At 30.7% G+C, this 72,089-nt stretch overlaps 1 protein-coding gene across 1 annotated transcript; it reads right to left on the reverse strand.

Annotated features, from left to right (window-relative positions):
- Nucleotides 1–9,115: 9,115 nt before the first annotated feature.
- On the reverse strand, nucleotides 9,116–31,160 carry LOC129921513 (zinc finger protein 180-like). The gene is made up of 7 exons (XM_056003375.1): nucleotides 30,497–31,160; nucleotides 16,706–16,988; nucleotides 16,230–16,592; nucleotides 15,776–15,945; nucleotides 10,022–10,187; nucleotides 9,821–9,904; nucleotides 9,116–9,711 (listed from the first exon to the last, which is right to left on the reverse strand). The coding sequence occupies exons 1-7, from the start codon at nucleotides 30,686–30,688 to the stop codon at nucleotides 9,515–9,517; spliced, it is 1,455 nt and encodes a 484-aa protein (XP_055859350.1). The 5' UTR covers nucleotides 30,689–31,160; the 3' UTR covers nucleotides 9,116–9,514.
- Nucleotides 31,161–72,089: the final 40,929 nt, after the last annotated feature.

Consider the following 72,089-nt stretch of genomic DNA (forward strand, 5'->3'; position numbering starts at 1 on the left):
TCAGATACAAATTTTTTTTAAATACCAAACGAAAGTCAAAATATTAAAAAAAAAAAATAATAAAATAATATAAAAAACGTAACCCTACAAATGTGGCAACCCCATTCAAATGAAAACAACACTGACAAAAATCTTCTTTAAACAAAACAGTATAACTTTTTATGCACTAGAGAGCTAAACTTTGCACCATATTTTAGTACTTTCTATGTAAAAAATGTCGGGTGCCACCTCGCAAATGCAGACAAGTACTCGGCAACCCTGTCCAAATGCTAAAAAACGCAAAAATCACTTGTTTTTTGGCCAAAGTGTATCATATTTCATAGAGTTAAAGGCTATAAAATACATCATGTTTAGCTAAGACTCTCTTCTATCTAAAAAATGTCAGGTGCCACCTCGCAAATGCAGACAAGTACTCGGCAACCCTATCCAAATGCTAAAAAAACAAGTGATTTTTGGCAGGGTTGCCCAATTTTAACCTCTAACCTTATGAGCTAAGTTACTCGACGGTCGCCTCTCGAAAAACAGATTTCAAATTTTTTTTAAGGAAAATGTGCAATAGCTATGAAATTTTTAAAGTGTTTATGTACTCATCCAATTATTGTAGAAAATTATAAAAAAAAAGAGTGTGTGTACACAATGTGTACTACACATGTACACGCGACTGAAGTTATACTTCTCATTCAGTATATGTAAATGAATTTCATTTGATATTTTTAACTTCTATTATTAAATTAATTAATCCACAATTCGTTTTTTTACATTTTTATCTAGTGAACAATAAATTAATTCTTTCATCCTCCTTGCGTCCATGTAGTTTTCAATTTATTCTGTGAAATTTACTCATGTTGTGCGGTTCAGAACGTACGGTATATGGTTAACGAAAGTAAATGAATTGCTCATAAAATGTGCGATATCGTCGCCCGAGAGTTGTTTTGTCGTAAACGCCAAAATGGACTTTTTTTAACTGGATATGTAGTAATAGGTTTTAGAACGTTCTCTTTTCATTTCTGTTATCAGATTTGTCCTATCGTTTACCGTTACTGAGATAATTAGTGTGCATTTTGTCGTATATCCACAAAATCAGCATTGGATTAGCGTTGGTTTGTCGTAAGCGCCAACTTTTGGCGTTTACGACAGAAATTCTATGTATTTTTCAGCTTTTTTTTCTTCAGTATTGTTTTGTCGTACGTCGTACAAAACCGATACGGTAGAAAATTTCGAATGAAATTTTAAAATTGTTTTTTCTTACATGTTTGTATATATCCGAAATAGAATATAAACAGATATAATATACCTACTAGAAAAGTATTTATTGAAAATAAGGACTTCATGTGCTATAGGGACAACGACTTTAAAAACTATGGGCTGCATTAAGCTCTGCGCTACTAGAGGTTTTGCTTTATTCCTAGAGGTGCAAGGAAGAAAAAAGTGCATTTCAGAGACATCTCAAATGTTGTGTTTAATTAATGGTTCTTGTCGTTTGTTCCTGCCGCAAGTATCTTGACCTCATCCTCGGTCGCAAGAACCGATCTGACACAATATGGAAGTGGGTGTGGCTCATAAATATGTACACTTGTTGATCTTCTATCAAAAACCCAAGATCAACAAGTCGACCGTCGGTCGCGGGCGCCACTTCGTTCAAGCGCGCTGTCTTGAAAGAAGTGAAAAAAGGTTGCGGTTTTATTGTTTTATTTTTGTACACTTATTGATCTTGTCGCTTCGTTCACGAGCGCTGTCTTCAACGAAGTGAAGTGTAAAAAAGGTCGCTGTTTTATTGTTTTATTGCTCTTGTATCGATCACACAAAATCAACAAGTCGACTGTAGTCATGGGCGCCTCGCCGTGGCGCCTCTTTGTTCACGCGCGCTGTCGTGAACGAAGCGAAAAAGGGTTGCTGTGAGTTTTGTTATTGCACCCGCTCGCAAAAACACCTGCTGGTCGAAAATTATTTTTTTAAGGCGCCATTGTTCTTCGCGAAAAAAAGGTCGCTGTTTTATTGTTTTATTGCTGTACACTTATTGATCTTGTATCGAGCACAAAAGAACAACAAGTCGACCGTCGGTCGCGGGCGGCGCTTCGTTCTAGCGCGCTGTCTTGAAGTGAAAAAAGGTCGCGGTTTTATTGTTTTATTTGTTGTTTCTTTCATGTTTCATAGTCATAGAATGGCTTTTAGTTTTTGTTAAAAAAATTGTTTTTACATTTTTTTTTTCCATGTTTATGGTCATATTTATTGTTTTATTCTTTGTTTTTAATCTATTTATTTTACTACTATGTAATAAGAAACTATTTTTTAAATGTTTAATTAATAAATAAAAACGAACTGTGAAATTTGAAAATTTACTTTTTTATTTGTTTTGGTACTGGAATGTCGTACGTGCGCCTACTTTGTCGTACGTGTATGGGATGGAAAAAAAGTTGATTTTGGTGGCGTTTACGACAAACTGATTTTGGGTAAAAACCCCGATAATTTGAAAGCCAAACTAGATGTGACAATTTTGACAACATAAATATAAAGAAGATATCGCACAAAATATTCTATTAAAAATTGAAAAAAATCTATCGGCCAGTTTTTTTTTTATAGAAGCTCAAACCTTAAAATGCGATTTCCCAAAATTCCAAAATTGGCGTATACGACAAAACAATTCTCAGGCGACGATATGGTAATTTTATGAGAATTGTGTGTGCTTCAGCACTAGTAGTAGCAATATGGAACTTGCAGGGTTGCTACAAAGCTCAAAAGTGAGCTGAGCTCAGCTCACAGCTCAACTCAAATTTTGAGCTAGCTCACTTTTGAGCTATGTACCATAGCTCAGCTCATTTGAGCTGAGCTGATGGTTGAGCTGAGCTGTTGGGTGAGCTGAACTGTCGGTGAGCTGAGCTGAGCTGTTGGGTGAGCTAAGGTAAAGTGAGCTGAGCTGAGCTGTGATGGGTGAGAGGATACATTGATTTTTATTTGGAAAGTATAATGAAATATGAAGATATTTTAAACTTTTATAAAACACCATAGCTTAAGATGTTTGGTTCTAGTTATTAATGGAATTATTTTAACACATGGATATTTTTATAAATAAGACAGATAATTTTTCGTGATCTTTTCTCTTGGTTGTTTTAATAGTAAATATATTTCTATTTTTTTAGTAAAATATTTCTTTTTTTATCATAAAAAAAAATTCCGGTACAATCCGGTTTTTCGATTTTTTTCAAAATTCCGAGAAAATCGCGTTTAAAAGTTGGGGTAAAATTTTTTTTCGAAAAATCCCCGTATCTTTGAACGCTCCTGGAAGCTAAACCGCTTCAGAGAAATTTTTAGGAGTGATGCTAAATGATAGCTTGTGTCATGGGCCTACGCTTTGCACATTGTCAGATTTTTAAAAAATCGCCTTCCATGTTAAACCGCCACATCATGCCTATTTTTTCAGAATCGTGCCTATTTTTTTTTACTTTTAAGTTCTCCCGGTTTGAGAACGCGTGGACATACAGGGATGGGAGTTGTACCCAAATGTAGGTTAGAGTCCCCGCTACCTTTTGGCATCAAAAATTTAATTTTCATTTTCTTCAAAATTCCGTGATATAGGCGCTGGAACGCTTTGATCTAGAGACAGGGGAGTGGTGCCATATGAAAGGTTATATTCTCAGCTACCCGATAGTGGTATAATCCGGTTTTTCGATTTTTTTCAAAATTCCGAGAAAATCGCGTTTGAAAGTTGGGGTAAAATTTTTTTTCGAAAAATCCCCGAATCTTTGAACGCTCCTGGAAGCTAAACCGCTTGAGAGCAATTTTTGGGAGTGATGCCAAATGATAGCTTTTGCCATGGGCCTACGCTTTGCACATTTTCAGATTTTTAAAAAATTGCCTTCCATGTTAAACCGCCACATCATGCCTATTTTTTCAGAATCGTGCCTATTTTTTTTTTACTTTTAAGTTCTCCCGGTTTGAGAACGCGTGGACCTACAGGGATGGGAGTTGTACCCAAATGTAGGTTTGAGTCCCCGCTACCTTTTGGCATCAAAAATTTAATTTTCATTTTCTTCAAAATTTCGCGATATAGGCGTTGGAAGTTGGGGGCGCGAAAAAACTTCTGGGAGCTGAACGCTTTTATCTAGAGACAGGGGAGTGGTGCCATATGAAAGCTTATATTCTCAGCTAGCCGATAGTGGTATAATCCGGTTTTTCGATTTTTTTCAAAATTCCGAGAAAATCGCGTTTGAAAGTTGGGGTAAAATTTTTTTTCGAAAAATCCCCGAATCTTTGAACGCTCCTGGAAGCTAAACCGCTTGAGAGCAATTTTTGGGAGTGATGCCAAATGATAGCTTTTGCCATGGGCCTACGCTTTGCACATTTTCAGATTTTTAAAAAATTGCCTTCCATGTTAAACCGCCACATCATGCCTATTTTTTCAGAATCGTGCCTATTTTTTTTTTACTTTTAAGTTCTCCCGGTTTAAGAACGCGTGGACCTACAGGGATGGGAGTTGTACCCAAATGTAGGTTTGAGTCCCCGCTACCTTTTGGCATCAAAAATTTAATTTTCATTTTCTTCAAAATTCCGCGATATAGGCGCTGGAACGCTTTGATCTAGAGACAGGGGAGTGGTGCCATATGAAAGGTTATATTCTCAGCTACCCGATAGTGGTATAATCCGGTTTTTCGATTTTTTTCAAAATTCCGAGAAAATCGCGTTTGAAAGTTGGGGTAAAATTTTTTTTCGAAAAATCCCCGAATCTTTGAAAACTCCTGGAAGCTAAACCTCTTGAGAGCAATTTTTGGGAGTGATGCCAAATGATAGCTTTTGTCATGGGCCTACGCTTTGTACATTTTCAGATTTTTAAAAAATCGCCTTCCATGTTAAACCGTTACATCATGCCTATTTTTTCAGAATCGTGCCTATTTTTTTTTTACTTTTAAGTTCTCCCGGTTTGAGAACGCGTGGACCTACAGGGATGGGAGTTGTACCCAAATGTAGGTTTGAGTCCCCGCTACCTTTTGGCATCAAAAATTTAATTTTCATTTTCTTCAAAATTCCGCGATATAGGCGCTGGAACGCTTTGATCTAGAGACAGGGGAGTGGTGCCATATGAAAGGTTATATTCTCAGCTACCCGATAGTGGTATAATCCGGTTTTTCGATTTTTTTCAAAATTCCGAGAAAATCGCGTTTGAAAGTTGGGGTAAAATTTTTTTTCGAAAAATCCCCGAATCTTTGAAAACTCCTGGAAGCTAAACCTCTTGAGAGCAATTTTTGGGAGTGATGCTTAATGATAGCTTTTGCCATGGGCCTACGCTTTGCACATTTTCAGATTTTTAAAAATTCGCCTTCCATGTTAAACCGCCACATCATGCCTATTTTTTCAGAATCGTGCCTATTTTTTTTTTACTTTTAAGTTCTCCCGGTTTGAGAACGCGTGGACCTACAGGGATGGGAGTTGTACCCAAATGTAGGTTAGAGTCCCCGCTACCTTTTGGCGTCAAAATTTTTTTTTCATTTGTACATGCAACTTGCCACAGGCAACTTGCCACAGGCAACTTGCCACAGGCAACTTGCCACATACAACTTGCCACATGCAACTTGCCACATGCAACTTGCCACATACAACTTGCCACATGCAACTTGCCACATGAAACATGTTACTTGCAACGTGTTGTGTGTTTTATGTTTGCCGTACTGCGGCGTACTGCATTTTTAAATACTAAAGTACTGCCTACTCTTAAGGTGAAACGACAGCCCTGCTACCCAGGGTGATCGCGTCATAATCCCTTTGACATTCTTGTCAAAAAGTAAATTTTCATACCCACCCTCCCATAAGAAGTATAACTTCAAAAAAATAGAAATAAATAAAATTCATTCATTCGTAGTTGTAGTGAACGAAAACATAAGATGATAAAATTTAAAATACACTGAACGAAAAAAAGCCAATAAATTTATGAACTGGTTGCGATAGAACTTTTTTCTATCTGTTTTTAGAACAGTCATAAGTGTAGCTATCAGCCATTTTAGGGTTGCCGATTCTCTATCGGACACCCTGTATTATATTCGGACCTATTTTAAATAAAAATTACCAGGGAAATGGTTTCGGGAAAAGGGCCCCAATCGGAAAAATGGTGAAAATTTCCATTTTGTTTTTTACTTTCCCCGTATTCTTAACCATAGAAGAACGAAATTCGAGCTAAAAACATAATGAAACTTCAAGAAATTTTCAGTTGGGAGTTTTAAAACCCAGTTTTTGTGACCTTCGACCCCAAGTAAATTTTTTTCCAGGTCTGGGATCGATGAGGACTTTTTAGATATAATTTATTATGGTGTTTCCAAAAATCCTACCAATTTTCTGCTTTCTGGGAATTTATGTATTTTACCCTCTTATTTTAGCCTAATTTTACCGGACTATTAATTTAATACGCTTTTTTTTTTAATTCGCTTGTAACTAACTAACTAACAATGTACTTAATAAAATCTTGGAACTAAATTTTGACCCACTTCCATTTATCGTATCGAACTGAAACTTTGTACATATATGTAGTTCGGGTGACAACACAATATTTTGGCTGTCCGGACCTTGGGAGGGGCGTTCGGGGTTTCGAAAGACCCCACATCAATTATCAATTTAAGCTTACATGGCTAATACAACCCAAGTCGATTTGAACCTACTATCAATCGTGGTACGACTAAAAAGTAAAAATTAAAATATATAGTTTAAAAAACTAAAGAAACACGCTTTTATCACGCACTAAAAACTATAAAATAATTTAACTGACTTAATATAGGAAATGGTTTAGATCAAAAAGCGTAGAGCGCATTTTTGTTGCGTGTACTTTTAAAAAGTTTGAACAAAGAGCTTTACGCTTTTTGATCTTAACCATTTCCAATACCTAAGTCAATTAAACTATTTTATAGTTTTTAGTGCGTGTAAACGCGTATTTTTAGTTTTTTAAACTATATATTAGAGTGGAGCGTTTTTGGACTTTTCTTTCAGATCACTGCGTGCAACTTATGGTTTATGCCTTGTGCTCTTCTGAACATATTCTGATACTTTTTTTTTATTCGACAATGGAAAAATAAAAATCGCGAAGCCTCTGGAGATTGCTCGTTTTTCACGAAAATCGATATTTTATGAGGCGTTAGAACCCATCTGAATTGACTTAATCTTTTTCATTTCACTACCAACTGCTCATAACTTATGCTGAGTGGTCTCTAGAACCAGATCTGATCCCCTATTTTGAGTCGTTAATATAAAAATGGAAAAAACGAAATCGGGAAGGCTTCGAAAAATGCACATTTTTGCAAAAATTCAGATTTTTTAAACTGTATAAAATCCCACCTAGAACAAATTTCTTTCTCGTGTGGGTCGTAGAGAGCAAATTTTTTTAAATTGTAGATAATTTAAAGGACTACAATAGTATTTTATTTTGTTAGCCAATACTTGCACCGTATACAAAATAATAAGGCAAGAAAAAAACGTCTTTGACTTAATATTACTTATTTTTTATTTGTTTTAACAAAAAGAATGTGCACTAAATCGATAGAAAATGTTGTAACGAACAATTAATAGCTTTATTTTTTGTCGTAGGACATTCTGAAGTTATTCCCAAAAAACTATATTTTTGGGTGTTTTCGCACCGGTTTTTCGTGCGTTCATTTATCAATTGGTCTGTCATCTTTGGTGATAAAGATTTGATTTTTTCTGTAAAATGCAGGAAATTATAAGGACTAAAAAATAGGATAGAAAAATGTTAACCATAAAATAAGCTTTTTTCGAAATAAAAACGAAAATGTGTTTTTTAACAACTAGAATTTGACTTTAACTGGCTGCCATTTTGTAGCAACTCATTTTAATTCAATGAAATTACATACAACGATAGAAAATATTATAAGGAAGAGAATGTATGTTCATTTTTTGGTCTACGACATACTGGAGCAAAGATATTAGCTTGGAAGTAAAATATAAAAAAAAATGCATTTTTGTGAATAACTCCGCTAAAACGAATGATCAGGTGGTGAGATATTGGAATTAAGCCTTTTAAATATACCCTTTTCGATCCATGAAATAAAAACTGACAGTGCCTCTGTGCGCAAGGTTAGGCACTTTTTTCCGACGCTTTGACTGGAGTAATAGCTATGGACATTTAAAAGTTATCATTCCAATATTTTTTAAAACCTCTAAGACTCGCGGTATAAGCAAACGCGCGTTGTCAAAATACTTAATAAATGAACTTTAAAGCGGGGTAACCCCATGACTTCATGTGCAAACTGTCTGTTATACATCAGTTTGCCTCATTATTTTATTTATAATTATATGATTCTTCTCTAAATGATCTCCCGTGTGGCCCTGGCATCCGTCGTCGGAGGCCCCGGGGTAACGCAAAATATTGTATCATTTAAAGGTTCCTGGTGCCCACCCTCTCGTAAGTAAGTACAACCCTGTAAAATTCTCCTTTTATATACGAAACATTATTCAGCGTAATGTGTAATATAGAAAGTGTAATCTTTTCAAATAGGGCCAAGTTTACTCCCTACTTTTTGCAAACAGTTTAGTACTTACTTTTTGTTTAAAATCACGATGAACAATAGTTATCTCTCGAAAATTTCTTTCATAATCCAGTACTAAAAAAAAAACTTCAATTTTTTTTATATATTGATCAAATAATTTTGTATTTTGTTGTTTATATTTATTACAAACTTATTTATACATAAATTTTGACTAGAATAAATAATAATAATAATTATAATATTTAAACATTTTTCATATATTCATGTTAGACTATTATTTTTTTTTTTTTATTTTTTTTTTTACTTTATTTTGTTTTGTTCTTAAACAATAATATTACTAAAAGTCAGATAATCTCATTAATTTATTATTTTATTTTGTGATATTCTTATAAATGTTTTTTTTTTTTTTAATATTTTTAAATGTTGTCTTTTATTTTAACTTTAAAAAAAAATATTTATTTTTTTTTTTTCAAACAAAAAGAAAAACTTAAAAAAACATATATTTTATTAAAAAAAAAAAAACATGATTTGGTGTTATTTACAAAAGACACAAAAAACGTAATAATTTTTATTAAAATATAAAATAATAATATGTAATAAAAAAAAACTTTGCGTAAAATTCTTTTTTTGTTATAAAAGTATTTTTAAAAAATAATAATAATATTTAACTTTGGACAATTGCTATAAGAAATAAAAAGTGAAAATAATAAAACATAAAAAAAAATACACACACAGACAACATGAGTGGAACAGAAGGGGTATAATAATATTATTGGGTGCACACAAAACAATTATTTATCGATAAAAATAGAACAAAGTATAAAATTAACCTTAAAATTTGTTAAAAAAAAAATCATATAAAATGAGGATTAATACAAACAAAAATCATTTCAAAGACGAGATCGTTTAAAAAAATAAAAATTAATAATAAAGTTAAAAAAAAAAAAACACGACGAGAGAAAAAAAAATATACAATGGCTCAGAAGTATATTTACACAAAAAACGGGAGGTCTAAGATTTCACTGCAATTTAATTCACTTGTCACTATATTCAGTTTCACCATTTGATGATTCATCTTCGGTGGTCGTTTCACCCGCCGAACGGAAACCAGTCTTAACAGTTTCAGTCGTCGCTGGATCTTTTGAGCATTTTGTGCAAACACCTTGATTTAAGCCATTTGCTGATGTAAGGAAAACTTTTCCACAACGTACACATTCATCTTGTGGATCACCTAAAATACAAATAGAAGAAGGATAAAGAAAAAAAGTTAGTTTACTGACTTCTGAACGCATTTTTTCTTTTCTAATAAATAAGAGAAAAAAAGAAAGAAGAATTCTCACCTTCATGAGTCTTCATGTGCGCCCTTAAATTACATGCCAAAGCGAATTTCTTATTACACAGCTCACAACCATGTGGTTTATCACCTGTAAGCACAAAGACAAGACATCAAAGAGTTAGTTAGTGTCTTGAAACCAAAGATAAATATACAAATCAGCTACAGAGTAAATTAACTATGATTGATTAAAAATCTTATTACTTACCAGTATGCAAGAAGAGATGATTCTTTAGATTTGTATGCTTTGAGAATCCTCGAGAGCAGATGTGACACTTGAAGGGCCATGAACCACTGTGAACATACATATGAGACTTTAGATCACCTGGTGTTGGGAATGACTTGGCGCACAAGTTGCATTTGTGTGGTTTTTCCTAAAAACAAAAGAAAGAAAAAAAATATTAAATAAAAGTTAACTTTTGAAGGTTTATAAGGTCTTAAAAGCTTTAAAACTTGACAAAAAACTAGCTACCTATCCAATTCTGTAAGACCTCGTAAAAAGCTATTATCTGAACCCCCTTCTTCCATCCTAGACAATGACATGAAATCATCATCAACAACAACAATTGTCTGCCTCTACTCTATACACACCATGTCAGCTGGTATGTCAGACATTTAGCAACATCCAAAATACAAAGGGTAACCCTTTTTATGCCGGCCAATTGTACCCAGGTGAAACAAATTAGTGACATTACCCGCATGATTTCAATGCACCTTCCATCTAAAAAAAAAAGACACTATACTCGTGTGTATAATTTCCTTTCGTCGAAAGGAAGCTACCGCAAAACAAAAGAGCTGAACACCAAACCTTCTGGAAACAAAAGGAATCCCGCGCACCGAACAGAGCAGAGTGAAAGAGCAACCATGTGAAGAATTTCCACGTATGCAATGCGGTATCCTTTTGTCAGCGGCCGCTGCCAAAGCATATTTCACTAATAGCTGAATATCTTTTGATACGGATTTCCCAGCCGTACTGATTTCGAGTTTTCTGACGGTATTGGTGGAAGAGTAACGCGGCTTAATGCGCGTAACGAACTCATGTAAAAATGTCCCAGCCACTGGTTCGGAAGCAGCAATCATTTTGCTACGTTCGTTTTTTATTTTTTTTTAATTTTCAAAAGAGGTGCGAGAGGGGGTTTTAACTACCCGTGACCAGAGAGCACACATATCTGCACTTTAAGCTTTGCGTTACAGAGTGCAACTATACTTTGAAGCCAGTTTTAGGATACTTCGAGTGTTTGGGTGCAATTTTTTGTATGTGTGTGTTGTTGTTTTTTTTTTTTTTATGTGTGTATATGTATAAGATGGCAAACAAGTGGCTGGAATGGAAGCTGCATCTAATTGCCTGAACCGATAAATTAGTTCTGTTTTGTCGTTTTGTCTCTTCATCGAGACGAGAAATGAGTTGATTCATTTACTTGTTGTTGTTATATAGTTTGGTTTTTGGTCTTTCCGGTCTTCTTATACATTCGTGAATATATACAAGTCTGGTCTCTTGGGGCAGTTTTAGTGTGGCAAATGCAGACGTCAAGTAATGTCAGGTATTTGTTGATGGGCGGATTGGTATTTGTTGCAGTGACTTTCAATTTTAATTTTTTTTTTGTTTTTTATTCATTTTTCCTGAAACTTTTTGTTACTTTTGTGTCTGTTTTTCGAGGACTTTACTCGTTTTATACTCGAATTCAATGCAAACACACACACGGTAATATGAGAGAGTCAATAAAATGCTACATATCAGTTTGGCGGTTTTGTAACCAGAATTAATTTTAACAAAAAAAAAAAAAAAAACTGGAAATTTGAGTTTTTTTTGTATTACGCTCGTGAGTTATAGTGGTATATCACCGAAACTATACTTTTTTTTTTGCGTGTTATTGGATATTGTTGTTTGAGGTTGTGACATTATCTGTACTTGCGGTTTTTGATTTTTTCGGACTACACTATGGTTATTTGGTGTGGGTTTTTTATTGTTGTGGGAAAATTTAAAATTTAACTGAGAAATGATATTAAATCAGTTTGACTCTTTAAAGGGGTGAGATATACCTACATAATTTCATTTAAGGTTAGTTTGACAGTTGTTTGCTTAAGTTAACGTTACGTGAATAGCAAAAAACAAAATTGATATTTTGGTATTATTATGATTCTAGGGGGAAAGATTGAATATCTACTTACGATTTAATGTCATATTCAGTTCAGAATATATAAAATTTAAGTAACTCACCTAACGTTACCATATGTTACTGAGCAATATGTAACGATTTTGGCATAAGAATTTGAGTTTAAAGCATTAATACATAAGCTTAGATAAGATAACAAAAAAAAAAAAAACAAATATGGATGTGGCTGATGGAAAGATATATTTTTTTGCGTTACGTAACGTTAATGTTTTAACGAACGTTTAACATTATGCCTTGAAATAAAAAAGTTTAATTTATCTAAATGATGCTAAGAAAATAATATTTTTTTTATATAACCGTATATGGAGGTTAATGTAACGTATAATCTTTTGCACGGGTTGGGGTCGAAATTCTGTACGTTGCAAAATTCTGTATTCAAAATACTGTATGCCAAAATACTGTATGTCAAAATTCTGTATGTGCAAAATGCTGTAGGAACAAAATTCTGAAAGTCAAAATTCTGTATAGCAAAATTCTGGTTGGTCAAAATACTGTATTTCAAAATTCTGTACATCAAAATTCTGTAAATCAAAATTCTGTAAAAATGCTGTAAAAAAATATCGTTTTGATAATGTAAAAAAGTGCGCGCGCACTTTTTTACATTATCAAAACGATATTTTTTTACAGCATTTTTACAGAATTTTGATATACAGTATTTTGCCGTACAGAATTTTACAAAACAGAATTTTGCATGTCAGTATTTTGTTGATACAGTATTTTGACGTACAGAATTTTGTATTTACAGTATAATGACGTACAGAATTATGGTATTACAGTATTTTGACCCCACAGAATTTTGTCGTACAGAATTTTGACAAGCAGAATTATGACCCGCTCCCCTTTTGCACAACGCACCGTAACGTGATGTCACGGTTAAGATTTAATTTTACTAAAACGGAAATTTCTGCTAGTAGCTGATTTAGTAGTAGGTAACTGGTTTCTAAGATCTCTAAACCAAAACGAACAAAAAGGAGATATTCTTAGAAAAATTAGGTGCGAGAGGGTGGGAAATAATCTTAGGACCCCCCAAAGTTTAGAACACACAATTGACTGATTTAATTTACATTATTTGGTTATACATTTTTCATTATTGAAAAATTTATCTAATGGATTACTCCATGAATAAAATAAAGTTTTAAGGTTATGAAATTAAAAAAAATAAAATGCACGACTGGGTCGCACGAACTTGCTCTTAGAGTTAAAGTTGCTTAAATTTTTAAGACTTTTTGTATAGAAATTTGGAAAAAAAAAATAAAATTCGTTTTTTTAAAAAATAAAATAAAATCTGAAATCAAATTGCCCTCCAAAACAAGTATGCAGTTTTGCTTGATATGTTAAGATGCATTTTTAGAAAAAAAAATTTTAAAATCGTTAGAGCCGTTTTTTAAAAAACTAATTTTTTATAAAGAATTTTTTGGAAAAAAAAAAAATTTAAAATAAAATTGGTATGCCATTTTGTAGAAATCACTAATCAACATCTAAAAAACGAAATTTCAAAAAAATTCAATGTCCCGTTTTCGAAAATTAGATTTTTCAAAAAAAAATTTTCAAAATTTTTTTAAAAATCCAAAAATTGTATTTTTTGGAAATTTTATTTTTGGTTTATATTTAAATTATATAAATGCTTTTTTCACAAAAAGTTTCGTTGAAATCGAATAAGCAGTTTCGGAGATAATCGGATTTGAAAAAAACCGTTCGATGGCAGGTACCGTTAATAAATGATTTTCAAAAAAAAAATTTTCATTGAAAAATAGACCTTAGCTTAAAACTAACATTTGAATTTTTTGAACAAAATCGTTTGAGCCGTTTTCAAGATATTTCAATTTTACTTAAATCGGTATATGACAAGTACCGTTATTTTTGGTCCAAAAAAATTAATTCCAAAAGCCCCTCTGGAGAGTCGCCAAATAACGCTACATACCAAGTTTGACATTAATCGGTCCATCCGTTTAGGCTGTAGCTTCTTATACAGACAGACAGACAGACGGACTTCCGGGACCCACTTTTTTGGCATTGTCTACCATCGTAATGTCATGGAAAAATGTTATCTCAATTTTTTTTTTTTGTACGAATGTATAACTTGATATGTATATAGTACCTATATCGCAAGTAAAAATTTAGAAGCTACATTATTCAAATTTGTATTAGTCACGGTACTGACTTTGTTTTGTTTTTTTTTTTTTGCTTTTTTTACACTTTTTTTGCTCAAAGCTCTGATTTTATAACTCTAAGCTTATTTTCCAATCGAAATGTATTGAAAAGCATCGATAGCAAGATAAACAATTCATTTTGTACCATGGAACTGACATTTTCGGTACTGACGATTGGTCTTACAACCTTTTTTCATACAATTAATGAAACTTGCTGACGTTTGAGATTAATAGATGATTTTTTCTAATAGATGATTTGTACGCTTTTCGTAGAAATATAAATAAATATGATAAAATAGTTCAAGAATCAACTGAGTCGATATAAACTTACGATATCATGGTACTGACAACAAATTTTTTGATATTGTTTAGGTATTGAAATCAAAATGAATGTAAAAACACTGGAAACTAACATAAATAAGTTTCATAAGCTATAAAACAACAAAAAAATATTATTGAGGTAAACAATTTTGAAAATGTTTTTGAACCATGTTGAATTTGAGTTTCATTTCGATATGATTTTTGATGGCAATTGATATGGAAACTATTATTAATTTTGTTCAATTGTTTTAACCAACTTGAAAGATCCGAAACATTTACTGTAAAAATGCTGCAAATAGCTTAAAGGCTTCTTGAAAGTTGCTGGAAAAGGCGACATTAATACAAGATAATTTATGTTTTGAAGGATCTAAGGTTATGCATTAACATCAGAATCAGTACCAGCAAATTAAGCTGTATAATCAATTTCACATTCGTGTAGTGCGGCTAAAGAAAAATTCACTGAAATTCTCTATTTGAGCTACCGCACTTCTTTAAATCATTGCTTAGAATTACGCTTATAACAAATGAGTACCGTAGTCATCATAATTGTTTTTAACAAATATGGAAAAAACTTAATATGAAGACTATGAAGACCTTCCTAAACTCTGTTGATGTTCGGTTTTAATTTTAATTTAAGGTTTGAATTATTCAAAATATTTGTAATCCTTGCCAATCTTCTGAGAAATGATTGAAAGAGGCTGTCTAACTATTTTTGTATTTTTAAGTGCACATTTTCTGAACCTTAAAATCAAGTCTGCTATAGTACCTACCAGAGTCTATTTAAGTGATTTTCAAAGTAATTGATAATGTTTGTGTGTGATTTCTCCAAAATTTCTCTATCAAAAAAATTGATACCAATAGTACCAGCATAGTAAAGAAATAAAAAAAAAAAAATAATAAAATCATTGACATCAATAAAATTTTCACTTTCCACCTTATAAATCCCCACAAAATCACACATCAATATGATTACCACTATCACTCATCAAATTACACACCATCATCATCATTTCACTTGACATTCACAACCTGTGAACAATTGATAGCTTCTATATAAATAATTTAACCCTCATCATGGCCCTCTCTTAACATTAAAACACATTGCATATATCAATATCTCCCCACACAAAATTACAAAAAAAAAGTATCAATGACAATCGAATGCAAATATCACCACATATCAATTTTTATTATATTTTTATTTTTAATTCTTCAATCAACACATTATGATACCCATTCTCCAATTTTTTAAAAATATCATATCAATCCCCCATATCCCCACAATACTCGTATTAATACTCGTGTATATTCACTCACCTTAATATGTGTCATTCGATGGTAATATAAATTCGAGCTGGCCGTAAAACGTTTCCCACAAACTTGACATTGATGAGGTTTCTCACCAGAATGTATCCGCCGATGTGTATTTAATGAGCTCGACGTACTGAAGCCCTTGCCGCACACCATACACACATGAGGTTTTTCTCCTATAACACATTCAAAAGAAAACAAAAAAATACAAAATTTCAATCAATAAATTTGTTGTTGTTGGAATGGCAATTTATAGAAGATAAACAACAATATAGTTTGAGAGAGACAAATTTTAATCGTTATGATCTTTTCTCATCTTCGTCGTCTCGCCAGATCGACCATCAAAGATCAATCTTCAAGATGACGACGAAGAAGATACATTTGTGAATAAACATCTCTCGCAGAAAGATGATCTTCACATCTTTCGAGTGTGACAATAATAAAAATATACAAAACTCACCTGTATGCGTGCGCATATGACGTTTCAGCAGACTGGGACGATCGAATGCCTTACCACAAACTTCGCATGGTAAAAGTGAACGCTCACCACGGCCACTGCGGGCCCGTTGCGGTGTCCGCTGATGATGATTATGATGATGACTGTGATGCGAATGATGGTGAATGCCATTGTTGAGATCACGTTCCAGCTGATGAGCCGTTGCCGTACTGATCAAATGATCGCTGGTGTTCTCGTTCAGCGACGATATCGATCCCGCTGATGAATCACTCGAAATTGATTTATGCTCGTCTTCACTGCTGGATGACGGTGAGATTGGCAGGATCACACGATTTAGCAAGGACATTGAAAGATCCAATGGTGAACCTGTTTAAAAAAAAAAAACACATGAAATCATAGTAAATATCTTGATTGTATGATCGTTGCATGATCGATGATGATGATCAAGAAAACAACAACAACAACAACAAGAAACTTACCTTCAAGTATCGAATCCATAGTCTGACGATAGAGTGAAGCTCGCATTTGCATAAATAGCAATTCTTCAGGACGTTCGGGTAAAAAATATACAACAAGCTCCTGATGGGTTGTAATCGGTTTGACAACTTCATAGATCGGTTCACCCTTAACCTTGGTGCAGACCATGTTAACTTGAGATCCATACGATTCAGATACCCGTAAGAAACGAATCCAATTACAATGGCGTACACGTTTGCCGAATGTGTATGAGATTTCATCGTACAAACCGAAACGGTAGCGAACCTTGAATAAAAAAATAAAGAAACGATTAATAAAAAAAAAAACTATAGCTACTGGTAATACAGTGTATCTAGATATTTTTGTTTTTGTATCTATATGACTTTTTTGACTTTTGATTGATCGATAATGTGTATCTTTCGAGTGTTTCATTTATAAGACAGAGAGACACATTTTTATGCAAATGAATTTTATATATTATCTAAATATCCTAAAGATACATTTTGTGAAATTCATGACTTTTGATTGATTGATAATGAATAAGTTGTTTTTTTTTTTTTTTTATTTTTGTAGATAGTTTAAGTATCTTTTAAACAAGAGAATGAATTTTTTTTTACAAAATAGTTAAGATCGCCTACATCCATGATGGTGAATTTAATGACTCGTGATTGATAGATATTGTATCTCGGTTCACTTTGCTCCCACCAGATAACTTCTTTTTTTTCGTTTTAGTTCATTTGGTATATTGGAATATATCTTTTGTGGTTACACTCATGGATACCAGGTCAATTAGATATATCTATTAGTTGATTTGGTTAAAATATACAAATTTTGATAAATAGATATTGTATCTAAAACCTTGTTTAGATTTGTTTTTGTTTAATGATTTAATGATTCAAATTGACTTATTCTTTAAGGTAATTTTTTAGACTGATATGTTGATAGTTATAGATATTGTATCTTAGAGTATCGACGCCTCCATATGGTCAAGAATTTATATACAAAATTTTTATTTTCTTGTTATCGTTTCCTGTTTTTTGATTGATAAATATTGTATCTTTTTTTGAAGGCATATTTATGAAGACAATTTTGAATTATTCAATAAGAATTTTTTACCATTTTGATAATTTTTTGCAACTTTTTTTGAATTATTCAGAAACATGTTGCAATCACCTTGTTGCAACAAGTATTTTCTTTTAAAATTTTTTAGTACTAAGCAAGTTACAAAATGTGGTAATTCCCGTAGTAAATTCACTATTTGGAATGCTTCAGCTAAATTTAATACATACATTTTGGAAATAAAATAGAAATAACAAAAGTTGCTGCAACATGTTGCCATCTACTTAGTTAGAATCTACCCAAAAATTACAAAGTTCAGCATCTAAAAAACAGTCTTTAAAATCTTAAAAGTTGGCCAGAATATAAAATAAAGGTATTTAAATTAATTTTTTTTTTTGCTTCTTTTTTCGTTGTTATCTTCTTCAACTGCCCCTCTTGAACAGTATTATTTTTTATTAGTCAATCGCTCAAAAAGTTAGCCATTCACCTTAAATTTATTTCGCAGAAGTTTTTTATTTTCTCCTAATTTTGTTAAAAAGCAAACAAAAGAGTTGAGTTACGAACTTGTTTTTGGAAACATATTGTGTTTTAGAGCACACAAAATCATTTTTTCTTGTCTTTTTCTTGGGATTCAAAATTAAAGACATTTGAAATAATAAAATTTCTAGTCTAGTTCACGACAATTATCTATTGAACTGAGTTATGGCTTATTCAATTGGTCAAGAACTCAGTGCATTGTTTTAAAATAAAATTTCATAGAAAGTTTCATGCTTTTTTTTCTTTTCCTTCTTTTCTAGTTGATATCTTTAAATCCTTCTTTTTGAAAACAATTTTCTTGTTAGAAGAATGCAGTATTAATAGAACTATCTTGTCAACTGTATAGTTAAAACTCTTCCTGTACTTTCAACCTGTTAAACCAATTACTTGTTTTTCTATGTTTAAACATTTCCCTATTACCATATTAATCTTACCGCGTGTACACACTTTTACTATAATCTACTAGTTTAATAGTCCAATTCAAATCTACGCCTCATTTTCAATTAAATAGTAAAACTAATTAATTACTTATAAACACTTTTTGTCCCCTATACACACTTTACAACTATTTTCCATATATTATAAATTTATACAAAAACTTGATCTCAATTATTTTCATAAAGATTGCAAATTCACAATAATTGTCACCTCACACATTGATTGCATCAATCATTATATTGAAACTAGAAAAAATAAAATAAAAAATAAATCACACATTTAACCGGATTGTAAAGTAAGTCTAACTATAAACTAAATATCTGAGAGAACGTTTATTTATTTTAGTTTTTTTTTTTTTTTAAGAGATCACCTATCTCTCAAATTCAAGTTCTTGTAGTTAATTATGAAAAAGTACAAACAATTTACATGAGATAAATATATACCTATATAAACAAAGGTGGTAACACTTGTTTCTAGACAACACCCTGTATAAAATAAAATAAATAAAAAACAAGTAAAATACAAATAAATTTAAAATAACTTTTGTGCGATTTTATAAATTTATACAAATTGCAAAATAATAATCCTAATACCCGCGATATGTATAAAATGTGGAATGCGTTCAATTTACACTTTACCTACTTCTGCGTCGTGCTGATCGTCGTTTCGCACACGCGCATATCTAATTTAATGTCGTAAATAAACAAATTACATGCGAATATAAATTCCAGAACTAAGACTGCAATATAGTTTGTAGTAGGTTGGTAGATTCATAAAATCACTATAATGGGGATTATAGAGAGAAAAAAAAGTGCAACTGATTTATGATCATTGTAAGAACTTACCGTTTCACATACTTAAGTGATAAAATCTAAAAAATTATGGTTTTAAACTATCATTTGAAAGATATTTAATTTATTATCAAAGAACTATTTTTGTAGATTATTGAAATAAACTTGAATTAAAAGTTGAATGGATAGGAATTTATTGGTATATCATTTAATCAAAATGGGATAACGTAAGTTTATGTTATTTGAGATCTAGAGTGACCCCAAATCCTTACTGAAGTTGCAAAATATTTTTATAAAATATAATAATCTCATAAATCATGATTTAACAAAGTTAAAATTAGTTAGTTCTATTTTTTTTTTTATTTTAATTGATTTTTTTTTTTTTAATAAAACAAAAGAGTTGAGCACCGAACTTGTTTTTGAGAAGAAAATTTTTGTATATAAATATGCACTTCTTTATCCCCTACAAAAGTGTGCAATTTGTTGTTCGTGAACAAAATAAAAATTGGAAAGGTGTTTAAATTGGTTTCAAATAATAAATACATGTTTTTTTTGTTTAGGTTTTCTTACTCCAAAAAAAAAATGAGATTTACTATATTTTTTTGTCTATAACTTAGTTTGGCACGACCAGTTTTTCTTAAGATAGAAGATAAAGTGTTCAAATTTAGCAAGAAAAAATTATTTGTATCACTCTGGATTTTTTAAAATATGAAAATGTAAAAATAGGCTTGATGTAATCGATCACTCTGATCGCATTTTTCTACCCTAACAAAAAAATCAATCTAAATAAAAGTGTGTATTATAATGAAAGTAATATAATTATGCATCAATTAGTTAAATGGATATTGTTAAGGATTTTTTTTTGCATTTAATTATTAGCCATTAAAACTAATTTATTTTAATTTAATTATAATTCAATAATGAGTTTTATTCAACAGGTATTTAAATATAGATCAAATTAAATAATGAAAAAAAGCTATATACTTTAAAATGCTCAGTCAATTATATAAATAAACAAAAAAAAAAAACATTTAAGTCAGCATCATTTAGAAGCAATTTTTTCCTGGTTTTGTAATATATGCGCCTATGACCTGGAATTTCTATATACTAAACAAGTAGTTAAATGTGTAGCGTATAAATTGCTTCTTTAAACAGTAATTATTAATTTTTTTTAACTACCACTTCTGAATAACTTGGTATAAAAAAAAGTCTTAACTTTCATTTGAATAAAAGCATTTTCTTGAATGCACAACTCAGACAATGTATTAAAGGGATTTTCCATTACTTTGCCAGATATATTTCTTGGTTCTGGTATACATTCAATTGACTTGCAAATATTTTCCCTTTGGCCCTTGCAAGTGTTTATGGGTTTTTCTTCACTTTATCGTTCTTATATTTTCTTAAAAAATTAATTAAAAGCAGAAAAAGAACACTGTATAAATGTAATCAGGTTATAAGAATATCAATTTTTTCTATACTAGATTTCTTTATAATTCTGGTTTTTCTTTCAATTTCTATCAGATCTTATAATTCAAAAATTAATAACAAAATAATTAAAATATTTCAACAACTTTTTGTTTTACCTGAGTACCGATGTCCACTTTTACATAAAAAAAACAAAAACCACAAAAAACGATTAAAATAATAAAAACAAATCTTCCGATATCATCACTCTATTTACCAACACCCACATCATATTATCTAAAATCTAATAAACTATACCCATAAATATAAAATCAATAAAAAAATCAAATAAAAATCAATTTTATTAGCTCTAAAACAAATTGTTTTCCCAAAAACGAGTTTGCTACTCAACTCTTTTGTTTAAGTTCAACCAAATTATCATACAAATTATTAAAAAGCACACTTCCAATTTTAAATTGAAAAATTAGTATATTTCATTATTATTACTATTTCAAATGATCTCGATGACAATGGAAATCACCACAAAGATGAGATAACAGTAATTATTTGAAATTTATCGAGGTAGTTAATTTTGTCTGCAATAGGTTGATTGTGTTTCGAATGCAGATAATAATTAATTAGGAAGTGAATGTCTTATTGCAATAATTTTATTATTAACTTTTTTAGGCCTTCATCCATATTATAGGTACAAATGTCTGCCTACAAAACATGTATGCATACATTGGGGTGACCCTGCTGTGATCTGATAAGCAACAACAGACAAAAAAAAAACAGAAAAACTAAATTAGGTTAATTGATTGCTACAAGAATATTTGTTTTGGTCATCTTTTTTTAAGTTTTTTTTTTTTTTTTTGTTCCCATCATCATCATCAACCACCTTAAGACAATCAAACTGAATCAAGAAACAAGAGAAAAAAAAAAACAAAAGACCAAAAAAAAAAAAAAAGATATGTGACATCCATTAGTATTTTTTTTTTGTCTGTCCATTTTTATTTTTGCTCCCCTTTTTTGGGTTGTTTTCTTATCACGATGATCATGATCCAAATTTGGTACACATCGTTCAAAAAAATTAAAGACCAAAGGAAATGAAAAACAATAAACACTCAGCATGATACACTCCACAGTATAATTTGATTGATGCTACTTTTGCAGCTTCTGCTGTGTGATAGATTTGTAAAAGAGTGTCGTTTTGTAGTTTTTTTCTGTTTTTTTTTTTTTTTTTTTTTTTTTTTTTTGTGGAGGATGTTCAAAGCGAGATGTTAAATGGAAGCGATGATAATTACGGTGGCTATAACCGTCGCGTCGTCTAAACGGAAATGCGTAGTGTCTGTGACACGTCGTTTTTTAATATATTTGTGGCGCTGTAATAAATCCCCCCACGACGGAAATAACACAAAATAAAAAAAATTAAAATTCATGATGATGATGATTTTTATTTTTATTTTTTTAGAATTTAAGTATGCTGGAGTGCGAATCAATTTAGAAACTTGAAGCTTGTTTTTGCCTCTATTAAAAGACAATCAAAGAATATTTTTTGTTCTTTTATATCCACACAAGCAGCACAAAATGAAAGAACCATAACCAATTTAGAACTCAAAAATAAATAAAAAATGAAGATTGGAATGATGATGAGATGATTATGAGCATCAAGTTTTTTTTTTTGGGATAAAAGGAAATCACTTTAGTCATGCGATTTAAATGACCGAAAATCTTCATGGTGCCGCTTAATTTCGATTCAGCCACCCTGTAGCGTCGTCTTCAAGAACACACACAAAGTGTTAGGTAAAGATTAAGTCTCCAAATCGGATTCGGTGAATGGGATTACACCATCATGAGTATTGTTATGCTTTTGGACCTGGATTAAGGGATTTAGACCTCTTTTTTTTTTATTTTTCTTGAGTGTTTGCACATGAGTTTTAGTTGTTTTTTTTTCTTGTCTCTCTTTTCTCTTTAGATCAAAAATGTTGAACTTGATTTTTGTGGTACTTGAGTATGGTTAACAGCCAAGACCTTGCTGCTGGGTTAGACTGGTTTCTTTTGATGGTATTGGTGGTAGTTTAAGAGTTTTTAATTTGAATGCAACAAGTGTACACAAAGTAACCTGATGCAATGTTTACCTAAGTCAAAACAACAACAACAACAACAACAAAATATTCATGGACAGCATAGTTTCCGCTCTGTTTGCAGTCAATGAATCAAATGATTTTTGACATCCAGAAACAAGTGGAACTTAAAAACTGCGACATACTACACAAGTTTCAAGTCGCTTTTAAGTGGATACTCGACTCGTATATAATTCAAAAATTTACCAAAAAAGGCAGGTGTTCATTTTATATTTTGTTTTATTTTATTATTTTGTTATATGTAGTAGGTATATTAGACTTGTTATTAAATTATTATAGAAACACCTTCCTATTGCCAATGCTACTTTATAACAAAATCTATATAAAAATCAGGTTTTTTTCATTTCAATTTTCATAAATCATTTATATGGTTTAACAACAATTTTTGCAGACAAGTTTCATAAAAGAAACTTACAAAAATTCAATAGAAGTAGCAAAAAAAAACTATGTATTGCAAGTGTATATTAAATTAAGGTAAAAATCTAAAGCTTGATTACCAATCATAAATAATTTTTGATAATATTTTTTTTTGTAGAGATTTTTTTAAGAAAAGATAAACTAGACAAGTTGTAGTTGTTTGACAGATGCTAGATTCCTAATTGATAGAAGTTTGGAAGTTGAGGTGAAACTTTTAATTTGTCATTCAAAAAATTAAATGTAATAAATTTATTAGTGACATATGGAATTTATTTTGGGAGGTTTGTAAAAGAGTTTAGTGTTGAAATGAAAAATTGGACAAATTGAAATGAAATAAATCATAAGAGGCTTGTAAATAAAAATTGATTTAAAACAACATGCTGACTTATTGTTTTTATTGGTTGTTCTACAAACTAGTCAATTATCTACTTAAGGAATTGTTCTAACAGTAGTTCAACGCGTTTTAGTTTGATTTAATATCTGTTCCTCAACAAACCAGGTTGAAATGTCCGAACAAAAAAAAAAAAAAAAACAAAATGTGACAGCTTGTTAACTATCTATTGTCAGTTAATTTTATTTATTGAGTTTATTTATACTGTTCCACACTCCATGTGAAAGTTCAAAAAGATTAATAAAAGCAATTATCTCTAAATTGATAAGTGAGTACATTTATCCTCAGAAGTTCTTCATCAAAACGAAGTTTTTGAGACCTTTTACAGTAAAAAAAAAAACAAAACGGGTTTTAATGAGAAAATTATGACTTACTTTTTAATTTGCAGATACATTTTGTTGCTCTACCAATAAATTCAAATACCCTTCTTTTGTCCTGATAGATCCCGAAAAGTAATATTCAAATATTAAAGTAAGATCATAATAAGAAATTAAAATGATTTGATATTTTAAAGTGCATCCCTTTTGGGTAATGTGGTTGAATTATAAATACATTTTATGTTATTAATCATTTAAAATATTGAAAAAATTATTGAAACTCGATTCTGCAGTTTTCGGAAATAAAAATGATAACACATCAATGAATAGAAGGATAAAATATTTCACCTCAACTTAATGTGTTTGATTCATCAAATTGTTTGTCCATATTTTAGATATTTCATCAATAAATTTCTATTACAATAAATGTTCAACTGTTAGCAAGAGATCACTAGAATAGACCTAAATATGAACTGTGTTAAAGAAAAATGCTTAATGTTAAATATCAGGAAACAACAGTTTTTTACAGTATATTGTCATTCAATGTGATACAATTTAACAAAATACAAAACCCAAAAAACCTCTTCCAATCACATCAAAACAAATTACAAGATCAATATAAAACATGCAAATAAGGAAGCAACATCCTAAATTGGATTATAACTCACACCAAACTTTCTACCAAAACGCATGATCACGCACTATTCAGGAAATTAAATTTATAAATTACAGTTCTTATTTTTTGTTACCATTTCTTTTGCACATAAACAAAAATCTTCCTTCCTCGTAACTATAACTAAGTCAACATTCAATAACACCTTTAAACAAAAAATTTCCGTCATTTAAAGTAATAGCCAAAACAAAAAAAAACACATTTATAACATTTGCCCTCGATTTCTATAATCTTTAACTAAAAACGAAAGAGTTGAGTTACAAACTCGAAATCAGGTAGTAAATTAGTTGTTTAAAAAAAAAAAGTCTTATCAGGAAATGCCATACCTACTACCGCCATACTAAAAACAACTAACACCCAAATAAAATATTGATTTTTATTTAGTATTTTTTCATTTGAGTGTGCAGTGCACATATTAACACTATAAACCCAACCCAATAAAGTAAATTTACTTCCCCAAACCCCATATCATCAATATTAACCTGTTGATACAACATTTTTTTCTCCATTTTTCTTTGAAAATAGAGGCGATTCAAATAAACTAATCAGTTTTTTTTTTTTTTCATTTTCTTAAAGTGTAACTTCCACATTACACAATAAAAAAAAAAAACAAAACACAAAACAAAAATAACTGCAAACTAAAAGATAAATAAATATCATTACCTCACGCAATTTTTTTCTTTTTACGTCTTCGGCATCTCAATCCAATCAATTGAAAGAAGTTGAAGAAATACGAAAAAAAAAAAACAAATACACTTGACTTTAACTTTCGTTTCAGTTTAATTTTTTTTTTACCACACCAAGCTCTATATTGACGTGATATTGGTAACAACCTTACACAAGTGTTATGGTAAAGGCCATCCACAGAGCTATTCACCGCATGCAGCTAGCTCAGCGCAAACTTGCAATTTTTCATAAAAATCACAAAAATAGATGAAAAAAAATTCATTTTATGGAGCAAAGTGAAAGCGAAAGCAACTAAAACTGCAGTCGTTTGTAAAAATTGAAAAAAAAAAAATAACTAACAAGTACAGATCTCCAGAGAGTATCTCCGCATCTAATTTGGATCACAAACATGAATCCAAAGTGGCATCTCGTGCCGGGTTGACTGACTAGACTCTATCTATGGACCAAACATGGTTGTTGTTGATGGAAATAAATACAAAAAAAAACATCCTCATCTAGTTCAATGTTCGCACAGATCTGACTTCAAATGCACATCACGCGCATTGCAATCATTTTCAAATAATCCACCACACAATTCCACCGATCGTTTGTTTGCTTCCATGTCTATATCGTCTCTACATCGCGTCGGTCGTTGTCGTCCATTATGGGAAAAAGTCTTCACTTTTGGACTTATCATATCATATGAAGTTTTTTTTTTTTTTTCTATTCGCAAGCGTAATCCAATTAAATCACCCAAGACAGTCAGATGGACATTTTACTTATACAGAGCAGACTTAGAGATGAAATCGAAAGTTTATATCGCCAATGATGCCATGAAAATGCGGAAAAACAAATATCAATTCGACTTATTTTTCTTCTTAAAAAAAGACCTGATTTTTTTTGTTGTCCATTCCACCTGTCTGCATCCGCCTTTGATCTTCTTATAACATAGTTTATGTCTTCTCTACTCTTTTAACCTATCTATCTGAGATAAGTGCTTTAGATATCCTTTTTTGTTGTTGTTCTTTCTGCACTTTATAAGGATGGCAATAAAAATGAATCAAATTTATGGGATCATTAATTATTTTGTATCGGTATTGCACAAACGCAGTATTTTTTTTTGTATCTATTGGATGTGCTGATGACTTTTATTGGGATGTAGGAAAAAAAAAAAACAGGCGGACACACAAGACAATAGTTTACCTGTTTTTGAGACTGACTGAGAAAAAGAGGATATATAAGAGGTTTATAAAAAAGGACATTTGCCAGACACAAGGGCGAAACCTTGGCGACTTATAGAAAATCTGATAAATCAGATTACATATTTTGAGTCTTCCTTTTTTTCTATTTTTTTGCTTTTGTACCTGTGTTTTTTTGGTCTTATACAGCCTCCCATAATGTACTGCAAATTGAGCTGCAACAAAGTCAATTGGAATCTCATATCAGAGAGTCAGAGAGAAAGATTCTTCAAGGATTTATGAAAAAAAGAAAGAACTAAATTCTTTAATAGGATTATAATAGAGAGGTCTTTCATCGCTTGCTGATGTCATTTTTTTTTTTTTTTGTGTTAACGATTTAAATGATCGCACTAACTTTGTTAATTATGGCAATTTTTTTCATTCTTCTTCTTTTAATTTGTATACAATTCCCCTCTCTTTGTGCTTTTAACAATTATTCTAAAGCGTGAGAAAATTCCCACGCTCAACAGGTATACAAACAACACCCTCAAATCGAAAGAGGGGGGGAATAAAAAAATTATAAAGATGAGTTAAAAAAGTTAACGTGTGGTTTCACGGTCTCGTAAGCACCGTATAACAATGTTTGTTGCTTGCTATTGCCACCACCCTCATGTGACTCAAACACGTACCTAGTTCGTTGTTCCGTTCGTTTATATTGTCGTGTGTGCAACAAGTGTAGAAAATTAGGCCCTCTTTTGCAGTTAAAAAACAGCCACAATATGTTAATTTAATGAATTTTTTTCTTATATCAAAAAGGGGAATGGAGTATTTAAGTATTTTATATTTTTTTTTTTTGTATCATCTTGAAGATGTTATGGGAATTATTTGAAAATTTTCCCACCGTTATGGGAGAATGAACTTGAAAAAATTTAATTAATGAAGGTAGAGTTTGCAATATTATTTAAGAAAAAAATAACAACAAAAATAGTTATCATATTCTAAGTCAGGAAGTCATAAGTTTTTTTATTTTTCTACTTAATATCATTATAATCTGACTATTAAATCTGTTTGTATATCTTTGTGTGTGTGACAATCATTAATCGGTTTAAAATCAAAATAAAATCCCATATTGAACGCATAAACAACAGGATATCATAAGAAAATTGCATTAAATATGAAAAAATGAACAAAAACGAAAGAGCTGAGTTACGAACCTGTTGATAGAATTGACCCTCTTTTTTATACTCATTCCTATTTTGACCACATAAATGATATTCATAACAAGCGAATCTATATTTAACATGAGTGTGCTATGCCGACGATTAATGTTCCTCATTGTTAGAGGGTATATACAAATGCATTTGTTCTTGTTGTAAATTTGAAAAAAAAAATAACACACGACAAACAATAATATACAAATGTATGTTGATAGCTTGTCACAATTTGAGTTTATGGTTTCGTGCAATTAAGTGACACCTACAACGTGTGTCTATCATTGACATAACGCGCGATGTGTTTAATGAAAAAGAGGTGAGGGTGAATAATGAAATATAGACAGAAGGGGGAGATAGTGTAAATAGAGAAGGAGAGTTGGGTAAATAATATGTTATTTTCGATGCGGATTTATAAAGCAATTTGATTTTTATCTTTACAAGGTGGGTGGATTGTGTTATTTCCAGTTGGACATGGTTAAGTTGTTTATGGTGCATTATTATTATTTTTTTAACATGTTAAATATTGTGGTATGTATGTGACTTATTCTGAAATAGTTAGCTTAAGTGGATTAGATAATTTTATTTCTTTATTTCCTGAAAAAATGATGAAATTGTTTATTGAAAATGAAAAATAATTGGTGGATTGTAGTGCAGATATACGGTACAGATCCGGCTGTACCGTATATTGCTACAAATCTCTTAATATCAATCTCAAAAAGTTCACAGTACATTGCATCTACAAACTTCAAGCAAGTTATATTTTATTGACCTTCATTTACCATTAAAATGCTACTATCATTTTTGTTGTAAGAGGTAAAAGACTCGAAAATGTGTGCTGGCTAAGTTCAGGCAAGTATTTCAGAAGTGGAGAGTCCAAATACGTTAATTATTTTTTTCAGTAAAATAAATCCATATACATATCAAATGGCGCCCAACGTGAGACTATAAGAGATCATTGTCATAATCGTTTTTCATAGGAACTTCGAATTATATTTCTCCTTCATACTTGTAATGCTTTTAAACTTTTTTAATAGGACATTTTCATTAAAGAAATGATAATTCATTAAGAACTCCCTTAAAGAACTTTTTGGTATGCTTTATGTAAGCGTTATAGGCACAGTTATTCAATAATTAATTAGGAACAATGTAAGAATTCTATTAATTTATCAAAGCTTAGTTAATTTTGCTCGCGAATGAAAACATTGTATGCTTAAATTCGTTAAAGAAAGACTATAGAACTATACTAGCCTATAATAATGATAAAATATACATATATAAAAATGATATAAGAAATCTTAACAACAAAAACTAAAACAAATTCAATGGCCGGATAAATTTTCCAGATTGGTCTTGCAGATGACAAGGTGTCTCAGGTTTACAATTTAAATATATGTAAAATATCAAAAAAAAAAGCTCCTATAAGAATTCTATAAAAAGGGGACAAGAAGATTTTTATTGCATTCGTATTAACACCTCAATTTAATAGATATGAAAAATATATATACACAAATCTTATAAGAGTGCTATAAAGGATGATTAGAAACTTTAATGGAAGATTATAGGAGGGAAATTGTTTGTTTAAATACAATTTTAATGATTCTACAGTTAAAACTGTTACAAATTTAAAAACAAGAATATATATAATATAATCATATTTTTTTGTCGAAACGCTCTGAAACAGATAAATAGTCTTTTGAAAGCTAGCAGACAACAGAAGTTTTGTTGCAATTAGATTCAATTTTCTTAAAAAAAAAAAAAAAAAAAACACAAGACACAAGTATACCTACCACTAAAATCGTCCCAAACATTTATAATATAGCATCCTCCCCTCCCCACCCTCCTCACCTGATCATCCTTCCGCATTTTAAATCTTGGAGACCATTTTTTCTTGCAATGCATTTAAATGTGCATACTTAATCACCTTTGTCCTGCATAAACAAAATGGAATACAAAAAAAAAAATTTTGCTTCACCGAGAATTTTTTATTCCATAGATCAAAAATCTCAATTCCAAAATCCCCAAAAATTCCGATTTACCGTCGGAAGATTCAATGAAAATATTATTTTGCAGATGCATAAATAAATTGAATCACAGTTTGTGATTATAACTCACTAAGCTAAAACAAAAATCAACAAACAAAAGAGCTGATGTCAAAACCCTATTTTACAACTTTGTTTTAATATAATTTGTTTTCTGGTAGAAAACTCTATTTTTTATAGTTGGAACTTCTAGAACAACATTTTGTCAACAAAATTTTGTTAAAAATTTTTAAACTGGATTATAATTGGATAAGTAAACTATAAGTAGAAAAAGAAGAAATCATAAGAAATTTGACCAAATCTGTTTTTTTTTTCAACAGGAATAACAATCAATCTTAAAAAAAAAACATGTCTTCGAATGTGTTATTAAGAAAGTAAGACAAAAGAGTTGATGGAAAAACTTCTTTTAAATTTCGAGTTCAATATTTTGGTATTCAATCTCTTTCTCATACCAAAGTCAATCAAAAATCATAAAAAACATGTTTTTGTATTTGACATTTTATATCAAAATGTAATTTTACTTACATCTTCATCTTCTAAATATTTGAATGTATCCAAAGTGTCAATACGAATTGTTCCTTGAAATGGATAAAATAATGTTCCTTGTGGAATTCCCATCGTTGTCCATACTGTTATTTGTTGTTCATTTAATATACCCGTTGGCGTTGATGCCAATGCAAGGGAAAATTCTTGTGGTATTAATACACAAGTTTCCATTTTAAATTATATTTTTTTATGTTCGTTGTTTATTAAAAAAAATTTAATTAAATTAACACTTTTATTTAGAATGGTATTATATTCCAATAAATTATATTTCACAATTATTTTGAATAAATTGATTATTTTGTCATTATCTCTTTTTTTTTTCTTTATAAGTTCACTTTATTCATAACTTTTGAAACCGTTTATATATTTCGTCCGCGAAATTAACAAAAATTATAATTATTATCAACGAGCTACGAAACGAATTTTAGAAAAAAAAATAAAATCTCCCGATAAGATTCACAAAACGAAAACAAAACACTAAGTACAATCGATATACTTTCTATCTTTACTTTAAAAAAAATGTTACAACACAAAAACAAAACGTAAAAAAAAAATTCTCAGCAGCGCGCTAGCGAGAAGAAGACCCATTTCATTCAATGATCAACTAATACTGTCCGTTCGGGATCGCCAATATCTAACCATGACCTTCTGGAGGAAAATAGCGCACCAAAACACACACTACTGGATGGATAAAACAGAGCAGCACACAGAGCAAACAAGCTAGCCTGTGCGAGATATACAACTCTGTGTGGTGTGTTGTTGTGCCGCAAAAGTCAAAACCAAAACACACAGATACGACGATATAAAGTATAGTAACTTGTTACTTTTTGCTTGGCCAAGAGGCTGGCGGCTTATTGTATACCTAAATACACTTCTATTTCTTCCACAACAAAAAAAAAAAAACACCCCAACGAACAACGACGACGACGACCATCAACATTGCTCACAACGCTCTACATCAGTAAAGTGTATCTCTTTGTATCTTATTGCAGGTAGCAGCCAATACAACAACCAATATATGACCAGCGGGAGCTGGAAGCGCGTGCAAGAATATACGGTAACGTAAAACTAGCTCTTTATGCCCGATGATTGTGCGGCATGTACCTTTTTTTTTTTAATCTTCACCTTCTTCTTGTTGTTTCCTCTGAGCACTTATTGAACGCGCGCCTCTTCGTTAAATGTTTTTTTGTATCTTTTTTCTTCAAATATACCAACAACAACAGGAATATAAAGGTAAAGAAGATCTCCGTAAAACATATACAAGTAAAATTATTACCGCACCACCTGATCGAGAGACCTGCTGTATACAGAAAGAGATACAAGTGCATATATACATCACACACTTAAACACAACCTGTTCGTTTGTATTGAATTTCATTCAGTTTCAATGGTGAATTTTTATCCGAATTTTTATCCGAACTATTATCCGAAGCCGGTATTTTATAATATCTTGTCAATGTGTTAGTGGATTTGGATTGAAAAAAGTAAACAAATCGATTCGATTATGTATCTGAGAGTTTTTTTTTTTTTGTTGTTTTCTTGAAGAAAAATAATAAAAAAAAATTAAGAAAAAGAGGTTTTGAGATAGCTCCGCCTTTTTAAGACTATTATATATATTTTAGACGGGATGGTGCTTGAATATAGAAGACAATTTTCAAGTGTAGTGGTTGGGTTTTGATGGAAATACAATCAAAACTAAGACTGAGTAAGTGGGAACCCATTTGGAATAGAAAAAGACAACCTGAGATAAGAGGAGGTAACATCATCAACAGCATGGAGATAAGAAAACCAAAAAAAAAAAACAACATCACTGACCACGGTAGTTCATGTCGAACAAGAAGGAAGTCAATGACGGTTATTTAACGACGAACTTTAGGAAGAATTTCAAAAAAATACAAAAAAAAAAAGTTTTTTTTTACCTTCAATTCAATAGCATGTGCCTTGGAATAATAAAAAACCCAAGTAATGACAACCACAAAAAACATATGTTATTCGTTTTGCTGTGTCCTGCGGGCTAAAGTCAGGTGCACCCATCTCATCACACACATCACAACACCATAAGAACGAGATATATACCAACAATCCTACCTTTATAGGATTTAATTTCATTTGATATGTTAAAAATACTCGTATATATATTTTTTGTTCGTTAAATTCAATAGTTAAATGCAAAATAATGTTTGTGTTAAGTTGAATCTAATCAATTTATACAATTTCATGCATGCATCTTAGCCATTACACTCGATATTATATGATTTTTGTATGTAAACGAAAGAGCTGAGTAGCGAACTCGAAAAATTCATTCATTCATGTTTAGAGCGAGAAATGTGCGCTGATCTGCCTGTGCCGTCATCGTTATTGCAGTGATTGGTATTATTTTTTTTTCTTTCTTCTCTTTTGTCTTTGTTGGATGCTATTATATGAAGAGACTTATTAAAACTAGATGCAGTCAGCAAATACAAAATAGACAGACATCACTCTATTACACACTCACATAGTATTCATATACAGAGTGTAATTACCATTTTAGTTTTTATTTGTTTTGGTTTAAGAACAGCTTAACCGTCATTTAGGATGGTCATCATCAAATTTATGCATTCAGTAATTAACTGACAGAAAGGAAGTTGAATGAATTTTTTTTTTTTGCTTTCAGTGTTGTTACTTATCGTGTCGAGGGTTATACAAAGCTATTTAAGGTAACAGGTACAGGATTTGGTTTTTTTGAATTATTCGTGATTTAATATTGTTGAGCAATGCTACCTGCTGGTGTTTTAATCCCGGGGATATTAAATCAACAACATTTATAGTACACTTGGAATTGAGGTAGATATTAATTGTTGTTTATCTAAGTGATGACTATTTTTATAGCAACGATTTTTTAAATTTTTCTTTCATGCGCTCGGGGTAAATAATGCAGAAGGTGATTCAGCAGAGATTTATTGAATTGCAAAAAATATATTGCACTTGTGAGATTGGTAATTAAAGTGAGCCAAGCATTCATTATGTAGTTAGTTATTTTGTTATATCCGATGTTTATGATACTCAGTAGAAAACAAATTTTGGCCCTTAAAAGCAATCATACATTTATATCATGTTACGCAAATAATGCACAATAGGAAGTATCAAGAAAAGATTTGTAGAAAAATAAAATGAAAAATGTGTTTTTTTTTAAGAAAAACAAAAAAGGGCGTTTGATTATAATCATTAAGAACATTACGTATCAATACCAAATTTAATCGAAATCGTTAGAGTATTTTTTGAGAAAATCGCAATACCTCGAAAACGTTATATGCGTGATATCCGTTAAAAATTAAATAGAAATGAAAATAAAAATGGGTTTTGGAAATCACGCTAAAATCATCTGAGCTAAGTTTCAAACAAATCCATCCGTTCGTTTAGGATCTAGCTCGATGGTTACATAGAAGTTCTGACGTCAAGGTGTACATCCCGACACGACCGACGGACGGAATGACAAAAACCACTTTGTTGGACTTCTTAATCTTCGTAATGTTGGTTTTGATTATGATGTTGGTATGACTACGAAATTTTTTTTCACACGAAATCAATCAATAGGTGCATATCGTCGCACTATGGTTACCTCTCCCATACAAAGTGCGGTCAAAATATACCTAATGACCATTTTTTTTATGAAACGCCAGTATTATGACTTTATATGATGGTAATAAATAAATAATATAAAATACTATATATTTTTTATTTGCAATTTTTTTGATGTTATTTTTTAGGTGGATAAATGTTAAACAAAATTCAATAACAATATTATAAACAAATCTTTTGTAGTTCGAGAAAAATAAATTTAAACGTATAAAAACGGCAAAAATTTCAAATAAAAATTTAAAAAAATTAAAATTTTTGATTTATACACAGATTTTTGAAAAGAATTAAAAACCAATAAAACTGCATCAAAAATTGTGCGAAAGGAGGTGTACTTTAAGAATAATAAAATAAAACGTAAAAGCAAAAACTACGAAAACAGCTAATAATTTAAAAAACAGAAATAAAATACAAAAAAATTTTTTTTTGCTAAATTCCCCTTACCTTTTTTAGGCCCTAAACTTTCGATCTAGGGGGTGTCTCCCCCGAAAACATCACATTTGGCATTTAGTTTTTAAAGGTCTGTATTTTCGGAAACTGTTAATGTTTTCCAATGTTTTGTTTTGTATGTGATTTATTGACTATTCAAGATTATACTAACAGTAAATTTTTTTTTAAAACCAATTTTTTTTTTTTTTAATTAAAAAAGTACTTTACAACATTTTAACATTTAAAAATAATAATGTTTTCTAAAAAAAAGTCATTTTGTCAAAAGTGTCCCGGGACCGGGGCACATTTGACTATGAAAGGGGTACATTTGAAAATAGTGTTAGTTAAAAAAAAAAATTTTGATTTTAAACAATCTAAATAACGAAAAAAAAAACAAAAAAATAATTTTCTAAAAAGAAGAAGAAAAAACAAAAAACCATAAAATATTTCAAAAAATTACTAGATTTAAATCTTAATCAAAATGAATCGATGTAGATTTATTTTTAAATAATTTATTTAATATACAATTCCCCAAAATCAACGTAAAACTGTGCCCACATTCCAAAAGTCAAAGGTGCCCCGAAGGAGCCTCATAACTGTTTTTCTTTTTTTCAATAACTAATATACTATTTTTTTTACAAAGCTGGTTTTAATTTACTTAACTTTAAGCAAAGTGCTATCAAAATATTGATTCACCATTAAAAATAATTTTTTATTAGGTTCTGAAATCGCTTAAATACCGGTGGTCAAAAATTAGATAAGATATACAGAAAACACGAAAACACGTGGTACTCCGCTAAAAGTTATCGAAAGACTGCGAAATTTCACAAAATTTCTTTAAATAAAATTAAGCTTCATGCTTCATCCAAACTTTTGTTTATCAAGGGCACGATCATACCGAAAAACGCAAAGTCAAATGTGCCCCGGTGTCAAATGGACAACCGCTTACCCTAAGTCAGAAATGAAGAATATGACTCTATGATAGATACCGTTAATAACTGTTCAAACATTTTATTTTTATTTCAAAAGTTTTATGTTAACGGTCACGGATCATACATACCTAAATTTTTAAAATAAGAAATAGTTCGAGTCATTTTTTTTGGAAAAGTAAGTTTTACCATTTTGGTTGTAAGTATATATTTTTTTTAAGATAGATACAGACAAACAAACAAACAGACAGAATTGCGGGATTTTGCATTCACTTTCATCGTCATATCTTACACCTAGAGAAAAAAAGTTAAAACCGGGATAAATATTTGAAATAGTCATTATTTATTGACTATTTTAAATAGGCAAGCTCAACCAATTTTCAAATACCTATTTAAAATAGTTATCCCGATATTATGTATTTTTTCTCTATAATGTATGTAATATCGTAGTAGTAAAAATCTTTAACTTTTTGAGATTTTAAAATGGTAATACATTTTATCTCATGTGGATAGTTAGAAAGTTATTGGAAAAAATCCTTATTAATAAATAATTTTGTTTGTATTAGGTATAATACTTTTTTCACATCACAGCCACAAATGAATTAATTTTATCCGTTTTCACTTTATTCGTAATTAAGAATAAATCTTCCGTTTTATATTTTTTATATACATAACCATTTAAAAAAATGTTACATTCATTCGTTGGTTACAAAAAATCATTTAACTTTTATTTAAATGCAAATCAAGAAACAAATATGTGTTTAGTTTCCTGAATACGGAAATCTTGTTATCAGACGAAATGACAAACAGTTTGATTTAGTTTTTGATTGGCCAAAACTAGTTTTTGTAAAAAACGATAAAGGAACGAAGAACACTGGTGGGCAACGAAAATAGAGCTTAAACCAAACCCTACTTTTCTAAAAGGATTTTTGTGTGCAGATGCCGAATCCAAAGCCAAAATTTCACTGGCACGTCATGTTTTTGAAATAATTTAATATTAACAGGTCTAAAGCGCGTTTTTTTGGGTACATTTGACGTCGAATAACGTCTCCGTTAAATTCCTTTTTTTTTTTGCTAAACTACTTATGCACTCTCAAAACGCCATTTAAAACGTTCCAAAGATATTGGAAAAAGAAATTTATGGTACATATGTCAAAACCTTGATTGTGTTTTTTTTTTTTTTTTCAAAGTAATGAATAGTTTTTTTAAACTTTAATTCCAGTTTGCGTTTTCTGATTTGGATTAACAAAAAGCAATATGTTACGGAAAAATATATATTATTGACTAAACATCAAAAAGAACTTAATTGAAAATTGGTTTTTGAGGCTTTATAGCGAAAATAGTGATTTGTGTAGATCAAAAACTAGACGTGATAGAATAAATCTGTAAACAGTTTTGAATTCAGCTTACTAAAGTTAATTAAAATCACCTAACAGAGTTTTTGCTCTCGACTTTTTTTTGTTTTTTGCCGACCAGTGGGAATTAGAGAAGATTTAATTACATTTTGTTTTGTTTTTCAAACTTATCAAAATGTTGATATGTTTCAAAGGCAAATGATATATAGTTATAGTTACTACCTATAGCAAAAATTGTTGTAATTTTTCTTAAAAACAAAATTCTTTTTATACCTATAAGAATGTTTTTTTTTTTTGTATCCTATTTGCTGGATTTTGATATACAGAATAAAATGTAGTTTTGTTCATCCTTTGAAGATAAACATATAATTGAAAAACTTACCTTACGAATAAATGAAAAAACTCACCTGGAAAAAGGCCACAATCCGTTTAACAATTATAATTCTATAAATTTTTTGTTGTTATTTATTTATTTATTACATTTATATGTTTTAGAGGGGTGCTTATTTTGCCAATTATTTGCAAATTCTTATAAACACTGTCCCCCTTTGTATCTGTATAAAAAAATATAAAGTACAATTTTATAAAAATCAGACAACATAACATAACATGCCTAAAAATAGTATACTGTAACATGCATTTTAGGAGATTTAACCTCTGAAAGTCAAGATATTGCATGCACAAAAAAAAATGGTACAAACTTAAAAATTATACCTATGTCAGAAGATAACAAAGGTTACAAAGAGTCACGTATTTCTTATTAAATCAAAATATTAAATAACATTTTTGCAATTAGTAATGACAGCGAGTGTCCGTGGATAAGGATACACTGCAGCAGGACCTTAGTCTTGTTAGATTACGAACAACTAGCTGAATTTTTTTTTTTGTTCATGAAATTATTTTATCAGGCCATTAAAGCCATAGTGCTCAAACTGGTTTTTCAACTTTTTTTTAGTTTTCATTAAAAAATGTGTGAAATTTCTGATTTATCATCCACAAATATGTAAGTACATACCTAAACCTACTTAAAATATTAAGACATTTCCTTACTAGAAACGCTTTAAAACATAAGAGTGAATCAATTTTTAAAGAAATTATGAGCAAAATTAAGCACATTATGATTTAGAGAGGACATTTCGTCTTTTTTATGTTTTTACCTCATAGCTTTGAACTGGGTGAATCAACTCTATTTGTATTCGAAAGCTGGCCCCATTACAATTTCAACCAGTTCTGAAAATAGAATCCATGTGAAAACCATAAATCCAAGTTTCGTTCCATAGAATTCGGTTTATTTTTTGTTTCATAAAAATGATTATTGAACTTATGGTTGCGTCCTTTTCGCCAAAAGAACTATAAATTATTATAAACTGTTAACAACTATTAATTTATTCTGAAATATGTATGTTCTAGTTTTACTGAAGAAAGTATTTCAATGTTTAAAATACTTACAATGTAACACATTAAGTATGTTGGTATAATAGAAAAGCAATTTCATAGCCTTGAATTTTCTATCTTAAGTTTGTTTTCTGTAATTGGTAACATATTTGTATGAAGGTGTCCTATAAGCTTGTACATTCTTTCACTTCCAAGTGCGGTAAACATAGTCAATAAAAAAGAGAAAAAAAAATAACATAAACAGGTATCAACCACATGTCACTTTGTCACTTAAAAACATTCGCAATTGAATTTATCACTTTATTTTATCTGCAATTCAATTATAATTGTGGTTCGATGTAATATGCAGAAAGCCTACCTACTATCACACTCCTCAATATTTATTTATTTATAAGAAGTATCCAATTAAAATAAAGAAAACAAACTTAGCCTTGTACAAGAAACACCTAATTGAATTTGCCACTTTTGACAGGCTAACATTTCCTTCAACGTGTTGATATTGACATGCGTTACAAACTTACAACATTCAACGACACAACAACTTACTTACTTAGTTCTAATTATATGCATTTACTAGACAACTGTATAAGCATTGAAATTGAATTTGTCTCCAATAATAAATTTATAATAAATTTCAAAAGCATTGAAATTAATTTTATCAAATCATAAAATTACTTATACGATTAAATCTCTCAATAAAAATAAAAAATAAAAATACATGCATGACCACGGCAAGATTTATTAAGTTTGGGTTAAATGAATATTTTGTATTACTTTTGAGCAATGCGTTCGTTACAAACTTAGTTTAACTTCTGTTTTGGTATCTTACCAAGCAACCTAAAAATTATAAATTCTACTGAAAACATAAAAAATTAATAAACTAAAGAACTGTAAATATATATAAAATGTTTTCTTTTGAAATGTCAAAAATGGGATTATTTAAAAATAAAAAAAATATGCAAGGCAAAATAAAATAAAAAAATGACCTCCCCAATTTTAAAATGGAAAAACGTAAATTTTTAACTACTGAAACGACCACTTTGGTTTGGTGTTATTGTCTTGTTTTTTCAAAACACTTTTGGTTTTATATGAATAAACGAAAAAAATTTAAATTTTAAATTTGAAAATGCATAAATTCGAAGCACACGGGAACGAAAAACTTAACCCCAATCAAATACAGACAATATTAAAGTATAAAAATCAATTTTTTTTGTCTTGTCACTTTAAAAAAATATACCATTTTTAAATCGAACTCAAAATCCGTCTCGTGCAAAATTCTTGGCTTCCGAAAAAATTTTTGTATAGACTTGAAAGTTAATTACTAACTTTGCATAGCAAAAAATAATAGTAGGTACATACATACCTGCTAACGTTTGCATCGATTTTAAGGTATATTATCAAAAAAACTAATTTAATAAGCTAGGTTTGTTCTTCTTCTTCTTCCTTTTTCTCGGCGCTGTTATGATCTCGATGTCGAGGGGATCATAACCTTCCCACGTTACTGCTTCACACTAGTGATCCGCCTGTGGGGTTCGCCGGGTTGACCTCAGAAATCGGCGGCAAGCCTCCCGGTTTTGTATTGTTCCGTTTCTGAGGCCAACTGAATGCTGGTGTTTTTGCATTTGCTTGTACCAGGAGTTTTTAGGCCTACCTTTCTTTTTATTTCGTGTTGGAACGTTATATGATATTGCTTTTTTGACGGGGTTCTCAGGATCTCTCCTTTGAACATGGCAATACCAACTGAGTCGGTCGTGTTCAATTTTTTGGGAGATGGTGTTTTTAACATGAAGGCTTCCTCGGATCTTCGTACTTCTAATTCTATCAAGCTTTGTTACTCCTGCTGTCATACGAAGCATCTTCATCTCAGCTGCCGTTAACTTACTCTCATACTTTTTGTACATTGTCCAACATTGTGAACCGTATGTGAGTGCTGGACGCACAACTGCGATGTAGAGTCTTATTTTCAGCTTAGGGGGCATTTTTCGATCACAGAAGATGGCAGAATTTTCCCGCCACTTCATCCACCCTACGCTTACGCGATGATTGATATCGTCATCACAAGTACCTTCGTTATTTATCATAGACCCCAGATATTTAAACTTTTCACACTTGGGAAGCACTACACCATTCAAATAAATGTCAGGAATAGGCCTGTGTGGATCAGAAAATGGGCAGCATAGGTATTCTGTCTTTTTCGCGCTTATGCGGTACCCATTACCTTCTAGAACATCCACCCATACATCAAGTGCTCGTTGCAGGGATATCGGGTCTTCACTTATGATGGCTCCATCGTCAGCAAAGAATAACTGATGCACTTTTGGGTCCGTCACTTTGCCTTCAAGCAGGTAATCAAGAACGGTAATAAAGAGCAGAGGACTCAAGACGCTTCCCTGGTGTACACCTACTGTGATTTCGAATTCTTCGGTGACTCCAGCTGCACATCTTACTTTAGTAACTGCTCCATCATACATGTCCATAATTATCCGCACATAGGTTTCCGGAACTCCTCGTTGTCTGAGGGCCACCCATATCAGATCTCGTGGTTGTCGATCGAATGCTTTTTCAAAATCAACCAATACCACATGCAAATCCTCCAAGGAATCTCGATGTTTTTCCATAATGATTCTGATACTCTGGATTGCATCTGTGGTTGATTTACCCGCAACAAACCCGCACTGGTCATCAGATAGCCTTATTATTTTTCGCAGTCGGCTACCCAAGACTCGCTCAACGATCTTCATGGTGTGTGACATCAGCTTAATCGAACGGTAATTATCACAGCTTCGAGTATCACCCTTCCCTTTGTATATTGGAAGAAGGTAACTTTCCCTCCATTGATTAGGCATTCGATCACCTCGTATAAGCCATCTAGCCATCTAGACCCGATGTCTCCCATCTTTTTCCAAAACTCTGAGGGTATTTCGTCTGGCCCAATAGCTTTTCCCTTTTTGGAGTATTTTACAGCTAGGTTTGTTGAATGGTGGAATTCTCCCTGCGATGCGATATAGTCTTTTTCGTATTTTTGGTTTTCTTTTTAACGACGCAAGTAAAAAAAATTATTTTTGCTAGAAATTATTATTTATACAATGTAAGGCGGTTTTATGTAAATAAGTTGAAAAACTTTAAAAACGCTCGTGATAAGAAAAACTTTAAAAAAAAAAACAGTATAAAATTTCATACACCCAAAATGTGAAAAATTAAAATATCTAAAATATTAGAGCTTCTAGAAAGGAACCATTGGGGTTTTTAGGCTTTGTGAATCCAAATGCATCAATTTCAATAAAAAAAATTCTGGAAATGGAAAAGAAAACCAGCTGAAAAAATTAAGGGATCAAAAAAATATTCCAATTTTTTTAGGGTTTTTCAAGTGACTGTATTTCCCTTAAAAATGGTCGCACTGAAACTTTTAAAAAAGGATTTTAAACCTCGAACTTTCTAGTTTTGAGAAATTACAATGAAAAATTTTTCGGTTTTTTTTGGTCTGAAAATGAAATACTCAGCAACAGTGGCGTTTTGAGGGGGGGCTCAAGCCCCCCCCAAAGCCTCCCAAATCATGTTACTATTTAGCTGATTTCATCATAATCTACATGATTAACTGAAACTTCTTCGTAAATCGTAGAGATTTAGAGGCAGCTCAAATGATCGAGCCCCCTCCAAATTCTAAAATGGTTGTTTGTGTTTGTTTGAGTAGTCGCCTTAGTTGACGTTGAGGTTTGGGATTTTCAGGATTTTAGTCCAATTCAGAATTCTTCAAATATTTGTTTGTTGTTTTGACGTCGAATTGCATCACCGTTAAATTTTGCAAAGCTTCTTATGTAATCACGTCGTATTTTATTGTCTTGAGTATATTACTTTTTTTCAAAAATAATATTTTTCTCAAAGATATTGGAAATACAAATTTTTTATATCTCAATATCTTAGTGGTCAGCATGTTTATTTAAGCAAATTCCAGTTTGTGCTTCTGATTTGTATTAAAAAAGGAACATATTATTAAAAAATATATATTTCGGATTAAACATCAAAAGAATTTCATTGAAAATTAGTTTTTGAGACTTTTACGTTCTGCATTTCACTTTTTGAGAATTCACTTGCGTTGCCGATAGTGAAATTAGGTGTTCTACATTTTTTCGCTCCTTTCGATTTTCTGATCGAATTCAATTCGCTTTGTTTCTGCTCGTGAACTTGGTATCTTTTTCAATGAATCTCCAATTTTTGGACAAAATATTATCAAAACTTATATTTTTGTTGTTTTGTAATGTTTATTTGTTGTTAATTTAGAACAAAATACATAAAACACATGAGGCATGAAATATCATGTGTTTGCAACCTCATTTACTCTACACTTTATCTAATTCATTTTTCTTTGAAAATTTGCAATAATATCGCCCATGTTCTGCATTTCACTTACATATTTTTTTTCTTTTAAATTCTGCTTTTTACCAATAAAGTTGACAATAAAATTGCATCCATGTTCAAAGTAGCAGTAATTTAACTTTAGAAACAAAATAAAAATCGATGATCCTTCAGTTTTAACAGTTCGAAGCATTTTCGAAGTTTTCGAAATCGATCGAAAATCAATTTCACGTGAAATTGAAAAGTGATGCCAGTTCACTTTCGGTCGAATTGCGGAAATATGGGCATTTATACAGAAAAAAGTGATGAGTATAGCTCAAAAACTAGACGTGATAGGAATAAATCTGTAAACAGTTTTGAATTCAGCGCATGAAAAAGTTCGAACGAAAAAGTGTTTTTTTTTTTTTTTAAGACTACTAAACACCTTGCTGTTTGTGTAAAATGTTTGGGATACAAGAACTTGTAAAAATAGGTACTCTGAATGTGAAAGGAGACAGTAGTACAAAGTTGTCGGGAGCAGTAAAATGCTACTATACGACTTTCAGTACCGCAGCACAGCGCTTTTCTCTCGATAAAAGATGAATAAAAAAAGAGACAAATTTGTAGTACATTTACCTTATCAAAAATTTGTGAAACATTTTTCAGCCCCCCAACCTTCACAATGACAACCGGACCTGAACAACCTGAGTTAAGAAGCTGCCAGCAGAATTAATACAATAACAATTAACTGTAAATTTAACTTAAAAAAAAAAAAAAAAAACAATGTAAAAACGTTAGGCCCCTTTTGTGCCAACATAATACTAATATCATCAATGAAAATTTTTAGATAACTAGCTTTAAGCAAATTGTATATGTATATGTATATGTATATAATTACTGTTCAATAAAAATAATTATTTCTTTGATTCTATAAAAGAAACAAAAGAGCTGAACAAAAAACTTCAAAAAAGATTTGTTGTTTTAAATGTGTCATTTATATGTTAAAAAAAATAGTTATTGATCTATATATTTGTTTTTGAATAGTGATGGACAGCTTGAGGATTTAAATAATTTGAAAAAAAAACTGGCGCATATATTCCCATAATGAAGATAATATTTGTTTTATGAGTAGAAAATCAATGCCCTCAACGAAATGAAAACAGAAAATAAAAAATAATAGTAAAGTTCAATATTGGTAATCTATTGTAAGATCTCACAAAGTTAAAAAAAAAATATTTTCACCTAAGCGTATTAAAGTTGGTATTAGCCTACGCTCCATTTCAAGTAAACTTGGTAATTGGTTTTCCAAAATATAGACCAAATGGTTTAAATTTTTGCCATTTTCATAACATAAGCATAAAACTTTTTCAACACGGGATCCAAGGCGCGCCATGTAAAACATTTCTTGTACCTATCATCTCCGTTACAAAAAATGCAATCTAAGCTAACTTCCCATATTAAAACAATTTCATACAATGCCTCCCACTCATTTCTTTTTTACAAAACCATCTTTCCATGTCATAACTGTTGCTAATGCGCTACTAACCATAACCAACATAACTAGATGCTGTCAGTGTCAGATCGCAACAACAAAGCCATATAACATCTATTTATTTTTTTCCGGAAACCATCGTATAAGAAATTATTCCACGTTCTATCTAACTTGAGAATCTTGTACCTTAAAGTCATTAAAAAGCAATACCAGTGGTTTTTCAGAGGGTACACTAACTTCTTCTACAAACTCAGCCAACAAGCATTAAACGCCAAAACGAGCAGACATAATGATGAACTTGAATTAAGTATCATTGACCGACCGCACGAAATGTCAAACAGTTGGTATCTTATTTCCCAGATACGGTGCGGCCCGACAACTATACAAAACGAAGATACGAACGACTAGTTCGTTCTCGTCGTTGTTGATTTCCTCTCACTTGCTGTCGTCTGTCCACCAACGCAGACTTGGTTTGGTACTTGAAAACTATACAATCATCTGACATCTCTGAGAGAAAATACTACTCAGCACTGCTGTGATTTTCATTCAGATTATTCAGAGGCACCACAGAACAACCAAATGATGCACAGAAACTCTAACTCTGGTTGGCTTAGACGAACATTAAAACAGGTAAATCTATTTCCTATTCTATACCTTTTCAACACACAGACACACACATGGACGAGTGAGAAAAAATACTCATACACTTTTAAATCAAAGTACAAAATCACGGCCAACCAATCATGGTCGCGGGATTGAGGTCTTCAAATCTGGTTCGGTCACCAATGAGGGTCTTTATTGTGTGGCTTTGTTTGGAGAGTGAGGCAAGTTATAGCTACATATAGCAAAACAAAGACCAAGAAGGTACACTCTCAAGATATTCAAGTGGTTATTTCTTTCTTGGAAAGCAAAATGGTAAAACACGAAGTATAAATGGATATGGGGGCGTAGCTTATCGGAAGTCTTGTGTGGGAACAATCTTTAATGTGGACTATGGAGTTTCTGAAGCGTGAAATTGTTGGCTTTATTGTTGTTGTTTTTTTTTTTTTTTTTTTTTTAGTTTATTTATTTATGTCCGACCAATGGAGTCTTAATTGGTTTGGGAAAGGTTTAATGTGAGCAGATTTGTTGGTTTGTTACTTATTATTTTTGGGATTATAATGAAAGTCATGGTTTCTTGTGGTGATAAATGTCGACGATTTTGGCAATGGAAGCAATTGAAATTTATTCATACAAATTGTTAACCAAGCATTATTCATTAGTTTAAATTTTTTTTTTTTTAAATGTTTGTATTATTATTTAATAATTTCTTTTTCTGTATCATGCTATTTATTATTTTCATCATAATTTTTTTTTTAACAGAAAGTTTATTTTAAACAAATATAAATTTTTAATCCAATTAATTTGAAAAGAATTTGTTTTATATGTACAATGTACAGTGTACACACATATTTTCACAATATTGAAAATTAATCAAACATTATAAAACTTCAAATTTCATTGGGTACTTTAATGATATTTATAAAATTGATATAAGAGAATTAAAAAAAATTTAAAGTTCGATGCTCAGCTCTTTTGTTTGAAAATGGCATAATTGGCTTGATCAAAAGCGCTTGTATATCTAAATATTTTCAAGTAGATATTGACTTATATGGTTCTTCGCCTTATTTTGTCACTGTCTTTAAGTTGCACGGGTAGTCTGCATATAAATAAATTAATATTTACCTATTGTAAAAAGCGAGAAAAATATAAAAATATAAAAAATCTTGCGTTTTTTCTAGAGAAAAGTTTTGCCTATAATTGTATCGAAGACAGTGAGGAAAGCGGCTTTTTTGGATTTTAGTAATGGGAAATTTTAATGTTTAAACACGTCGATTACACTTTAAACAAAAATTGGTAGACACAGAGGTCTAAAGTTGTTCTTATGATGAATTTCTGTTAAGATAATAAAGAAAAAATCAAAATTAAAAAGTTCAAAGTTTTGTACAAAGAATCATATAGGTAATTTATCCTGCAACTATTATAGGGAACAAGGAACAGAAAGCAATTTATTTACTTTTTTTTTAAAACCAGAATACTAGAACTGCGATACTAATTTATTTTTTCGCTAAATTTAGGATATGCAATGAGGAAATTTTAGATTGTTGTTTTTGTTCTTGTTGATCTTTTGTAACCCGATTTTACTTTATATGTAAATAAAAGTGGTTACATTTATTTTAAAACGGCATAGGTAGATATACGAAATGATGTTTACCTACTCATAAAATGCCCCAATTATGGGGAATTCTAATTTAAGAAAAATTCGTAAGTTAAGAAATAAAAAGTTCCAAGTCTAAATTTGATTCAAAGTTGTGCCTTGGTTATCTATTTAAAGTTGAAATACAAAATATCTCATGTACTTGAATACCGTCAAAATTCAATAATCACGAGTTTTGAGTTATTATCGCAAAAGGTATTGGAAAAAGAAATCTTTAATCTTGCAAAAAGTCATTTTATAACTTTAAAATTTAACGGAAAGCACTTGTTTTGTTTTATAAATTAGAAACTTACATACAAAATAAGATCAATTCATTTTCTGGAAAACCAGTTTTTTTGAGTTATGACAGTGTTCAAGTAAATTAGCAAAATATTTATATATATTTCATTGCTGACAAACTGTTGGTTATAACTTATAAGAAATACTAATGTTCAATTTTAATAAATTTATACACATTCCCCCGTTGTTATACAACTGTTTAAATTTGAAAAATATGATCAAAAACCTTATTTATTGTTGTCTTTTAGCTGTCAAACTTATACACAAGAGTAAATTGCCTTAACCGCGAATAATGTGATAATTATTTTTATTAAAAAAAGCATATTTCCAAATTTGAAAATAGTTATACAGTGTATAAGTAGACAAAAATCTAATAAATACGACTGATTAAGCATAAATATTTAAAGAGCGTAGTTTTTAAAAATTTAATTTCGTTGATACTATAAATTTAAAAAATTTTACCTGAAACCATTGCATCGAATTACAATTCTTAATTTTTTAATAATTTTGTTTTTTCTTGTATATCTTGATGCAAACTAACAAAATTGTTACCTATAAAATTTAATTTGTAAATCAGTGCAATAGCTCACTCAAGGAAGTCCAAAATGTTTGTCTTACATATTTTTGTACAATTAGATATCTAATATAGGATAGTAGTCAAAAGAGTGGTATCTTAGACAATTATTTCTTATATTTAAATCCCACAAGAAAAAATTGAAAACTAGAAGTACTTACTTTTTTTGTTGTATACATATTTTGAATATTATATTGTAATTTATAGTCGATTATATCAAAATTGACAAAGCTTTACGTATTTTAATTCTTCAAATATGAACGTTTTATATCAAGTTTTTTAGAGTTCAAAATTTAAGAGTGCTTTATCCAACAACTCATGTTTTCAAAGTTTATGTCCTTCATAACTTCAAAACTACTGCCTATCTTTTTGAAACTATTTCAACACAAATTCTGTACAAATTTTTTTTCAAACTTGGTTATAATTTTTTTTACAATGAAATATAAGTCCGTTTTTTCGCTAAAAATCTTCAAAAAACAACATTTTTTGTTATGATTATCCCTACCCCCGTCCTTGGTCAGATAAAATCTAAACCCGTAAAACGAATAAGATACAATTTTCAGATTTGACAAAGGAGTGTAGTATTTTAAGAGATATCTCTCAACATTTTTTAAATAGAAAAGAATCAGAACTAAACTTAGATCTACATTGTTTTTTGTTTTTTTTTTTCGCTAACATTGAATAGAGAATATAGACATAATGATTTTCATAGTACACCATTAAGTTTTTTTTTGCTGTTGGTGCCAATAAAGACATAGTTTGGAGAACAAATAAATAGTTTAGAGAATGCAGCCAGTGACCAAAAAACGTCGAGTAGCAAAACTATTTTGAGACAAAGTCCATAAGAACTATGTACAATATGTAGTAAATATCGCTTCTCGGCTTTCAAGCTCTTCTCTTTAGAAAAACAACTTGCAATTATACTTAGACTTATGATTTTCCACAACATAATACTTTTCTACTTAAAAAGTATGAAGCAATATAAAACAGAGATTTAATCCGAGTTCTCTGATTTGTCTTAAACTATGACAGTAATTTTGCAGTTTCTTTTGAAACAAACACAAAATCCACAAAATCTGGGAACATCATTTCTAATAATAAAAATATTTATTTTAATGAAATATAAAAAGAATTCAAAATACATAAAACAAATAAAGTTTGCATCTCAACTCTTTTGTTTAAAAGAGGCAACTGATCTGTCTGATAAATATATTTGTATCATTCTAAAAAAATCTGTGCATTCATACTTTTAACAAACAATTTAAAAAATAACTTAATCGAGGATATATGTGTGTGTAGTTATAAAATAAAAATTAAAAATTAATTAAACTTTTGTTATTATGTATTTAAATTATATTTATTTCATTTTTAAATTTAAGAAAATTATCACATATTAAAAATTTATTAATCGAGAGTTTTACCATTCACCAAAGTCGCCTTTTAAACAAAACTTTGAATGCAAGGTTGAAAGCAATTTGAAAAGTAATACAAATTCGTTGAACGTTGAATTCAAAATTTTAAATTAGTGCCAGTTACAAATAACCGTTCCACCTTCATGGCTTATTGAGCATGAAATTAAATCAAAGTGACCAAATCTAATTATCACATCGCTGGACGAAGCACCCTTTCTCTTCTGTCAAGATTCTCATATGCAAATCATTTCCCGTTGCTGCACCCTAATTTTCAAAAAATATTCCAACCGTTATTCTTCTAGAATCATCCTTAACTACGCAGTTTGTATAAAAAAAACCAAGTCACCCTTCGATAAGTTTGCGCGCGCACTTGTTACACAGTCGCTTAAGGAATGTTTCCCCCTATTTAAGTTCGATTCGGAACCCTATTACACTTGTCGCAACAACAACAAAAACAGGAACAAAAATCGTTACAATCCTTGCGATGATTCGTAAGGGGAAAAAAGGCGCGGGATTGAACAAAGGATTCACAGTCAAGTCCTGAAAAAAAGAACATCACAAAACATTGGAAACAGACTAAGACGTAATTTTCCGTTCTATAGTTCCTTTTCTGGCCAATAAAATATATACAAAGCAGGTGAATATCGCATGCGCAGGATTGCGATATAAGGTGGCAGAAGAAGTGCTTTAATCCCTCCACACACAAATAAAACGAAAAACGAAGAAGACAACAGCAACAACACAAGTAATGGCACCTGTTCTTGCAATGCAACCGCTCTTCAACATGATCAAGGGTGATAAGGGTCAGCAGGAAAGAAGTCGTTAAATGAAATTCTCAAAAATAAAAAAATAAGAAAGACAACGAAAAAGAACCTCTGCGTCTATACAAATCCTCATATACACAAAAGGATGGCATTTGGTTGATTGCGCATATATTGAGTCAACTGGCCAGGACATTCATGCCTCCTGTTCATCTTGCGTGTCCGCATCAGGGAAGGTGATTCACGATTTAGCGCCAAAAATGAAAAGTCCTTCCTGTTTTGTTTAACCTTTTTTTTTCTTCTCCTTTGGTTTTTTTTTATTTTTTTTGAAACTTTGTTTTAGGGTGCAATTCCACTTGAGGTTAGAGAACACAAGGATTATAATTAGGATTAAGGACCATTTTGTTGTTAGTGGTTGCACATATTTCTCCTTACCTATTGGTTGTTGGTTAGATGATCTGTGAGATTCTTATTTCTTTTCGATGTCGATGCAACAGCAGGTATTGTCCAATTGGGTTTTTTTTTTCTTCTTTTATTGTGGCATCTATCATTAAATATTTTTTTTTTCGTTTGATTTAGGTTCGACAGTCCAGAGGAAGAAGTAGATGGGAAAGTCAAGTCGAAGTGCCTGGAGGAATGTTGTTTGGATGAAGTCGGTCCACAGAGATGACGACGAGATGATGATGATAATCGTTTTCGAATGACACTTCACCAAATGTGATGCTATGTCGCACAACAAAAATTTTTGTGTGTGGGAATTCCAGATGTTGTTCTTGTCTGGTTTTCTGGGGCTACTGGGTTAGTAAAAATATTTTCTTAAAATTATTGATACAATGGATGTAAATATTATGAATTTGAACACTTTTTGTTAGTTTTTTTTAATAAAAAATTGTATCAAATCGCTGCTGGTGGGAAAGTTTATTTAGTTGCATAAGATATATTGTGTTTTCTTATAAATTGTAAACAGATTTTTGATTGAGAGAAATTCTACGTGTCTCTCGGTCTTTGAAATACATGATTGGAAATATGGACTGATTTGTGGGTATATTGTTGGGAGAAGTACGAGGACTAGTTTGTAGCCTCGAAAAACTCCGTGGTGCACGAAGATCTGTGCATGTTACGCAATTATTTTTCAGTTTTTTGTTTATTGTTTTGGAAAGCGTCACCATATATAAAATAAAGACCAAAAATTTGAAAAACAGCTTTTTCTCAAAAACTTTCAAAAATTTAGTTTTTAAGTTATATTTGTTCAGAAGTCTATTCTTATTTTAAGCAAAAAGTCTTGTAAAAGGCAAAAACAAAAAATAGAAAATAGAAAATTCCAAAAAGTTCCCATTTTTTCGCGCACCGGAGTTAGCACAAGTCTATGTAAGCTGCAAACTTGGCTTCAAAATATTGGTATATTTCCAAGCAAATGAGTATAAGGCAACATCTTCCAACCTATGATGTTTAATTTCTGAAGAAACCTCGAACTAACCTTATCAAATAGTGAGAAGAAACAGAGAGCATGTTTCAATATGTTGAACTTCTCTCAACGAGTTTCAAGCAATTTTTTTTTTTTTTTGTGAAAACGTTAAGAAAAACCTGATTATTTAAAAAAAAAAAACTAATTTTATTAAGTTTTCCAGGCACTTTAAAATTTATTTTCCAATTAAGATTCTTTGCAAGCTTTATGATAACCACAACAAAATACATTTTTAGCTTATTTCATAATTGGAATTGAAACTTCATTAGAAATGAAAATATGAACCTTGTTGGGTAGGGTATCATTACACTACCATTTTATCAGATGATGCTTCTATTTTGAAATTCAGGATTAAAGTTCCCTAAAATAATCAACTTATTGTACTGTAGATAATGTCGGAATTCTTTCTTCATTTAGAAACAATTTTAATCGCATAGTTTTAGTTTTGGAATTATATTTCAATTGGTCTGAGTATACTTGACTGAAAACAAGCTTTCCAACACAATGTTTTCTTTTAAATCTATCTTGTTCAATATAAAGTAGAAGAGTTAAAATCTGCAATAAAGCGCACAGTTATAGAATGCATGAAGTGATCGCTGAGGTAGTCCCCAATTTGTTTAAAACAAAATTTCAAAAATGGGAGTTTTTGAGCCAAAAACTGTTTTCAACCTAGCTCTAGTTTTTTCGAAAATTCAACTTTCGAAAGTTGTTCCAGGTTTTAAAAGTTTGTTCCTGACAATGTTCCAAATTTTTGGGCTTCTTAGTTCAATATTTCGAAATTTAAGGGCCAAGAAAAAAAAAACTATAGTCGCTCTTTTTTATATTTTTATTTAAGTTTAAAAAAATATCTTAACCATTGTTCAAAAAAATTTAAGACGTAAAATATGCATTTTTAGGATAATTGCTTTTGAAAACTTTTTCAAAAAAAAGTCGTTTAAAAACTCTTCAGATTTTGATTGCAACAAAACTTAAAGATATTTATTTATTAAACCCGCTTTACAAAAAAAAACCTAGATATTTAAACAAAAAGAAAGAGATTTTAAGTATTAAAATTTATTGAAAGAGGTTTTAGTTAGCTCTTACCCCTCTTTTGAAAATTCTAAAATACAAAATTAAAAAGTGTATTTCCTGAGACAACTTATCGCTTTAAGGATATTTCAAAAATTCAAAAAAACAACAGCATTTATTTAAACCTAATTGTTCCTAAAATTTATAAAAAAATAAACAAAAATGTAGATTTAAAGGTAAGAAAAAAAAAAAACAATTTTTACGGTATTAGAAAAAAGTTCTTTTTAACTAGAAAAACAATAGAGATGATTAACATACAATACGAACTTCACACCTTTTAGCTTTAAAAAAGAGCTTGAAAAATAAAAAAATATTTTAAATCTTAACATTGTAAGACATTCTCAATGTTCCAGACTAAATTTTGATTTTAAGTATGAAAAATTAAAAAACAGCATCTTTAAATTCAAATTATTATTCCAAAAGAAATTCGTTGTAGGTATTCGCTTTAAAGTATAAAATATTACGAATCATAAAAATCTTATGTACCCATTTCTTCCACAGAAAAATACTAGCTAGTTTCTACTTGTTCATTTATTTTTTTTCTTCATTGAAAATATTTTTTGTTTTGATTTTAGTCTTAATCTGTAAGTTTGCATTGAAAACCACAACTCAGAGCCGATGATCTAATAATGAAAATCTAAAACCCGGGACCGTTTGTCCCGGGTTATTTGGACCACTATAAGCTTACTATGCTACTATGGACACATATGATTACAAGGAAATATACATCAGGCAATAAGATGATCAGGGCAGATTCGTGTGGATATTTGAAAGTGTTAATAACTATGTAACGTGAATTATGAAAAAAAATGAGAGAAAAAATAAAAATTAATTTTCACAATGCCTCACTTTATTACCAGTATAAGACCCTGTAAAATATGAATCCAATTCCTTTCCTGCCAATAAAAGGACAACTATATTTGCAATATTATGTCAAACGTGGGTATTTTATCAAGTGAAACCAAAGTTGTCTAAATTCTTTCTAAACCTAACTAAAAGAACAGGTAAAGGGAGCTTGGTAATGTTGTACCTACTTAAAAAAAAAAAAAAAACTATTTCTCTGTCAATTTGATGTTACTAATATGACAGCCGTTTATAAAAACTAAATTCTCTCAATTCGCCATTATTAAAGCCACAAAAGTATTCCACTATCGTATTTTACCAAAACAATTTTTTTTATTATTTTTCAACTTTACCGGATGTACGTAATCAATCATAAGTTTCACGCAATTTCATTAATTCCATTCATGCTTAGAAAAACAAAATAATGCGAACAAGAAAATACTTAAGACCCCTAAATTGACCAATATAAAGAACTAAATTTTTTTCTTCACAGTAAAAAAATCCACACTTAGCACACAATACACTCGAAGATAATAATCGACTCTCCAATTTTATTATTAAAAGAAAAAAAAAGTACAAAAATCTGTAAGACAACAAAAAAAAAAGAGGTAAATGATTATTATTTTTGACCATGACAATGACCAAAAAAAAAAAATCAGTGAGTTCAACTCGACAGCGATGCCGCGCCGCCATTGATGGTTTAAAGCATCCGTTTCATTCAGAAAATAGCCACTAACTTACGAATACCAGTAAATTAACCAAAGTACACATAGATACAAGCAAGCTATAGCAATCTCCTCTATCCCCCCCTCTCATTTTGTTTTAACTCGAAAAAGTTGATTATTTTTGTTTCTCTTTTTTTGTTTTTGGTTTGTTATTATTTTTAACTTTTTATCTCTCTTTCTATGTTTGCATGTAATTCCCTTAATTCATTTCGTTCTACAGATACAAATTACAATAATTACCCACTGAGACGAAGATCCAAGCTGGTAGTGTTACCAAAAACCCATTTTCCACCAACAACAGCATCAGCGCTACACTATTACCAACCAGAGCCTCCAGAGTAGTAAAGGTATTTTCGAAGAGGACGACGACGATGATGATGATGACGACGACGAGACAAACGAACGACAAGACATTAAAATGGAGCACAACACAGAAGCTGCTTGAACAATCTTATAGAGTCGAATGGACAACAGTGCGGCCAAGCTCGGTGCTGGGACCTTAGCGAAGATGGAAGCCAACGATAAGTCTCTCCTTCCAGGCTTCCAGCGAAATGAGCTCGCATTTTATAAATAATTACTAAGTTTAATAGCCTTCAATCAATCTTCAATCTGTTGTGCATTATGAAAATAAGGTAGTTGCATCAGCAGCGGCTGCACTACATCTAGCTTTGGGCCATCTTTTCAGATGGTGTTTTGTGTGTGTGTTTTTTTTTTCTTTTGGAGATAAAGGGTGTTTTGTTCAATACTGAAAAATTTGAACATCAAAATACAGGTCGAAAAATGGTCTTTTTTGATTATTAATTTTATTAATTTTGAGTAAACAATGATTTGAATGATTAATTTTTACAATATTGAACACAGAAATGAAAATTATATGAATTAACAGTAAATGAATGTCTTTATACATTAACTTTGTTTAATCAGACGCAGTTTAAGAAAAAATTGGTTTTTGAAAAATTGCTGGGCCAAAAGTACACTTACAGTGCTGCTAAAAACATTCCGGATTTTTTTGTGATTTTCATTAATTGAAATGTTATAACACAAAACTGGTACAAAATATTGTTTTAATATTTTTTCTAAGTCGTTAATATATCAGTTAAGCAATTTCAACAAAAAAAAAAATGATCTTTAATACATACAAAAAATTTAAAAATTGAAAAATGAAGTAGAGTCAGAATTTCAGCTGTGAAAAACTAACCGGATTTTTCAAGGATTTCGATTCCCGTTGTTGAGGTAATGGTTTTAAGCGTCACTTCAATACAATTTTTGTTTGCAGTGACAAACAAAGTTGTTAGCTTTGTGAATTGTATAAATTATCAAATTCGTTATTGAGTTGTAGAACATTTTCAAGCCGAAATAAAACAAAATATTATCCCCTTGGGATGTTGAAAATTGCAACGTCAAGTGAGTTTGATACCGTCAACAAGTAAAAAAGCGAAAAATTAGTTGAAGTAGATCAATTGGGTGGATGCCATCACAAAATATCCCTAAAAACTGATAGGCGAATAAAGAGTTTTTTGATAAAAAATCCTTTTTCGGCTTCCAAAACGATTTGTGAGGAGCTTAATCTGCTTTCAACATCAAGTACAGTTAGAAAGGATTTGAGAGCAGGGGCGTACACTCCCTTGGGGCAAGCGGGGCCACGCTCCGGGGCCCCCGACTGACCTCAGGGCCCCCACTGAAGACAATGCAGAGAAGGAAACTGTAAGCATAAATTGAGTTACGAAGTAAATTAAAATGAGTTTGAATCACTTCGGATACAAGGGAGACAAATTATGTCATTCAGTGTAATGTATAATGTAGCCACATAATATATATTGATTTGATAAAAAGGTTACCCCAGGGGCTCCAAAAGGAAATAAACTGCTTTTTTAAAAGAAAAATTATAATTTTATCTTAGGGCCCCAAAAAATATTACTTGAAAAATCTTTGCATCCACAAATAATACATTAGGGCCCCCAAAAAAGCGAAAAACAACTTCAAGCCAGGGCCCTGCAGGGACCCCAAATGCCTTTACTTCAGTACTTAAAAAAAAATTGTTTTTTTTTGCCCCAACATAAATACATCAGGGCACAAACTAAAAACATTACCTACGTTATTGGTAGCATTCCGAATATTACATCAGAACAGAGGCTTCAATACCTATTAATTCTTGGCTCCAAAAAAATTATATTATATTTTAGGGGCCTCTAAGCACTTAATTTTGATAATTTTGAGGCCCCAAAAATTATTTTTCAGGAGCCCCAAAAGAAATAAATTATGTTTGATGATGGAAAATCAAATGTGTACACATTACTTTAGAACAGAGACCCCAAGAACTATCAATTCTAAGCAAAAAAATTTTATTTTAGGGGTCTCTTAATATTTAATTTTAGTTTTTCAGGGGCCCCAAAATAAAAAAAAAAAATATGTCTGATGATGGAAGCTCAAATATGTATTTATTACTTCAGAACAGAGGCCCCAAGAACTATCAATTCAAACATTTTTATTTTAGGGACCGCTAAATATATAATTTTGGGGCCCTCAAAATTATATAATTAGCGGCCCCTAAAATAAAAATGTTTGAAGCTTAGAATAAAAAAAATTATGTTTGATGATGGAAAATCAAATATGTACATGTACATGTACATTAGGGTGTCCGTTATTTCCCAAAGTGATGTTTTCCGTTGTGACACCCCCCAGATCGAAAGTTAAGGGCCTAAATACGGGGAATTTAGCAAAAACAATTTTTTTGGGGGTCATTAACCCGTGCCTCTAAGGTCATACTTTCCCCATACAAATTTGTATGGGAAATTTTTAACTCATACAAAAAATTTTTTTTCTTTCGAGTTAAATCATCTATTTTTAAAATGTTTGTTGATTCTGGTTGGAAAATAGTTCCTTTAAAAGATTACATTCAAAATTTCCCGTTAAAATATTTTTTATATTTTATTTCGGTTTTTGAAATTATTAGCTGTTTTCGTAGTTTTTGCTTTCACCTATCACATAATTTTAAATTCAGTTTTATTGGTTTTTAATTCTTTTCAAATATTGCATTTAAAAATTTGTGCATAAATCAAAAATTTTAATTTTTTAAAAATTTTTTTGAAATTGTTGCCGTTTTTATATTAAATAAATATTATTAAATACTTTACCCTTTCTTGTTTGCAACTTTTTTGATGTCATTTTTTAGGTGAATAATTTTTAAACAAAATTCCATAAAAAAATTGTAAACATATCTTTTGTAGTTCGAAAAAAATAAATTTAAACGTATAAAAACGGCAAAAATTTCAAAAAAAATTAAAAAAAATTAAAATTTTTGATTTATGCACAAATTTTTGAATGCAATATTTGAAAAGAATTAAAAACAAATAAAACTGCATTTAAAATTATGTGATAGGTGAAAGCAAAAACTACGAAAACAGCTAATAATTTCAAAAACCGAAAAAAAATATAAAAAAATTTTTTAACGGGAAATTTTGAATGTAATCTTTTAAAGGACCTATTTTCCAACCAGAAACAACACACATTTTAAAAATAGATGATTTAACTCGAGAGAAAAAAAATTTTGTGTATGAGTAAAAAATTTCCCATACAAATTTGTATGGGGAAAGTATGACCTTAGAGGCACGGGTTAATGACCTCCAAAAAATTTATTTTTGCTAAATTCCCCGTATTTAGGCCCTAAACTTTCGCTCTGGGGGGTGTCACCCCCGAAAACATCACTTTGGGAAATAACGGACACCCTAATGTACATATTACTTCAGAACAGAGGCCCCAAGAACTATCAATTCTAGGCTAAAAAAAAAATTATTATAGGGGTCTCTAAATATATCATTTTAGGCAAAGTGCATTACGAACATATTAAACATTAAAATAAACCTAAAAATATATAAGCCATACAAAAAAAATGTATGGCGTATACGTACTTTTTTTTTGTATCTAAAGGGCCCCCAAATATGAAAGGGGCCCCAAAATTTAATCTTGCCCCGGGGCCCCGACTACTCAACGTACGCCACTGTTTGAGAGATTTGGTCTTTATGTCTTTCGGCTCGGAAAAAGACCATTTCTTTATACTAAGCATTGTCTAAAAAGGTAGGCAATGAAAGGATCTTAAGGAACATTTAAATTTGAAAATAAAAATACTTCATCATGGTTGTATTTCCAAAAAAACACCTGAGTTGCTCGATAACAAAACGCAAAAAGTGATAAAAGCAATTTTAGCTTGTTTTATTCCGATTGTGAAATGGTTCAAACATGGACATGTTTGAAACCAAAAAAATATGCTCCCTATCGTGAAGCACAGCAGAGGATCAGTGATGGTTTGGGTTTTTTCAGCTGCAGGCTTCCGTTTCACAAAATCAACGGAATTATGGATCATTTCCAAAATAGAGAGATGTTGGAGTCGATAATGGCTCCATTAAAGGAGAAATAAATGCCTTTACGTCGCCTCTTTCTGCAAGTTATGATGCCAAAAATTCTTAAAAGCACAATAAACAGAAGTTTGGGGCAGACAATACTCCTTGCTTAGAATAGCCGCAAAAATTAGCCGACTTGAACCCGATTAAAAATTTGTGGGCCATCTTTAAGTGACGGGTAGAAAAGAAAAAGCCCATTTCAGCAACTAACGTACTTGTAGCTTTGAAAAATGACTGGGAGCATATTCCTAGTTCTATTTTATTTTATTTGGCCTAGTCCAAGTCTCGTTGGTGTCAAGCAGTCTTCAAAAAGAAAGGTTACTGAGCGAAATATTAACTTTGAAAATTAACTTTAAAAAATCCGGTTAGTTTTTCACAGCTGAAATTCTGACTTTACTTCATTTTAAAATTTCTAAAATTTTTGTATGTATTAAAGATCATTTTTTTCTGTTGAAATTGCTTAACTAATATATTAACGTCATAGCTTAGAAATTTTTATTTATTTTTGTAGGAATACAATTTTTAGGAAAAAAAGAATTTTTTGGAATTTTTAAAGATGACCATTTTTAAAAATACAATTATTTAAAATGGTCACCCTTTAAAATTTCTATAACATATCAAGAAATATTTTTTGAATTTTTTTTTCAAGCTAATCTTTATAAATTAGATAAAAAAAGGCCAGTGGCTGCTAGTTCTTTTTTTTAATTTGTGCAATCAAGAAATTAATGTGATTTGTCACCATTATTTAAGGTGGATATCATCTTAGGAAAAAAAAACATGCAGAAATCCGCATAATTTAAGGTGGAATCCGCTTAATTTTATGTGGTCAATTTTTTCCGTGTATAAATTGGAAAAAAAAATATTTTTTTTTAAAACAATTTTGTTTTTTATATTTTTGTTTTGTTGGAAAGGGATGGATAAAAACAGTAAAAGGATTTTCAAAGGTGTATTAATAGAGGCCTTTTGAATAAAGTAATTAAATTTAAAAAAATTAATTTTTCTGAGGCAGTGTTCTTAAAAATTAATCCGACCTTAATTTGAATACAAATGTTTCCACTCGTTTAGGAAGTTACCTATAATTGAGTACAAATACATAACTAAAATATAAACCTCTATTAATTGTTGGCATTGAAATAAAATATAAAACAAAAAAGTGCGTATACACCACAGTGATCATTTTTACCGTGTAGTTTTTCAATATACAAGACGCAGCAAAAATATAAAGCATGTAAGTTGGGTTAAGGCATAAACTGTAATTATCATAAAGAAACATTTTACTATTGGAAACCAGTAATTTTGTTTTTTGTTAATTTAAATGATGACATCATCAACCACCACTTTCGAATTTGCGATGTTTTTAAAAAAAAAAAAAAATTTACTAAAAAAGTTTCAATTCCTCTTATGTCACTTCCTGATCAAAATCAAAATAGAACAGAACATGATGTCACATTTTTTTTTTAAATAATTTTAAAATCATTTCTGTATTTTACAAAAATTAATGCTCTTCTATGAAATTTAAATTTAAATTTTACTTTTCTCTTAAAAACACCCTTTGATCTTGTAGTAACATTAAAGTATATTATTTGATTACAAGTCCGGTGCAAACTCATCAACGGCCTGTCGACAATCAAGCCGCGGGAGGAGCAATTTCGCATTTCGCTTCTGGCCATCTGATGGCGGTGACTATAGTAGGGTATACATTTTAGTTATTGCTACCACGCAGCTTCTGCTGCTTGCTACTTCTGCCATACACAAAACCCCATAGTAGTTGCTGTGAGTTCTGCAGTTTGGTGCTTCTGGACATTTTGTATATATGGTTCATTCACTATTTAAGAGTCCGGCTTAGGTTGGAAAATTACTTTAATTTCGTTTTATGCGAAAATTAGAGTGATCGGTGGCTTCGCTCTTGGCCAAGAAGAAGGATGGACATTACATTTTTTTTTTAATTCATATACACATACACATGGCGATGGTGACCAGAAGGAGAAACTTCAACTTCCTAACCACCTATATAGTTTTGGCCGATCTAAAGTAAAATGGAACATTTGGAGTATATAAACCATAAAAGCAATTATTATGTCCTTCGAATGCTGTATTTTTAAAGCCTGGGTGTAGTACACATTGAAAATGTGGTCGTGTTGTTTCGGTCTTTATTGGAGCGACTCTTGTCTTATGGGATGTTGTGTCAGAGATTTATATGGCAACAAGGGGGGTGGTCAGGTGGAAATGAAGGTAGAGGATAATACTTTGATGTGGGGCCTTGGCTCTCTCTTATATTTTGTATACCGATGATGTTTTGAGTGCTCCTGATGCAGATGGTTGATATTAGTTATGTGTTTATTATATTGCAAGGCGACTACTGTGTGATAATTTTAACAGGAGTGGACTTGCTTAGTCGCATAAAATTATTGGCAGACAACCTATAATATAGAGTTTTACAGTCTCCAGAATTCTCTGGTACAAACAAAAATAAATTGCACGACTGGGGTCGCACGTACTTGCTCTTATGCTTAAAGTAACTATAATGTTAAAGCTTTTCATTCAAGAAATTTAAAATTTGATATTTTGAAGAAATTTCATAAGTAGGTAGTATAATAAAATTAAATCTGTTTTTATAATTAATTAAACTCCGTTTTAAATTATCTTAAAAAAAATAAAAAATATGCCATTTTATTTCTTGTATAAAAAGGTATTTTTAGAAAAAAATTTTCGAAATTGTAGGAGCCGTTTTGTAAAAAAATAATTTTTTATATATAAAAATTTTTTAACATTTTTCAAAAAAAAAGTTGGTATGCCATTTTGAAGAAATAATTAATTTACACATAAAAACTAAATTTCAAAATTTTTCATTGATTCGTTTTCAAAAAATTGATTTTTCAAAAAAAAATTTTGAAATATTTTTAAAAAAACCAAAAATGCGTTTTTTGAAAATTTTCTAAAATTTTAATATTATCTTTACTTACACACTTTTGTATAAAAATTTTCATTTAAATCGGGTTAATATTGTACAAGATATTCAGAAACGAAAAAAACCGTTCTATGACAGGTACCGTTAATAACGGTACAAAAAATATTTTTTTATTTAAAAAGTTGGCTATAATGTGTAGTACAACACACAAAAATTTTAATCAAAATCGTTAGAGCCGTTTTTGAAAAAAATTAACTTTTCTATTTCCGTTATATGGCAGGTACCGTTAGTTTTGGTCATAAAAAAAAAATTTCAATTTCCCCTCTAGGGAATCACCAAAAACTGCTAACCACCAAGTTTGAAGAAAATCACTTCACTCGTTTAGGCTGCAGCTCCAGATAGAGACAGACACACAGACAGACAGACAGACAGACAGACAGACAGAATAGCCGGACCCACTTTTTTGGCATTCTCCATCATCGTAATGTCATGTAAAATTGTTATCTCGAGTTCGATTTTTTTACGAATCCTAAACTTGCCCTATAGTACCTATATCGCAAGTAAAAATTACAAAAAAAGGAAACAAAATCAGTGCAGTTTAGTTTTTATTTATTTTTAATAAGCATTAAGAACACCAAGCAATAAATTATCAATTGACATAGTTAGTAAATATAACCTGACTGATCTCTATGATGTACTAACAAAATAAAACTCTGATAAAAATTAAGGATGTAAGAAGTAAACGTTAAGTCAGCGTAGATAATGCAAAATAATATAGATGCCTTGATTTTAAAGACAAATTCGTAATTTAACCCTCTACTGCATGAATTAATATTAGCGGACGAAAAAATTAAAAAATCCTTAACATGGGTTGCTTTGGGTTGTTTCAAAACGGTTTACATTAAAAAAATTTGTTTAAATTAATTTGTTTAAAAAATTTGTTTATAAGCCAAATTTGGCTTCGTATGCATTAAGGGGTAAGAAATTTTACTAATTTTATTTATTCAGATTATGTAAAGAATAAAATTAAAAATACCAAAAGATAAATATTTATCATTTAAAAACAAAATAAAGTAAAATAAATACATTGCATTACAAAAGGTTAAGAATTAATTCAAATTTGGCTCATTTTAAGCCATGGAACCTAGAAAAGCAATTTGTTTTTTCCGTTATATATATTTTTTCAGGTTCACATTCTTTCCACTGTCAAAGTAAGTCTTGCTCCAACATTTTCACCCACTCCCAGATCTTAAAAAAACTAAAAAGTAATAAAATGATTGAAAAATATTATAGGTGAGCCTCCCTCCCCCTAAATTTTTTGTGGTTACGCCCCTGGAAATAGGGTTAACATAAAAAAAATGTCTCTAAAAGCGAAGGGTCTTCATTTCTGAAGTAAAACATAGCTTCCAAGCAAAATAAAAATGTAAAGGAACAAAATTTTCCAACAAAAAATTTAACAAATTGTGTAGATTTAAAACCCCTTAATGCATACGAAGCCAAATATGGCTTCCGTACTTTTTGCCCTCCCAAGAGCAGGCCAATCATTTTTTTTCAATAAAAATTGGTTCATAGCATACATAATAAGACAATCGATCAAAAATAAATTTTTAATTCCACTTTTCTTTCCAAACAAACGCAGTAATTAACACTTAAAGTATGAATATTTTCTACACTTTCGATTTCAATGCACAAGACTAATCGACTCACTTGTGATCATAAAATACACCTTTATTTTGTGTCGGACACACGAAAAAACTATCTCTATGGGTTTTCAGAAACACAGAGAAGAGGATTGTATTGAATATTTACCATTTTTTTGTGACAGAGAAGAGAAAAATGCATACAAATAGACAAAACCATATTTGGCTTCGTATGCAGTAGAGGGTTAAGACATTATTTTCGCAAGCTGTCTCATATAACAGTTTCTGATTTTATTTAAATTTTCGGTAACATTGTATTGCCATAAATATTTTAACTATCCCGTTTTAGAATGTCATTATTTAATATGTTACTTAAAAGTAAAATAATCTCAATTTTTCCCTTGAGCATTACTAAGATTTAGCAAAAAAAATAGATGTGAAACATCAAAAGATCGAAAATAACATAAAAATAAAAAAATAAAAAAATAAAAGTACCTACCTAGATATTGGCGTAGTTTTATAAAAAAAGGTTATTTTCAACCAAAACAGCTTCTTTGTTTTTAATAAAAAAAAACACTCGATCATACCTACAAGAACAATTTTAGTTTAATTGTATCATTAAATTTAAAAAAATTTAATAAGTATCAAAAGTTTTTCTTAAAATTACCAAAGAAAAATTAAAAGTTTTCAAAAAAAGTTAAATATTGAAAAAAAAAATTCATACCTTTTTTGCATATTTTTCCTTTTTTTTAATTTTTTGATTTTTCTTTAGTTTATTTAAAATTTAAATACTATTTCTTAATAAAATGTTAACATAATTTCAAAAGAATTTGATTTTTCTCAAAAAAAAGTAATAAGAAGAAAGTCAAATAGTATACAGCTGCAAAAATGTGGTGTTTTATTTCATCTCAAAAGTTCAAACCCTCAAAACAGAAAAAATGTTTAATGAATAAATCTGTAACTTTGTACATTAGTTTCTGGTATCTTAAGCTTCAAAATCTTATCACCCATAGATATAAAAATCGGTACATATTCCTAAAAAACCGTAAAAATGCATATTTTGATAGCCTTTCTAAATTGATCTAAAAAAAAAAAAAGAGTGTGTGTACACATGTACACGCGACTGAAGTTATACTTCTCATTCAGTATATGTAAATGAATTTCATTTGATATTTTTAATTTCTATTATTAAATTAATTAATCCACACTTCGTTTTTTTACATTTTTATCAAGTGAACAATAAATTAATTCTTTCATCCTCCTTGCGTCCATGTAGTTTTCAATTTATTCTGTGAAATTTACTTATGTTGTAATATGCAGGGTTGCTACAAAGCTCAAAAGTGAGCTGAGCTCAGCTCACAGCTCAGCTTAAATTTTGAGTACCATGTACCATAGCTCAGCTCATTTGAGCTGAAAGTGAGCTGAGCTGATGGTTGAGCTGAGCTGAGCTGTTGGGTGAGCTAAGGTAAAGTGATCTTATAGCTGTGATGGGTCAGAGGATACATTGATTTTTATTTGGAAAGTATAATGAAATATGAAGATATTTTAAACTTTTATAAAACACCATAGCTTAAGATGTTTGGTTCTAGTTATTAATGGAATTATTTTAACACATGGATATTTTTATAAATAAAACAGATAATTTTTCGTGATCTTTTCTCTTGGTTTTTTTAATAGTAAATATATTTCTATTTTTTTAGTAAAATATTTCTTTTTTTATCATAAAAAAAATTTCGGTACAATCCGGTTTTTCGATTTTTTTCAAAATTCCGAGAAAATCGCGTTTGAAAGTTGGGGTAAAATTTTTTTTCGAAAAATCCCTGAATCTTTGAACGCTCCTGGAAGCTAAACGGCTTGAGAGCAATTTTTGGGAGTGATGCCAAATGATAGCTTGTGTCATGGGCCTACGCTTTGCACATTGTCAGATTTTTAAAAAATCGCCTTCCATGTTAAACCGCCACATCATGCCTATTTTTTCAGAATCGTGCCTATTTTTTTTTTTACTTTTAAATTCTCCCGGTTTGAGAACGCGTGGACCTACAGGGATGAGAGTTGTACCCAAATGTAGGTTAGAGTCCCCTCTACCTTTTGGCATCAAAAATTTTATTTTCATTTTCTTCAAAATTCCGCGATATAGGCGTTTGAACGCTTTGATCTAGAGACAGGGGATTGGTGCCATATGAAAGCTTATATTCTCAGCTACCCGATAGTGGTATAATCCGGTTTTTCGATTTTTTTCAAAATTCCGAGAAAATCGCGTTTGAAAGTTGGGGTAAAATTTTTTTTCGAAAAATCCCTGAATCTTTGTACGCTCCTGGAAGCTAAACGGCTTGAGAGCAATTTTTGGGAGTGATGCCAAATGATAGCTTGTGTCATGGGCCTACGCTTTGCACATTGTCAGATTTTTAAAAAATCGCCTTCCATGTTAAACCGCCACATCATGCCTATTTTTTCAGAATCGTGCCTATTTTTTTTTTTACTTTTAAATTCTCCCGGTTTGAGAACGCGTGGACCTACAGGGATGGGAGTTGTACCCAAATGTAGGTTAGAGTCCCCGCTACCTTTTGGCATCTAAAAATTTTTTTTTTCATTTTCTTCAAAATTCCGAGAAATAGGCGTTGGAAGTTGGGGCGCTCACTTTCAGCTCAGCTCAAATGAGCTAAGCTATGGTACCTAGCTCAAATTTGAGCTGAGCTGAAATGTGAGCTTTTTGCAACCCTTGCAACTTGCCACATGGAAATTACCACATGCAACTTGCCACATGCAACTTGCCACACGCAGCTTGCCACATGCAACTTGCCACACGCAACTTGCCACATGCAACTTGCCACATGCAACTTGTCACATGCAGCTTGCCACATGCAACTTGCCACACGCAACTTGCCACATACAACTTGCCACATGCAACTTGCCACATGAAACATGTAACTTGCATAGTGTTGTGTGTTTTATGTTTGCCGTGCTGCGGCGAACATTTTTAAATACTAAAGTACTGCCTACTCTAAAGGTGAAACGACAGTCCTGCTACCCAGGGTGATCGCGTCATAATCCCTTTGACATTCTTGTCAAAAAGTAAATTTTCATACTCACCCTCCCATAAGAAGTATAACTTCAATAAGAAAACATTTTTTTTTACAAAACAAACTGAATGAAATTTTTAAATGTATCCTTGAATTTTCTGTAAAAAGATCCGTTGTCGAGATATTGGTAGTCAAAGTCAAAAGTATGGTTTTTGGTATAATGACTGATATTGCAGTACAAAAATCATAGAAGTTTGAAATAAAAATAATAATAATTTTATCAGATCAAATTTCCGACTTTCTTAAAAGAAAAGTAAAAACCAAAAAAATTAGAAAATTTTGATTTGTGAACAGTTCCAACGATTTAGCTATTTTACCCTTAGAAATGAAATATTAAGTCATAAAATCCTAAAACTAGTAAATATAGCTTTCCTATGCTTTTTCTTTTGTTATGATACTATCATTTTTAACTGAGATACAGCCTATCGAAAATCACTAAAAATTCACGATTTTTTTTTTTGTATTCCCTTAATTTTTTGGACTAGTGTGTAGAATGACTAAAGTTATTTGGAACTCGTTTTATGTACTATGTATATTTTGGTGGATCTTATCCGGGGTATGGAATGGTGACAAACAATTTTTAAATTTGTTTAGATTTTTATTTGACTTCTTTTTTCTCCCCGATTGAACGTGTAATTTAATTTTTATTTCCTTTGATTTTTATAGGTAATTTCAACGTTAGGCCGTTGAAATAAAAATTCGCCAAAAATTGCGAAATTTTTTTTTCCACTTTTTCAAACTAATTGATCTTTATTCCATGGAATTTCAGAAAAATATAACAATTTAATGACCACCCTAATGTATATAATACTTCTGTGAGGATTGTTGGTATTTAAGAGTGTTTTTCAAGAATAAAACGAATTTAAGAAAATCGAGTTCGTTGCTCAGCTCTTTTGTTTAATAATTGAATTTATCTGTATACTCCTACGTATCTGCTCTACAATAGGGATTCGCTTGAAAACAGCTCAGAAAATAGTTAAATGCAAAAATAATAGTGGTTTTAATATTCTCCTTACTAATTCGGAGCGTTATTTTTTTTTTACGCTCTCCTTGACTAGTTTATCATAAAAAAATTATAAAAAAAAAACTAAAAGAGGAAGCAATTTGTTAAAACAATATTTTGAGAAGTAAATTTAACAAAAAGGACATCTCGAATTGTACAAGATAAAGACAGACATACTGACAAAAAATAAATCTTTAATTTCTGTATTAAAAAAATGTATAGGTAAGCTATATGTTATAATTTATAAATTATGTTCTCAAAAAATCGAAGTGGAGGAAAAAATTAAGATTTTTTTTCCAAATTGAATGCGCTCCTGTTTCTAATTCCTGGATTTTATTATAATGAAAATCTTTTATATTCTCTCCATCATCTAATTTTAATCGCATCTGTTGATTACTCTCGTACATTTTCTGCCATCCCCATGGACCACATCCCATCGTTTCGTATCCCATTCAGTGAAGCCATACTCATCTTCCAGCTATACCTACTCTCATTCTATACACGGTTCGGATCTTCACTCCCTACACTTTCAAGATCAAGCCTTAAAAGAAAATGAATCGTCTGGCAGACACACGTCGCAACATAATAACACGTTCTCGCCGAGTGGTTATAAAAATTAAAACATAAACCGAACGATACTTGAACAGTTGGCTACTGTCTGTTTTTTTTACTACGTCGAGCTTATGGAAGCTGCAACTATCAACTCCGGAAGAATCGAATTTGACGGTTATTTTTGTAGAAAGGTATTATAAGTGCGTTTGAATAGAAAGACAGAGAGAGCCTACACCACTCCCAGGTGGTTTTGATGGGTATATACCATCTAAGCCGGCCGCCTCAGGTGCGTCATCTTCACTTCAACTTTGAATCGCTCACGAACGCCCTGAGATATATTTTTAGTTTTACTCATGAATTGGACAACATGAGAGATCCTTCTGTGTGCCACGGTTTCACCTTTATGTATGTGCAACCAATTGGACTTTAAATTCTGCTCTCATTATGGCATAGTGTTGTGTTCTGTGTAATTACAATGTTTCATCTTCTTTGGGTTGGGATAAATATGCGCCTCTGAACCTTCTTGATGGTAAGGTGCCTCGCAACCACCAAAATGGCATCTCTTTCTCTGTGTGTCTTTTGTGATAAGTCCTCCAGGCATAAAGTGTAATTCACATCCTTGCTCACTTTTGTGCAAGATGACAGCCCAACATCGTCGTCGTCGCAGTCCGAAAAGAACCAGAAGCTCTCCCAAAAGACGGAACTCGGTCTTTTATTATAAAAATGTAATAGTTTTTTTTTTTCTTCCTTTTTAAAAAAGGTGATTCTTGAAGGTTTTTTGTGTGAGAACAAAGGCAAAGAGGCAACATGAAGAACAAAAGACCTCTCCACTTTGACCAGATAAACCTATAATAAGTGCCCTATCCTCAACCCGCCCTCTTTTTTTTCGATAAGTCGTTTCGGCTGAGAGTCCTGACTTTTTTTTGCAGAATTTTTTGTTATGATTGTTATTAGGGGCTTGGATATTTTTTTTTTGTGGTCGTCGTCTTTAGTCGTCGATTTTGGTATAGCCTCAGAGAAGACAAAAAAAAAAAAAAAACCTGCTCGTCGGACAATAATCATAATAATCGCGTTATATGGGGTCTTTTTATTTCAGTCAAAAAAGATACAAAATTTTTAAATAATTGACAAGTACAGTGGGAAAGAATAGCTTAAAAGTTTGACTTAATTTTGACAATCAAGAATTTTGGTTTAAAAAGCAAAATTTTTTGGCTTAACCCATGTTGAAAATCTGAAATTGTTAAAATCTAGAAAAATGTAAATCCACGCCCACAGACACGCCTACTTTCTTATTTTGAAAAGATCTTCGAGTGAGTGTTAGTATGTTTATAAATTATTCTAGAAATTTCGGCTTTAACGATAGATCTTCCTTCTTACCAATTTCCAAGATATTTAGTTGCTTATTGGAAATTTTTGAATTTTTGTTCCCGATTTGTTGAAATCTGCTCCACTGTATACTGGTGATTATATGGTTTTTCCACCAACTTTTTTTTAAGTGAACCTACACCATATTTAGAGTATCTAACCTTATTCATAAAAGATGACCTCATTAAGTGGATTTGCAATAATTGTATTTGTAAGTCTCTCTCTGTGATAGGTGAGAAGAGATTAAAGTCATTGAAACAACATAAGTCAGACAGATTCAAAAAATCAGGTAGCAGGTTTGTCTTTTTTATTTGAATGGAATTTTTTTTTGTGTCTTTTTAATAATTTTGGTTGCGTGTGAGAAACATTAATCCGCAATAATCAAGCATTGTATGCCGCCAACGCCACCACCATCACTACCAAATAAACACAGAGTGACGGAAAAGAATTATCACAGATTTAGATTGGCGGTGTTTTGAAAATCGAAATGGCAATCATTATGTCGGATTTAACAGTTATTATAAAAATAGTTATCGAATTATTTTTATTTTGGTGTAAAAATCTGACACGCATATAATGATTTATGTTATTGTGCGGTGGTAAGAGACTAATCGATTCGGGTGCTAATATACAATTTTAAGTTGTAATTTGTAATGAGAATTCGTAGGTGGGCTAATATTTCTTTTTAATGAAAAGTAGAGGACATATATGATTCTAGATGGAATTTTTGGTGAAAAATGTTATCTACCTATACGAACATTGCGATCAAGTTTCACGAAATAAAAACAAATAAATTGCACGACTGGGGTCGCACGTACTTGCTCTTATGCTTAAAGTAACTATAATGTTAAAGCTTTTTATTCAAGAAATTTAAAATTCGATATTTTGAAGAAATTTCATAAGTAGTATAAAAAAATTAAATCTGTTTTTATAATTAATAAAACTCCGTTTTAAAATATCTTAAAAAAAAAAAACAAATATGCCATTTTATTTCTCGTATAAAAAGGTATTTTTAGAAAAAAAATTTTGAAAATTGTAGGAGCCGTTTTTTAAAAAAAATAATTTTTTATATATAAAATTTTTTTAACATTTTTCAAAAAAAAAAGTTGGTATGCCATTTTGAAGAAATAATTAATTTACACATAAAAACTAAATTTCAAAATTTTTCATTGATCCGTTTTCAAAAAATTGATTTTTCAAAAAAAAATTTTGAAATATTTTTTAAAAAACCAAAAATGCGTTTTTTGAAAATTTTCTAAAATTTTAATATTATCTTTACTAACACACTTTTGTATAAAAATTTTCATTTAAATCGGGTTAATTTTGTACGAGATATTCAGAAACGAAAAAAAACCGTTCTATGACAGGTACCGTTAATAACGGTACAAAAAATATTTTTTTTTATTTAAAAAGTTGGCCCTTATGTGTAGTATTACACACAAAAATTTTAATCAAAATCGTTAGAGCCGTTTTTGAAAAAAATTAACTTTTCTATTTCCGTTATATGGCAGGTACCGTTAGTTTTGGTCATAAAAAAAAAATTTCAATTTCCCCTCTAGGAAATCACCAAAAACTGCTAACTACCAAGTTTGAAGAAAATCACTTCACTCGTTTAGGCTGCAGCTCCAGATAGAGACAGACGGACAGACAGACAGACAGACAGACAGACAGACAGACAGACAGACAGACAGACAGAATTGCCGGACCCACTTTTTTGGCATTCTCCATCATCGTAATGTCATGTAAAATTGTTATCTCGAGTTTGATTTTTTTTACGAATCCTAAACTTGCCCTATAGTACCTATATCGCAAGTAAAAAACGGTTTTTGAATCTTTAAACATCTTTGGGTCCAACCAGCATTTTAACAAATTTTAACTTCCAAAAGATGTTATTGAAAATTTACAAAATTGGTACTGGAAATTGATGCATCAAAAATTATCAAAACAGGATTTTCAATAGTTTTTGATTTTATGTCTGATTTCCTTAAGAAGAACTCTTTTCTAAAATTATGGGTACTGACTCTGGCGAGGAATTGACAAATCCTCTAATAGTACATAAAATCAAGAAATAGAAAAAAAAATTGTTACACTCATGAAACTTGGCAAAAAGTTTCCTTTTGGGATAAGAACCAAGAACAAAAAAGAACCACGGAAAAAAGGGAGGGGGTGAAGGTCAAAAGTATACTGAAAAAAATTGTTTGTCGAATATCATCATATCACACATGTCTTCAGGGTATTTTTTGATGGTGAATCTAATGACATAAAAATGAAGTCAATACGATTGCTCTAAGAAAAGTTATTGCTGATTAAAAACAACATGTGAAAAACATGCTACACTGATAAAATTCGGGATGAAGGTTTTAGATAAAGCAGGGACAAAGGATTCATAAAGTTCTTAAAATTTTTTTTTGGTGAAAGGGTGTTTTTTTGATGGGTTAAGTTGTGTGTGAAAAAGGTATCACAGCTTACTTAGGTAGGGTAAAGTCGGGGGATATGGCACCCATTTTCGTTTTTCGTTATTACTTGAGAAATAAAGAAGATATCTATTTCAAACAAAAGCGGATTTATTTTAAAACTATTTCTTAAATACAAAATAGGTACATAAGTGTAATTCAAAGATAATTACTTGTTATTTTTTGCAAAAATAAAAAACATTAAAAAAAACATGATTGAAAAAATGGAGGGTGATATGGCACCTCATCTATTTCTTTTTGTGACACTTGTTGCATGTGTTGTTGAAAGACGTACACGAATCATGAGACCAAAAAAGACATTATGATTACTGCCTTATTTCCGCACTTTTCAGCCAATCTGAAAGCTATTTGGCAAGCTTTTAGGTTCTGGTCATTTAAGAAGCCTTTTTAATGTAGTGAAGGGAATCGCAAAATGCTTAAGTCCTGCTTTTTTTGACATTCAGCAGCTCCAACGGCTGCTGTGATCTGGGTTTTGGTCCACTTGGCCTGGTTTGCTGAAGTTTTTTGTAAATACAATTGTCAGTTGAAAAATTAATAGGTTCAAAAATAGATGCGGGGGAAATGGCACCGGTGCCATATATCCCGATGTTTTTGGGTGCCATATCCCCCATTTGACTACACTTCTGTTTTTTTCAAATGACACGAATAATCACGTTTGCTTAGTTATGGCAATGAGCAAACACAAGAATATAACCGTTACCGTTCTTTTTGTGTTAAAATGAACCCTCGGCGTCAAATACTATTGGAACCACACGTACAACAATTTTACACAAAAAAACTTTTCGCTCAAATTGAACTCACTTTTTTGTTGGTCCATTTTTTAAATTTTAGTGGGAATGGTTACTGCGGATCCAAATGCATCCACTGAAAGCTTTCGTCAGACTGAATTCTTTTTTGCTCTTTTTGCTTTGAAAAGAAGTCACTAAGTGGGAGATATTGAAAGGGTGCCATATCACCCGACTTTACCCTACCTACATTTTATTAATTTTTAAAACTTGGTGAAAAAGTTTTGGTTGGTATAAGAATTAAGAATCTTCAAAGTGTACAAAATTATCTTGAGTGAATGGGTGTTTTTTTTTATTTTAAGAAATGACGAAATTCGGAATTAGTACCACAAAAACTGGGAAAAAAATTGTTACACCAATGAAAATTGGTCAAAATTTTTCGTTTATGATAGAAACCAAGAATCCAAACAGTCTATGCAAATATTTTAGGTCAAAGG

The sequence above is a fragment of the Episyrphus balteatus genome, chromosome 1 (genome assembly GCF_945859705.1).
Source record: "Episyrphus balteatus chromosome 1, idEpiBalt1.1, whole genome shotgun sequence".
Lineage (NCBI taxonomy): Eukaryota > Metazoa > Arthropoda > Insecta > Diptera > Syrphidae > Episyrphus > Episyrphus balteatus.

Coding starts and splice junctions, on each gene's coding strand:
- LOC129921513 (XM_056003375.1), bottom strand. CDS start 30,688: ATGGAAACTTGTGTATTAATACCACAAGAATTTTCCCTTGCATTGGCA. Junction 15,946..16,229: donor TCATATGCGCACGCATACAG/GTGAGTTTTGTA, acceptor AATGTGTTATAG/GAGAAAAACCTCATGTGTGT. Junction 9,905..10,021: donor TCATCTCTTCTTGCATACTG/GTAAGTAATAAG, acceptor TTGTGCTTACAG/GTGATAAACCACATGGTTGT.